The sequence below is a fragment of the Nyctereutes procyonoides genome, unplaced genomic scaffold, assembly GCF_905146905.1.
Source record: "Nyctereutes procyonoides isolate TBG_1078 unplaced genomic scaffold, NYPRO_anot_genome, whole genome shotgun sequence".
Lineage (NCBI taxonomy): Eukaryota > Metazoa > Chordata > Mammalia > Carnivora > Canidae > Nyctereutes > Nyctereutes procyonoides.
Genome location: NW_026575125.1, coordinates 74,718,028 through 74,790,116, shown reverse-complemented (window position 1 = coordinate 74,790,116; position 72,089 = coordinate 74,718,028). Strand labels below are relative to the sequence as shown.

The 72,089-nt window shown below is 38.5% G+C and overlaps 4 protein-coding genes and 1 pseudogene across 4 annotated transcripts; 1 reads left to right on the top strand and 4 right to left on the bottom strand.

The window, feature by feature from the left end:
* Window positions 1-7,794: 7,794 nt before the first annotated feature.
* LOC129518004 (DNA replication factor Cdt1-like) lies at window positions 7,795-8,435 on the bottom strand. The gene has a single exon (XM_055338073.1). The coding sequence runs from the start codon at window positions 8,433-8,435 to the stop codon at window positions 7,896-7,898; it is 540 nt and encodes a 179-aa protein (XP_055194048.1). The 3' UTR covers window positions 7,795-7,895.
* Window positions 8,436-11,903: 3,468 nt separating this feature from the next.
* Window positions 11,904-12,200, bottom strand: TCEAL9 (transcription elongation factor A like 9). The gene has a single exon (XM_055337438.1). The coding sequence runs from the start codon at window positions 12,198-12,200 to the stop codon at window positions 11,904-11,906; it is 297 nt and encodes a 98-aa protein (XP_055193413.1).
* A 31,750-nt stretch (window positions 12,201-43,950) lies between these two features.
* TCEAL7 (transcription elongation factor A like 7) lies at window positions 43,951-45,879 on the bottom strand. Its single transcript, XM_055338897.1, has 3 exons — window positions 45,811-45,879; window positions 45,134-45,201; window positions 43,951-44,767 (listed from the first exon to the last, which is right to left on the bottom strand). Exon 3 carries the CDS (start codon window positions 44,751-44,753, stop codon window positions 44,451-44,453), a length of 303 nt encoding a protein of 100 aa, XP_055194872.1. The 5' UTR covers window positions 44,754-44,767; window positions 45,134-45,201; window positions 45,811-45,879; the 3' UTR covers window positions 43,951-44,450.
* Window positions 45,880-51,925: 6,046 nt separating this feature from the next.
* LOC129518003 (protein SET-like) lies at window positions 51,926-52,679 on the bottom strand (annotated as a pseudogene).
* A 12,599-nt stretch (window positions 52,680-65,278) lies between these two features.
* Window positions 65,279-67,302, top strand: BEX4 (brain expressed X-linked 4). Its single transcript, XM_055338478.1, has 3 exons — window positions 65,279-65,420; window positions 65,815-65,898; window positions 66,278-67,302. Exon 3 carries the CDS (start codon window positions 66,283-66,285, stop codon window positions 66,637-66,639), a length of 357 nt encoding a protein of 118 aa, XP_055194453.1. The 5' UTR covers window positions 65,279-65,420; window positions 65,815-65,898; window positions 66,278-66,282; the 3' UTR covers window positions 66,640-67,302.
* Window positions 67,303-72,089: the final 4,787 nt, after the last annotated feature.

Below are 72,089 nucleotides of genomic sequence, written 5' to 3'. Positions count from 1 at the left end.
CTCCCAGTCCACACTGGCCTTCATGCTCCCGGGGGGCGGCGGCGCTGTTCTGCACAGCTTGGGGGCGCCCAGAGCCAGGAGAGTCCTCCCTGTCCTGTGCCCTCCATGCCTCCCACCTGTCCCGGGGGGAGCGTAGTATCCCCAGCTGTGTCCCCCGGGGTCCTGGGATCCGGGTCTTGTGCTGCTGGAATTGCACTCCCGGGGCCACGACTCTGGAAGGCAGCAAGGCGCAGCCCCCTCTGCCCGGGGCCACTACCTGAGGTTCTCCCATGCCCTGATGGGGACCGCACTCCAGCCCTTTACTGAGCTTGGCCCACAGTCTGTGGCGTACTCTCCCCCGGGGCTGCACTTCCTCTGTTAGTGACCCCAGGAGACTGGAGGCTCCACTGCCCCTCCTGTGGCTCTGCCCGGTTTCCCTGCTAAGTGCCTTTCCTTCTGGGAAGAATCTGGTGCGGATTTTTAAAGATCCCGCTTTCCCGGGACTGGGCTCTTCTGTCCTGGAGGCTTTTGTTGCCCGCCTCAGCCCGGCTCCTTGCGGGTGCCCCTCCTCCACTTGATTCTTCTTCTTCTCCCCCCCCCCCATCTACCTACCTTGTTAGAAGCGAAAACTCTTCTCTCTGTAACGTTCCAGCTGTTCTCTCTTTAAATTTCAGGTCGAATTCGTAGGTTTTCAGGGTGATTTGAAAGTTATCCAGGTAAGTTGGTGGGGACAGGTGGGTTGAGGACCCTACTCCTCCGCCATCTTGCGCTAGCTCCCCTAAATTCTTTTTGAGTCAATTTCTTTTTCTTTGCTACCGATGAAGGACAGTGGGATATATGGACCTGCCCCGATGGACCAAGGGGTGAGGAAGCGACATGATCTTGTATGTAGAACGTTTTATGGAATCCACTGATATACACTAATAGAATAAACAACTTCAGCATACTTACACGATTCAAGATCAATATACAAAACTCAATTGCATTTCTATACACTTATAATTAACAATATGAAAATGAAATTAAGAAAACTGTTATATTTAGAATAGCATCAAAAGAATAAAATATTAATAAATAAATTTAATAAGGGGAGTACAAAATTAATACTCTGAATACTGCAAAATATTACTGAAATAAATTAAATAAAATGGGGACCTGGCTGGCTCAGCAGGAAGAGCATGCAGCTCTTGATCTCGGAGTTGGAAGTTCAAGCCCCATGTTGGGTGTAGAGATTACTAAAAAAATAAAATAAAGTTTGTGATGCCTGGATGGCTCAGTCAGAGCATGCAACTCTTGATCCCAGGGTTGTGGGTTGAAGCCCCACATTGGTTGTAGAGCTTACTTTTAAAAAGAAAAAAAAAGCAATTATTTTTTAAGATTTTATTTATTTACTAGAGAGAGAGAGAGAGTGCATGTGCACAGTGGAAGAGGGAGAGGGTGAAGTAGACTCCCTGTTGAGCAGGGAGCCCAACACGGGGCTCAATCCCAGGACCCCAGGATCATGACCTGAGCTGAAGCCAAATTCTTAACCAACTGAGCCACTTGGGTGCCCCAAGAAGAGGCAACTAAATGGTAAAAAAGAATCCCATGTTCTTGAGCAGAAAAATTTAATATTGTTAAAATGGCAATACTCCCCAAATTTATATACAGATTCAATGCAGTCCTTTTCAGAATCCCATTTGATTTCTTTGTAGAAATTGATGGAATGTTTCTAAAATTTGTATAGCATTGCAAGGGCCTCTAAATAGCCAACGTAACCTGGAAAAGAATAAAGTACATCACTGCATATCTCCTGTTTTTGAGACTTAACTACAAAGCAATGATAATCAAGATAGTCTGATACTGGTACAAGATAGACATATAGGTCAGTGGGATTGAATCAAGAGTCCAGAAATAAAACCATGTGTCTGATGACTGTCAACAAAGGTACCAAGACCATTAAATGGAAAAAAAAATCCTTTCACGAATAATACTAGAATAACTAGATAGTGACTAGCAACCTAATGATATTAGATCTCTACCTCATGCTATATTCAAAAAAATTAACTAAAAATAAATCAGAGACCTAAATGTAAAAACTAAAATAATACAACTATTTGGGGGAAAAACATAGGGGCAAATTTTCATGACCTTTGATATGGCAAAGAGTTCTTAGATGTGATACCAAAACATGACCAAAAAAAGAAAAACTACATTGAACTTCATCAAAACTAAAATTTTTTAAGCATCAAAGTGCAAGGTCAGGAATGTGAAAAGACAACTCACGGAATGGGGGAAAATATGTAAAAGTCATATATCTGATAAGGAACTTGTATCCAGAATAAATAAAAACTTATAGCTCAATGATAAAAAGGCAGATATCTTAATTTAAAAATGGGCAAAGGATTTGAATAGACATTTCCCCAAGTAAGATACACAAATGGCCAATAAACACAGGAAGAGATGCTCAACATCAGTTAACAGGAAAATGCAAACCAAAACCACATTGAAATACCATTTCACCCCTGTTAAAACGGCGAGGATCAAAAAGTCAGATAATAAAAAGTAAGGATATGAGGAAACTGGAACCCTTACACACTGCTCAGAGAATGTCAAATGGTCAGCCAGTTTGGAAAACTAGTATGGCTGTTCCTGAAACAATTAAGTATAGAGTTACTGTATGACTCAGCAATTCAATTCCTAGATATCTACTCAAGAGAAATAATAATATGTGTCCTCACAAAGCCTGTTTATACTAGCACTATTCATAATAAGCAAAAGATGGAAACAGCTCAAATATCCATCAATGGATTAATGAGTAAATACATGTGGCATATCCATACAATAGAATATTGTTCAGCCATAAAAAGAAAGAAGACGGGATCCCTGGGTGGCGCAGCGGTTTGGCGCCTGCCTTTGGCCCAGGGCACGATCCTGGAGACCCAGGATCGAATCCCACGTCTGGCTCCCGGTGCATGGAGCCTGCTTCTCCCTCTGCCTGTGTCTCTGCTTCCCTCTCTGCATCTCTCATGAATAAATATATTAAAAAAAAAAGAAAGAAGACATACTTGCTACACAATTGATGAGCCTTGAAAACATATGCTAAGTGAATGAAGCCAATCACAAAAGACCACATTTTATATTAGCACAACTTTATGAAATATACAACATAGCAAAGTCTGTAGAGACAGAAAGATTAGTGTTTGCTTAGACCTGGAGGGATAGAGGCATGGAGGAGGGGTCATAGTTAAGGGTATGGTGTTTGTTTCTGACTTGAAAATGTTCTAAAATTGACAATGGTGATAGTTGCATATAACTGAACATAGTAAAAACCCCATTGAACTATACATTTTAAGTGGGTAAAAGTATATGGTATGCGAATTGTATCTCAATAAAGCTGTTTTTTATTAAAAAAAGAAGTAACATCTATTCTGAGATGGATGAGTAGGGGTTATCCATGCTAAGTGTTTGGAGAGTGATTCAAAGAATGTTTCAGTCAAGAAGAATTGCGGGAACCAAGATCAGGACTCAAAAGGACATGGAGCTTTGAAGAAATAATGGGAATTCTTTAAGCACGATGTTGTTGTTGTTATTATTTATTAAATACCAACTGTTGCAGAGTAGAGAATAGAAGCAAGGGCTTTGACCTTAGTCAGACATTTCATTTAATAGCTGCGGGACCTTGGCCAAGACACTTAATTTCTCTTAGCTTCACTTCTCTTTTTTTAAAAGATTTTATTTATTCATGAGAGACACAGAGAGGCAGAGACACAGGCAGAGGGAGAATCAGGCTCCCCACAATGAGCCCAATGTGGGACTCGATCCTGGACCCCAGGATCATGCCCTGAGCCAAAGGCAGATGACCAACTGCTGAGCCACCCACCTAGGCATCCCTTCACTTTCCTTTTTTATGAAGTATTAGGCTAATGACTGGTGCAGTCACTCTGGAAAACAGTGTTAAAGTTCCTCAAAAAGTTAGAAGTAGAACTACCCTATACTCAACTGATAAATCATTGCACACTACATCTAAAACTAAGTATGTACTTTATGTTGGCCAATTGAATTTAAATTAAAAAAAATAGAACTACCCTACAACCCAGTAATTGTACTACTAGGTATTTATCCAAAGGATACAAAAATACTAATTCAAAGGAGCCCAATGTTTATAGCAACACTATCAACGATAACCAAATTATGGAAAGAGCCCAAAAGTCCATCAACTTATGAATGAATAAAGAAGATGTGATATATGTATACAATGGAATATTACTCAGCCATCAAAGAGAATGAAATCTTGCCATTTGCAATGATGTGGATGAAACTAGAGTGTATTATGCTAAATGAAATAAGCCAGAGAAAGATAAGTACCATATAGTTTCATTCATACATGGAATTTAAGAAACAAAACAGATGAACATAGAGGAAGAGAAGGAAAAATAAAAAGATAAAAACAGAGGGGGAGGCAAACCATAAGAGACTCTTAGCTATAGAGAACAAACTGAGGGTTTCTGGAGGGGTGTGGGCAGGGGATGAGCTAAGCGGGTAATAGGCATTAAGGAGGGCCCTTGTGATGAGCACTAGGTAGTATATGTAAGTGATGAATCACTAAATTCTACTCCTGAAAACAATACTATACTCTATGTTAACTAACTTGAATTCAAATAAAATCTTAGAAGGAAGAAAACTAGACTAGTAGGCTAATGATAATGACATCTGGAAAAGGGTTCAGAGTTCATGGAAGAGAAAAAGGACTCTGTAAGTCCAGAAAATATTTTGGCAATTACAAAGCAAGTATTCTTTGGGGCACCTGGGTGGCTCAGTTGGTTAAGCCTCTGACTTCAGCTCAGGCCATGATCTCAGGGTCTTGGGATCAGGCCCTGCATTGGACTCCTCACTCAGTGGAATCTGCTTGTCCCTCTGCTCCTCCCCTGTTCATGTTCTCTTTCAAACAAACAAACAATTTGGGGAATATGAATAATAGTGAAAGGGAATATAAGGGAAGGGAGAAGAAATGTGTGGGAAATATCAGAAAGGGAGACAGAACATAAAGACTTCTAACTCTGGGAAATGAACTTGGGGTGGTGGAGGGGGAGGAGGGCGGGGGGTGGGAGTGAATGGGTGACGGGCACTGAGGGGGACACTTGATGGGATGAGCACTGGGTGTTATTCTGAATGTTGGTAAATCGAACACCAATAAAAATTAATTTATTAAAAAAAATCAAACAAATAAACAGACAAACAAAATAAATATTTAAAATAAAAACAAAGCAAGGATAATAGAATTACCCATTAGGAAAAATTTGTAAAAAATATTTATTTCTTAAATAACCAGAGAGCAGAAGGTATGGTGAGATATCAGAATACCACTTAAAAAGACATGATTGTTCCCTTTAGTGAGCTAAAGGGCTTCATCTTGATATTAATAGGTACGAGTATGTATGTGTGTGTGTGTGTATTTTTATACTATGTTTCCTGTCCTTCATTTTTCTCTTAATCATGGCATGGTGAATGTGTAGTACATATGGATCTACTTTATTCCTTTAAAGATTCTTTACCCATACTATACTGAAAATATTGTAAGGGGGTGCGGGCAACATATTTGAATAGACATTTCTCAAAGCAAAGTGTAAAAATGACCAATAAGTATGCAAAAAGACACTCCATGCCCAAATAAACCCAGTGGTTCAGCCGTTTTTGCTAAAGCTCTTGCAAAACCTTAGTGCCAGAGTATCAAATAACTGCATTTAGACACTCTTTTGAAAGGTCCCACCCTCCCTCAAACTTTACTCTACCTTGAACTTTCCTTGTGGAGGGAACAAATCGTCTCTTCTCTTGGCTTTTGCCTTTTCCTTTTACAGAGTCATGGTGATTATGTATGTATGGGATCCAAGGCTGGTTTTCAAAAACACATGCTCCTGTCAGTTTCTCAGTGAAAATTTTTGCGTAAGATTACTTCTCTCATTAGTATCCTGATACATCCATTGGTCTTGCTCCTCTCCTTTTATTTTGTGAATCATAGTAGCTATGTCTTATGTTAACCTTAAAGTTCTTCATGAAAAAAAAATAAAGTTCTTCATGGACTATTGACTTTTAGTTTCATAGTTGTTCTTTTCAGTTAATTAGAATTCATTCAAAATCCTATATATTAAACAAAGTTACAAATGCCCTGTTTACACTCTACAGTACAGTGCATTATCTGCTTTATTTAACATGGAATTATAAATCCAAATTTGCTCTATTGAGAAAGGCTTACCATTCACATTAAGATTTATTGCACAGAGAAAACTGTTATTGGGAGTCAATCCACCTTGGATCCTGATCATCCCTGCACATTTTTATTGGGTATACAAAGAATGTAAGACCCTGACCACTCTACCTTGTGGAGATTCAGTGTCCAGAACAAGTGGTTGGTGGCATCTATGGTGTCCTGAATAGGAAGCGAGGTCATGTCTTTGAGGAGTCCCAGGTGACCGGCACTCCCATGTTTGTTGTGAAGGCCTACCTGCCTGTGAATGAGTCCTTTGGCTTCACTGCTGACCTGAGGTCCAACACCGGTGGCCAGGCCTTCCCCCAGTGCATATTTGACCACTGGCAGATCCTGCCCGGGGATCCCTTCAACAACACCAGCCACCCCAGCCAGTGGTGGCTGAAACACGCAAGCGTAAAGGCTTGAAGGAAGGCATCCCTGCCCTGGACAACTTCCTGGACAAATTGTAGGCAGCCCTCCCCTGCAGCCCACCACCCCAGGTGGGACTCAGCACAGCCCCTGCACCCGGCTGACGATCGACCACAGCAACAAGCCCTCGCATTCTCCATGACACCTCGAGACTGTCCAGTGACGCTCCACCTGACAGGTTCTGGGGCCCACTTAGTGCCATCACTCAACGTGAACACTTGATGCCGTTTCTTTCAATATTTATTTCAAAATTTCAGAGGCAACAAACACCCTAGCAGCAGGGACTTATTTGGCCAGTGGGGGTGGGGGAGGCGGGATGGGACACTCAACATTTTTTTTTCCATTTCAGAAACTCAAATGTCAAAAAAAAAAAAAGCGCATTAAGAGGTTTATTTGGGTAAATGGCCCGTAGTGGATTTCCCCCCAGAAAGGGGGAAGGAACGAGCCGGTAGACCTTTCTTTTTGGACAGAAGCTAGAAGGCAGGAAACTTTGTGCGGTGTCACCGTGAGCACCTCCAGCTGTATTAGTGCCATTGGAATAATAAATTTGATATGGTGGTAAAAAAAAAAAGTCTTCAAGTCAGCAGTCATCATCTTCCTCCTCTTCCTCTTCCTTGTCGTCATGTTCTTCTTCATCAACCGTCGTATAAGAAATCTCTCAACAAACAACAGTAGTACCAGAGTCTGATCCAAACAGTCAGGTTGATTGGACTTATGACCCAAATGAACCACGATACTGCATTTGCAATCAGGTATCCTATGGCAAGATGGTGGGATGTGATAACCAAGATTGCCCAATAAAATGGTTCCATTATGGATGTGTTGGGTTGACAGAAGCACCAAAAGGAAAATGGTACTGTCCACAGTGCACTGCTGCAATGAAGAGAAGAGGCAGTCGGCACAAATAAAGGTGGCCGTCTCCTTTGAGGAAGAGAATCTTCAACTAAACATTTTATATAGGACTTTAAAAAAAAAAAGAAGAGAAGGAAAGAAGACACAATGCATTTCCAGGCAACCACTTCAAGGATTTACAAAAACAATCCTGTAAGATCTTGAACTTGAATTTTATGGGTTGTATTTTTTTTTTCCCCAACAGAAACCAGTTTAATGATGATACGCTGCTCTGGGGTAGGGCTACCATCCACACTGGCCAGAAAGCCTGGTGGGGAATGCAGAAGGGAGGAAAGTGCATCGTGTTCCTAATGGGAGTAAAATGGACACAGCGGTTGGGCCAGGAGCCTGAGGCCAGTGTCCGCAAGGCTCACAGTGCTGCCTCTGCAAGGGCAAGGCGGGCCAGCCTCATGATGACACCTGCCAGGTCAGCAGCCTTGTCCAGCTTGATGTAGGTGTCTGTGCGGATGTGGTCGAGGCTGAGCCAGTCGGGTAGCAGCTCAGAGAGGAGCCATATGTGCTTCTCCATCTCTCCGGGGTTCATGGCTGCAGGGTAGCTGCCCACCATCCTGCTGCAGGCCACCTCCATGGTGAGCGCAGGCTTACGCTCGGACACAAAGATGCTGCGCAGCACGCGGGCCAGCTCGGGCAGCTGCTGCAGCCGTTGCAGCCATTGCTCCTGCTCTGGGTGTCGGGTCATCTGTGCCAGCTGCTTCTGTACCTCCTTGCAGCGGATCCTCTCTAGCAGGTCCTGGGACACCCCCTTCAGGGTCGCAGGTGGGGTGGCCGGCAGGGCAGGGCTGGGGGCCCCAGGGCTGCTAGGCTTGGTTGTATGCAGAGCCAGGTCACTCAGGGCCTTTTCCATCCTGGGTGACATGAGGCTGCGGGCACGAGCCAACAGGTAGTCCATGTCTCAGAGTTGTGTTTGCAACAAGCAACTTTGAAGAATGAGGTAACATATTTCCCTGGATACAGAGTAGGCTTGCTTCTGTTTACCATGAAACCAATGAATTCTCCAAACACAGGGTTTTTTTCCTGTTACACAATGCACTGCATGTGCAGACATCCATAAAAGGGTCTGTGTCACCTCAGATGATTTGAGGATCACGGAGAACTAGTAAAAACCAGTATGAATCTTTAGCTATGGCTTTTGCCATGAGCAATAATATCTTTTGTTTTTGACCCAGGATTCTAGTGTCTTCTGCCAGTATGCATTAAAGAGTAGCAGGTTAACTCGTTAAATTGTATGTAGGGTATAATCTCAGATCACATAATTCTTTTTATTATTTTTTAAGATTTTATTATTCATTCGACAAAGAGAGCACAAGCAGGGAGAGCAGCAGGCAGAGGGAGAGGGAGAAGCAGGCTCCCTGCTGAGCAAGAAGCCCAATGTGAGGCTCAATCCCAAGACCCTGGGATCATGACCTGAGCTGAAGGAAGACACTTAACTGACTGAGCCACCCACGCACCCCATCAGATCGTATATTTCTTGACAGGTGTTTCCAGATACTATCCCTAAATCAGTTATACAAGCACAATATTTCCCACTAGGACGATTTTTGCAATGTCTGTGTACTGCCTGTGCTTCATGTCTGTCTCCAAACTGACTCACCTACTTAATTTGAGTACTTTTTTGAAAAGGAAGCTTTATAACACCACCTTAAATCTATACTATCATCTTTTGCCTGAAATAGAGTATTCATTAATATACATTTAAATAAACACATGGCGGAACGCCTGGGTGGCTCAGTGGTTGGGTGGCTGCCTTTGGCTCAGGTCGTGATCCCGAGATCTGGGATAGAGTCCCGAGTCGGGCTCCTGCGGGGAGCCTGCTTCTTCCTCTGCCTGTGTCTCTGCCTCTCTCTCTCTCTGTGTGTGTCTCTCATGAATAAATAAATGAATCTTTAAAAAATAAATAAATAAACACATGGCTATTACAATTTAATATATTTGTGTACTATCTAAAATCATCCCCACCCCCCCACCAGGCCCTCTACTTTAACCCCAAGCTGATTTCATCCACAGGAGTCATGCCTGTGACAGACTATCATAACTAATGCTTTTAGTCAATTTTGAGGTCTTATCTTCTTCCGTATAAAAAGTTCTCATCAAGCCCTCCTGTGAAGGAAAAAAGGAAGAAAGTGTCTAGTGCTCTGACCTGCTACAGAGACAGTCATTATCCTCCAGGTAAGTATATCCAGGACAGCCTGGCCATCAGTTGAGGAAAGTCTAGTGCCTACTTCAATATGAAGTAGAGAATCAAAGTCAGGAGAGGAGTGTGGCTTGAACGAGCCCTTCTATATCCTACCTGAGCAACACCCCATGGAGCACCAGGGGATTGAATTCATCCTGTCTTATAAAACTGGAAGTGAGTCCCTGGAAGCTTATGTTACTCCAGTCAGAATCCAGCTCAACCAGTATCCATCAGGCTGTTGCAACCTTGAAGAATAGTCTGGAGTCATGAATTACCCCAAAAGGAGTATTACAGAGGAAAAATAGAATAACACCCAACTGGAAAAACTATGAGCCATAGATACATATATAGATGTATAGATTGGGATGTAGATACACACACACAGTCTTACATAGGACTTCCACATTTCTGGGTAAGGATGGCAGTATCCCCAAATCTGACTTGAACCTCCCTTTAAAATTTACACAGGTCTAAAGGCATCTGTTGAACTGGTGAGGGGGGGCTGCTACCAGTCTTCTGGGAGAGATCACTCATCCTAAGAAAATATTCAGAAGATAAAACCATAATCTTTAGACCCAAAGAAAAGCAATTCTGACTAAAGCATAAGATCTGTTACACAGACTTGTCTTCTGGTCCAATCCTCAAATTGACCCATTGTGTCAGAGTCTTATGGGGGAAGTTCAGGCCTGTGGTTAAAAATCCCCAGACTATATCATGGCCCAAGTTGCCCTGCATAACTATCTAAACTGATGAGTCAGCCAACTGGGGTTTCTAAAGAAATATGTTGGACTTCACTATTGGAGGATTTCAGAACATCATCAGCAAATAGGTAGGGGCCTGGATGAAAGGGCAGAACTACCCAATATACATGATAATATTAAGGAGAGAATAAAGGGAGGTGGGGCAGGCACAGTAGGAAAGAAACAAAAAGACGGCACTCACCTAACAGTTGCCTGGCTTTATTCTTTAAAAAAAAAAAGAAGATTTTATTTATTTATTCATAAGAGACACAGAGAGAGGCAGAGACATAGGCAGAGGGAGAAGCAGGCCCCCAGCAGGGAGCCTGATGTGGGACTTGATCCTCAGACCTGGGACCCCAGGAGCATGACCTGAGCCAAAGGCAGACGCTCAACCACTAAGCCACCCAGGTGCCCCTCCTGGCTTTATTCTTAAGCACAGGTGAGAACTACTTTCTCCATCATCCCAAATAGCTGATACAGATCCCTTGGGAGTTGGGAATCCTACATGGACAGATAGGGAAAGAAACCTGTAGCACTCATAGTCATTACTTTATTTGGTCCTCACATAATCCCTTAGAGCTCATTATTATCTCCATTTTACAGATGAGAAAAGATATAAAATCTATTCTTTTAGCTAAGTGGTCTGGTGGTAATTTGGAGTTCATATTCACTTCTAAAATTCTATCAACAAATATTAAGTTGATAGAACTTTGGAAATAAATTGCCTTTAGAAATAAACTGATTAAATTTATGCTATAGATTACTTCTTTTTTGTTAAAAAACTTTTATTACTTTATTTTTTTTAATTTTTTTTTATTTATTTATGATAGTCACAGAGAGAGAGAGAGGCAGAGACATAGGCAGAGGGAGAAGCAGGCTCCATGCACCGGGAGCCCGACGTGGGATTCGATCCCGGGTCTCCAGGATCGCGCCCTGGGCCAAAGGCAGGCGCTAAACCGCTGCGCCACCCAGGGATCCCAAACTTTTATTACTTTAACAATAATGTGTGTACATTCTAGAAATAAGGAAAAATACAAAAAAGAATAAAAAAATTACTCATAATCCTACTTTTTGTCTTTCATCCTTCACATGTTTTTTTTCCTGTGGATATATGTAATATACAAATGTATTCTTCCTTTCAAAAATATGATATTCACATATTACTTAGTAACCCTTTTTAAATTTTATATCCTGTCAGGAATCTTTTTTTGTACAAATGAGTAAAGCTCTCCTATTAAAAGGCAGAGACTTGTATATTGGTTCAAAATATGATGAACAATGACATGCAGATTAACAAGAGATGCATCTAAAATCACTAATACCAACAAGTTAAACGTAGACAGATGGACAAAGGTATATCAGGAAAATGCAAATCAAAAGACAGTTATATTACAGTGTTAATATCAGGAAAAAATAAAATTAAGGCAAACTACATTAAATAGAGCTAAGGATGGTTTTGGTTAACCTTCCAATGCATGACTATAAGCTTGTTTCTTACTCTCCTTATCTCATCTATTTCATTCACTTCTCTAAGCATATCTTCCTTGCTGAAATGCCTGTTGTGTATATCTTCTTTAAATTCCAGGAGAGACTGAATCAGCTTTTCTATAAAAGTTCCTTCTGTTTTCTCCTCCTCCTCTGGCTCTTCCTCCTCTGGCATTTCCTCAGCCTTTGGTTCTTCCTCAAGCTTTGGTTCACTCTCATTTTCTGGTTTTCCTTCAATTTTTTGACAGGGTATCATCTTGTTAGTCTCCTTTTTCCTTCTCTTCCTTTCTTTTTTTCCTGCTTTATTCCTCTTTGAATAAAATTACTTCTAGGAAGCAAGGTGACCATAAGTCAAAAGAGTGGTAAATGGACAACTGCTCTGGACAGAGGTCTCAGCATTTGCTTTCTTTGATTCAGAGCTATCACCAAATATCTTCCACTTGGGAGACTCAATCAGCAATCAGGGGTTCCCTGAACCTGCAGCTCTTACCTCCACTTTCCACCTCCTTACCTCTCTTTTGTCCCTCCCTTCAGCCTTTTTCAAGGCCCTCCCCAACCATTTCTACACACAGGGCAAACCAGAAGTCCCTCCTGAAACAGAGTAGGTTGGGAGAACCGGCGGTGGGTAGGAACAGTGGGACCCACAACCTCTGTCCGGCCCTCACCCCATTCCACCCCAGGGGCTTTTAAAATATTCCCCTAACCTACCTGTACTGATTGATTAGTTTCTTCCTCCCCTTTTCTAGCTTTGTGCAGTGCTAGGAACGACAGACCTGCAGACCTTCAGACAAATGGGAAATGGCGAGAAAGAGGGAAGGTTGAAGAAGGGGGGAGGGTGGGGAAGGGGCAAGTGCTCGGTGAGCCGATGGCACCTTGTACCTTTTTCCTCAATAAGGTTTTTGGTGATGAAAATTTTCTCACCTTTTGTTTCTCCCACTTCTCCCCCCACCCCACAGTGCAAGTTAGCTTGAATTTCCTATCTGACAGGGAGTAGGAAAAGCAGATTACTTCCAAACTCTATTTAAGACACCAATGGGGGTTGAGGGGAGAGTAAGTGTTGGGAAAGCAGTCTGAAGTAGCAGAGGATGATTATTTTTAAACAACCACAGGTCTCCTTTTCCTTCTCCTGGGACCCCTAGTGCCTTTCCCAAGGGTCATCATTTCCTGCAGACTTGGAGGTGGGAAGTGGAGAGATGGTTTTGACCATGGCTCCCTCAAGTCTCTGCTCTAGGCCACTCCCACCGTAGAAATCCCCAAGCAGCACCCATTTTGACACCAACCTTCAAAATTCCGACAAATTGACTCCTCTTTTCCCTGGCGTCAGGCTCCACCGTCTGCAGGGCTAAAAGAAACCTGGTACCCAGAGGGGAACAAGGACCAGACTAGCAGGACTTCTGCACACCTCGACTCTTGTTCACGTGAGATCTAAGTCACCAGAAAGCTCGGGTCCCCAATTTCCATTCCTACCAAAAGCGCGGCAGAAGTGGGTCCGCCTATGCCCCCTTTCTCTTTATACATCTGGCTTGTCATTCTTAGTTATTGTCGCCTACCCCAGATGGCAAAATGTTACTCGCCTTTCTCTGATTACTAGGGAGGGGCTGCATCTTTTCTGGAGCTACTAAACTTTTAAGAATTGTTGCTTCGCGCCTTCAGCTCCCAGGATTAAGAGCTCCTACATCCATCGCCCCTCCCGTAGACTCCATTTCATCTGCAGTCCCGTCCCTGGCTGTTGTGGAACAGGGTTGGTTTGGTAGCAGGTTGTTAAAAAAAAAAAGGACTCTGGGACAAGAGTGATATGAATTTAGCTTTCACTTTATTCTTAATACTTTTATATTCTTTTTTTAAACAAAAGTAAACATGTTTTTCATAGGCAGAAATGACAAAGACAAAATTACTTTAGTTAAACGAATTAATACATGTAGAATCCTGAGAATAGTTCCTGGCCTATTGTTAAGTGCTCTAAAAGTGCAAGCTATTATTATAATTATATTAGGATTTCATTTGGGGAAAATGATACAAAACTTTAAAAAAAAGAGAGAAAGAAAGTAATGTTTGACTCCAGAGCCCTGATGGTGGTATTTGCCAGGAAGCTGTGCTGCCTGCAGAATCATCAATTGGCAGGTTCACATTATGATCCCAAGTTTCCTCATCCGAAAGGGAATACTAAGGTACATCTTCTAGAACTGAGTTTTGGAATTCTAAATGATACTTAGCTCAAGGAACTCGGCTCATATTATCTTCAACAGATATTGATCACCTTTCAGACCCACTTCAGTCTTCAGTATAAATTGCAAATTTGCAATAAAAATTACATAGTTCTCAGAGACAACATTTAAAAAAATAACAGGAAGAGACATATGTATATTTTTGTTTTGTGGGAGTTTTGGTGCCCCTTTGTGAGGCAGAATAAAGAGCTCAATAGATTATGTAGAAGAAAAATAACCTTTACCCCATGTTCTTTTATTTCACTTGCTCTCCTGTCACATTATTCTATCTTCTGGGAAGCATGTGCTATGAGTACCAGAAAACCCAAGATATAATGGTTTGGGTCTGCCAAACAGAACGCTGGTGTGACAGGATATGTTAGTCCCGGTGCCAGACCTAGACTGTGTACTAAGTTAGCCAAAATAGCCAGTTAGCTCAAAATAGAGAAAGCTTCAAGCAAGAAAAAAAAAAAAAACCTTGACCTGTGCCTCAAAGGGTACACAGGACCTAGATAAAGGGTGGGAAGAAAGAAGAGTAGTCTCACTGAACCTAGGCCCTGTGGCCTTATTATCACCCTGGCCTGTCTTATGCTGCCTTGTTGGGTAGAAGTTCACTTGCTCCTCCTTAGGAGAATTTAAGTCTGTTGATGATGGCTACTATCTGAAAGCAGGTTCAATGTAACAACTTCTTGACATGTTCTGCGCTCTCTCCCAAGGACTTTTTCTCTTATTTCCAGGTCATAGGGACCTGAATTGGCCAACCTTTCTGGATAGTACATACTGAAGCAATTGCTAAGTATTTAAAATATGCATTGCCTTGAGCGGGTAAATCCATTCTTAGGTACACATCCCAGAAAAATATTTAATGGTAGTCGCAATGATTTACCACATCAAAGTTCATAGACCTGACTTCCTAGCATCACTCCTTTGACTTGGACTTGAATATACAAAGAGAAGCCCCAAGCCAAAAGCAGCAACGAAGGAACAGAAAGAGAATTGTTCTAGTCAATAGCAGATATGCACCCAAGCATGTGCACATGCACATTCACACATGCGTGTGCATCTTCTCATCAAGAATTCTCCCAGGTAATTTTGATAGTAAAGAAAGCAACCTTCATGATTCTTTTAAAACAATTCAAATTAGGGCAGCCCCCGTGGCACAGCAGTTTAGCGCCGCCTGCAGCCTGGGGTGTGATCCCGGAGACCTGGGATCGAGTCCCACGTCAGGCTCCCTGCATGGAGCCTGCTTCTCCCTCTGCCTATGTCTCTGCCTCTCTCTCTCTCTTTCTCTCTCTCTCTCTCTCTCTCTGTGTGTCTCTATGAATAAATAAATAAAATCTTAAAAAAATAAAACAATTCAAATTACACCAATGGTGTGTACCATTTATAAATGGAAAGTAACCATTATTATATACGTATGTATATATAATAATTGATTATATATGTTATATATCTGTTATATATGTTATATATATGTTATATAATCAATTATTATCAGTATTATATAATTATGTATATATAATATTGAAAGTTAATATACACAGTACTACATTTCTGTCACAACATACAGATATTTATTTGGGGGCATTTAAAATATAAACATATAATTAAATTGTACCATAACATTTGTAAAGTCCATAAAATTTATTCCTATAAAATTTCAAGTTGTATTATTGAGAGATGAATGAATGACAGATGTGAGCCTGTCTGGTTTAGCTGGATGCACAACCCAAATCCATCAGGGACTCAGCTGAGTTCTGTGGCCATCTTGTAACAGTTGTTTACTCAGCACTGGTGCTTTTTAAAAAATATATTTTTATTTAAATATTTTATTTTTACTTATTTATCTGAGAGAGAGATAGCACATGAGAGAGAGAGTGTGAGAGAGATAGGATGAACAGGGAGAGGGCCAGAGGGAGAGGGAGAAGCAGACTCCTCACTGAGGAGGGAGCCCGATGCAGGGCCCGATCCCTGGACCCTGGGATCACAACCTGAGCTGAAGGCAGAAGCCCAATCCACTGAGCCACCCAGGTGCCCTAGCACTGGTGCTTAAATGTCATCCTTCCATTTCGACCTCTCCCCATACCCCATTGTCCACCATATTATATTCAAAGTCATGTTATTGTGGGGTCTTAATGTATTTCTATATCATAGTAGAACTGTGAATGAATATATACTGAGCTATTCCCATAGGGTGTATTTGAGAATGAGTATTTAGTATAAAGGCGCCTTTTTTAAAATATTTTATTCATTTATTCATGAAAGACACAGAGAGAAATGCAGAGACAGGCAGAGGGAGGAGCAAGCTCCTTGTGGGGGAGCCCGTTGCAGGACTCCATTCCAGGAGCCTGGGACCTGAGCCAAAGGCAGACACTCAACCACTGATCCACCCAGGTGCCTTGGCAACTTTTACTTTCTAAGTGTTGCATTTATATATTTAAATTTTATCTTTAATAGTCGTGTATTAATATTCAGAAAAATGAGACAAACCCTTGAAAACATGCAGAAGAAATAAAATATCTTACAAACATAAGTCAACCATATATTTATTGAAATGGAAGTATTTTAATAATAGATTGGTATGTGAAAAAGGCAGTTTTTTACAAAATGTAACTTGCAGAGCATCTAATTTTAAAAAGTAATATGTGCATAGATATTTATATGTATGTATTTATAGAAAATATTATGGAACAATATACACCAAAATATTAGGAGTGAGTATGGTTGGTGGGATTATGGGTGACTTAGACTTTTTTTTTTATGATAGTCACAGAGAGAGAGAGAGGCAGAGACACAGGCAGAGGGAGAAGCAGGCTCCATGCACCGGGAGCCCGATGTGGGATTCGATCCCGGGTCTCCAGGATCGCGCCCTGGGCCAAAGGCAGGCGCCAAACCGCTGCGCCACCCAGGGATCCCTAGACTTTTTTTTTATATACTTCTTTGTAGATTCTTTTACATTTTCTCAGGGTGTGTGTGTAACTTCTATAATAAAAAATAGTCTGCAAACAGTACAATATTATTTTGTAGCACATATTTCACATATGTATTTCTTCTGTAGGAGTAGGATCTGATTTAATAGCTCCACTACCTACTTAAGGTGTAGGGTCCTTACAATGGTTGAATGCCTCACATTTGGTTCCTTTGCCATGTTTGTGACTAGTATGCATTAAAATGAAGCTCTTCTTATTGCTCTATGTCTTCTCCAATCTAAGTTTGAGATAGTCAATCTGTAGTACTAGTCATACATAAGAAAGGAGGAACCTATTCCCTAAATTTTACCTGCCAAGAAACCTTTCTTTCTAGGATAATGTTTTACCAGGAAAAGTAATATGGTTAGCAATAATAAAATATTTTAAGCAGATTATAAAATAATTTTAGTTACTAATTCACCAATTCTTTTTTTAAAAGTAGGCTTCATGCCCAGTGTGGAGTCCAGCATGAGGCTTGAACTCACAACCCTGAGATCAGGACCTGGGCTGAGATCAAGAATCAAATGCTTAACTGACTGATCCACCCAGGCACCCCCTCCAATCAATTATTTTAAAAATACACATGAGGGCAGCCCGGGTGGCTCAGTGGTTTAGCGCTGCCTTCGGCTCAGGGCGTGTCCTGGAGACACGGGATCGAGTCCCACATCAGGTTTCCTGCAGGGAGCCTGCTTCTCTCTCTGCCTCTCTCTCTCCCTCTCTCTCTCTCTCTCTCTCTCTCTCTCTCATGAATAAATCTTTTTAAAAATAAAAAAATAAAAATACATATGAAATGAAAAAGAAAGGATTGTATTTCTAGCTCTGCTTGACAAACATTATCTATAGTTCCTTGACTGCTTTTTTCCAGTGAAAATGCTTTACTTTTGCAAATAAACACAATAAATATTATTATTTAAAAGCAGATTTTTCCCTGAATAGCCAGCGGAATTTTAAAAAGGAAAACCATAGCTGGGGGCATCACAATGCCAGATTTCAGGTTGTACTACAAAGCTGTGGTCATCAAGACAGTGTGGTACTGGCACAAAAACAGACACATAGATCAATGGAACAGAATAGAGAATCCAGAAGTGGACCCTCAACTTTATGGGCAACTAATATTCGATAAAGGAGGAAAGACTATCCACTGGAAGAAAGACAGTCTCTTCAATAAATGGTGCAGGGAAAATTGGACATCCACATGCAGAAGAATGAAACTAGACCACTCTCTTTCACCATACACAAAGATAAACTCAAAATGGATGAAAGATCTAAATGTGAGACAAGAGTCCATCAAAATCCTAGAGGAGAGCCCAGGCAACACCCTTTTTGAACTCGGCCACAGTAACTTCTTGCAAGATACATCCACGAAAGCAAAAGAAACAAAAGCAAAAATGAACTATTGGGACTTCATCAAGATAAGAAGCTTTTGCACAGCAAAGGATACAGTCCACAAAACTAAGAGACAGCCTACAGAATGGGAGAAGATATTTGCAAATGACATATCAGATAAAGGGCTAGTTTCCAAGATCTATAAAGAACTTATGAAACTCAACACCAAAGAAACAAACAATCCAATCATGAAATGGGCAAAAGACATGAAGAGAAATCTCACAGAGGAAGACATAGACATGGCCAACATGCACATGAGAAAATGCTCTGCATCCCTTGCCATCAGGGAAATACAAATCAAAACCACAATGAGATACCATCTCACACCAGTGAGAATGGGGAAAATTAACAAGGCAGGAAACCACAAATGTTGGAGAGGATGCGGAGAAAAGGGAACCCTCTTACACTGTTGGTGGGAATGTGAACTGGTGCATCCACTCTGGGAAACTGTGTGGAGGTTCCTCAAAGAGTTAAAAATAGTACTGTTCTACGACCCAGCAGTTGCACTACTGGGGATTTACCCCAAAGATACAGATGCAGTGAAACACCAGGACACCTGCACCCCGATGTTTATAGCAGCAATGTCCACAATAGCCACACTGTGGAAGGAGCCTCGGTGTCCATCGAAAGATGAATGGATAAAGAAGATGTGGTCAAAAAAAAAAGAAGAAGATGTGGTCTATGTATACAATGGAATATTACTCAGCCATTAGAAACGACAAACACCCACCATTTGCTTCAACATGGATGGAACTGGAGGGTATTATGCTGAGTGAAGCAAGTCAGTCGGAGAAGGACAAACATTATATGGTCTTATTCATTTGGGGAATATAAAAAATAGTGAAAGGGAATAAAGGGGAAAGGAGAGAAAATGAGTGGGAAATATCAGTGAGGGTGACAAAACATGAGAGACTCCTAACTCTGGGAAACGAACAAGGGGTTGTGGAAACGGAGGTGGGCAGGGGTTGGGGTGACTGGTGATGGGCACTGAGGGGGGCACTGAGGGGATGAGCACTGGGTGTTATGCTATATGTTGGCAAATCAAAGTCCAATAAAAAATACACAAAAACTGAAGAACAAAATAAAGTAAAATAAAAAGAAAAAAGATATAAAATAAATAAAAATTTGTTGAAAGAAAAAGAAAGTGCATTTCACGTTATTTAGCGTTCTCTCATATTTATTACCATGAATTTAAAGGGTCATCCTTGCCACCTGTGAAAAGGGAATACTCTTTGTCTCCCAGAGCTGCTGAGTAGATCAGATGAGGTATTGAATGTGTGAACTGTGTTGGCTTGGATCCTATCCGACTCCTCTACCTTTTCAGAACCCCTAACCACAGAGATACTCAGAGAGGGCCAAGAGATATCTAACTTGTGCCCAGGAACAAGTTCAGGCAGCTGAAAAGTGGGTGCCACCCTTCCCTGGAGTCTGCCAGGTCTTCTAAATACTACTGTCACTTCTTCATCTTTTTCTTTCTGCTGACAGTGGTTGATGTGTTGGAGTCTTCAAGGTGACAAAACCCCACTGATTTCTGTGAGATCACTGTCACACTTGTGAAGGTGGATGCCACACAAATGTGCCTCAGTAATTTAAGTATCTTAGCCAAGGTCTTAGTAAAAATAGACCTTTACAGTTTTACTTATTGGTCCTCTGCTCTATAGAGACTCAGACATTCCATTTGGATAGAGAGTGCTGGGTCAACACATGAATATGAGACTTCATTAATAAAGTAAATGATGAATAAAATAAAATGATAGCCTGAACAGTTGAAGCCAGTCCTTTGTGATCTTAATTATAATAAAGACTATGTTGGTTTTCTATATATTTTAGTAATGGAAATTTCAAGAATAATCTTCAGAGGGTGACAACATTGGCTTTTTATGTCTCCTATGTCTTGCCAAAAGTGACTTCTAGGCAGATCCACCTCCTAGAGCAACTGGCATACATGAAGTGTTAAATTACAGAGATTTTCACCTTCTTAGATTGAAACAGAGTAACACCCCTAAAACCTAATCTATGTGAAGGAGTTTTAAATATTTTGTAAGATTAAAAAATCCATAAAAATGTTATCAATTACTCCTCTGCAAAATTGTGTCATTCTTATAGCAAGTACATTTCTTTATCAACCTTATACTCTTGTGCCTATTGCGATGTTTGACACATTGTGAATGTTGAATAAATATTCACTATGCACATTATGACTCTGTGGGGAAACTTAAGTCCTTGATCCAGTTTTAACTCTTAACTAAAGAACAGCTAGTAAGTAATTTTATTTCTCTAGAGGCAGACTTGCATTTCCTAAGGAGCCTAGTAGGGTCCGGATGGCATGCCAAATTAAAACATGAATAAAACTTAAGTTTGATTTTTCACAGTGTGTTACATAGACTGCCTGCTTTAGGGTTTTCTATCTCTCTTGCTATCAATATAGATTTTGACACTCCTTCCTATATTCCATGAACTAAACACTCTTCTAACTGGCCCCAAAACACACATTATTATCTTGCTCCCCTGAGAGATTCTAATGTGGACTAACACTGGAGAACCACTGGTAGTACAGTAGAAATACAATTATATTGAGTATTGACTTAATGCATTTGGGCTGCAATAACAAAAATAAAATAGGTTGGGTGACTTAAATAACAGAAATTCATTTCTCATAGTACTGGACTCTGGGAAGTCCAAGATAAGGTCCTGGAAGATTTGGCATTTGGAGAGGGTCCACTTCATGTTTCAAGTCTTCTTGCTTTCCATATCGTGTAAAGAGCAAGGGAGCATTCTGGGGCCTCTATTATAGGGGCATCCAACCCATTCTCAAGGGCTCCACCCTCAGGATTTAATCACTTCCCAAAGCCCCAACCTCTAGTTACCATCAGGGTGGGGATTAACTTTCAACATATTAATTTTACAGGGGGTCACATTTAGTCTATAAGTACAAATGATATGCTTAGAGAAAGACTGCAAGGAAATATATCAAAATGTCAGAGATCCTAGCAATGACCTATCACATGACCTAAACTGTCTTATTCTATGTTAGTATCTATTTTTTTTAAATCATTCAACATTTCTCATATTGGAAGACATCATAAAAATACACATGTAGATTTTATGTGATTTTATTTTTTCTTAAAGGAGGTGTTTCTGAATCAATCAAGGTGTATGTTGCTGATGCTGCAATCTAATAGTCTAGAAAGTTAGGTGTATAAATATACATGGTAATGTGCATATACAAATACAAAGAGACAAAGAAATTCACCACTGGTAACATTTGAAATGGATGTGTAATTAAAGGCAAATTTTTTGTTGTTATGTATTTCGATGTCAGGTTTTTATATTTTATTTTATTGTACAGTTCCAATCTTATTGAGATTAAAGCAACTCTGAATGTATATCATCACATTAATTTGGAATATGCAGAAAATAATGGAAATAATAACAATATTCAAAATGAAGACAACGCATTTAACAAAGTACAACAACCATTCATGAAATAACCCTCAACAAAGTAGGTTTAAAGGGAACATACCTCAACATAATAAAGGCCATATATGAAAAACCCACAGCTAATATCATCTTCAATGGGCAAAAATGGAGATATTTTCCTCTACAGTCAGGAACAAGACAGGGATGTCCACTCTCATCACTGTTATTTTTAACATAGTACTGGAAGTCCTGGCCACAGTAATCAGACAACAACAAAAATAAATAAAAGGCATCCAAATTAGCATGGAAGAAGTAAAACTTCCACTATTTGAAGATAATATGATGCTCTATGTAGAAAACCCAAAAGACTCCACTAAAACACTGCTAGAACTGGTCAACAGATTCAGTAAAGTTGCAAAATATAAAATCAATGTAAAGAAATCTGTTGCATTTCTACGCTCTAATAATGAAGCAGCATAAAGAGAAATTAAGGGGACCAATCCCATTTACAATTGCACCAAAGCCAACAAGATACCTAGGAATAAACCTAACCAAGCGGTGAAAAACTGTACTCTGAAAACTATAAAACACTGATAAAAAGAAGTTGAAAATGACCCAAAGAAATGGAAAGACATTCCAAATTTGTGGATTGGAAGGACAAATATTGTTAAAAATATCTATACTGCCCAAAGCAATCTACATATTTATCACAATCTCTATCAAAATACAAATAGTATTTTTCACAGAGCTAGAACAAACATCCTAAAATTTGTATGGAACCAAAAAATAACCTGAATACTCTAAACAACTTTGAAAGAGAAAAGTGAAGCTGGAGGCATCACAATTCCAGACTTCAAGTTATATTACAAAGCTGTAGTGATCAAAACAGTATGGTACTGGCACAAAAATAGACATAAAGATCAATAGAACAGAACAAAAAATCCAGAAATGAACCCACAATTATATGATCAATTAATCTTTGACAAAGCAGGAAAGAATATACAACAGAAAACAAAAAAAAACATTTAGGAAAACTGGATGGCTATATGCAAAAGAATGAAACCGAACCATGATATTTGCACATGACATAACTGATAAAGGTTTAGTATTCAAAACATATAAAGAACTTCTACAACTCAATACCCCCAAAATGAATAATCAAATTTAAATACGGGCAGAAAACATTAATAGAAATTTCCCCAAAGAAGACATCCAGGTGGCCTACAGACACATGAAAAGATGATGAACATCATTTATCATCAGAGAAATGCAAATCAAAGCCACAATGAGATATTACCTCACACCTGTTAGAATGGCTAAAATCAACAACATAAGGAAGAACAGCTGTCGGCGGCAAGGATGTGAAGAAAGGAGAACCTTCTTGCATTGTTGGTGGGAATGCAAACTGGTGCAGCCACTCTGGAAAACAGTATAGAATTTCCTCAGAAAGTTAAAAATAGAACCACCCTATAAACCAGCAATTGCACTGCTAGGTATATACCCAAAGAATACAAAAATGCCAATTCAAAGGGATACATGCAGCCCAATGTTTTTAGCAGGATTATATACAATAGTTGAATTATGGAAACAGTCCAAGTGCCTATCAACTGATGAATGGATAAAGAAGATGTGGTATATGTATACAATGGAATATTACTCAGCAATAAAAATAATGATATCTTGCCATTTGCAAGGACATGGATGGACCTAGAGAGTAGAATGCTAAGCAAAATAAGTCAGAGAAAGATAAATACCATATGATTTCACTCATAGGTGGAATTTAAGAAAGAAAACAAATGAAGAAATAAAAAAGAGAAACAAATCAATCATATGATATTCGTCAAGAAAGAGACTCTTAGCTATAGAGAACAAACTGATAGTTACCAGAAAGTGGGCAGAAGGATGGGTGAAATAGGAGATGGGGATTAAAGAGTACACTTACCATGATGAGCAGTGAGTAATGTATAAAATTGTTGATTCACTATGTTGTACACCTTTAACTATATTGGAATTAAAACTTAATTTAAAAATGTGTATTATGCAAATTGTGCTTATTAAAGGAGCTGCTGTTGCTTTTTAAATACTAATCAAGGTAGAATTCAAGGCAACGGGGCATTTATAAAGAGGGATATTTAATAAAGAAAAAAGATCGATCCACCAGGATTGTATTGTAATACCTAATTTATATGCATCTAAAGACATAAAGCAAAAAATAAAAACCAGAATAAAAGGATGAGTATTAAAAAAAGGATGAGTATATCTATAATCCACAATCATGGTGAGAAAGAAAAACAGAAATTTCTTGGTAACTAATAGTACAATCAGAAAAATATCAGTAAGGATATCAAAAATTTACCCATGCCTCAGGTAAGAGTCCATGCATTAGAACCAAATCCACACTCTGCTCTTACTAGTCGTGTGACTCTCACTTTTTTATATCATAAACTCTCTTCCTAAACTAATGAGAGCTATAGACTCTCTCTTTATCACATACAGTCACCTTGAATAAATGGATTCAACCATCCCTACACATATATGTGCATTTAATTTTTAACATAAGTTTAAGGGGATCCACAAGTTTCCTTTATTAAGCCTTTGTTGTCTAATTTAATCAGTAGGAACCTAGAACAGGAGGGTCAGATAGAAAACAAATAGTAAGATGAGAGACATAAGCACAAAAAGATCAATAATTAGAGTGAATATAAATAGACTGAGCACTTCAAATCACGCTTGATAAAAGTAATAAATCATATGCTGCTTAAAGAGACAGAACATAAATTTAAGGACACAGAAAGATTGAGTCAAAATGTAGAAAAATATATACATGCATATTATAACCAAAGGAAAGCTGGTGTAGCTATGAAAATATCCAACAAAGTAAGCCATAAGCCAAGAAATATTATTAGAGATAGAGAGATATATTTTATGATGATAAAATTATCAATCTAATAGGAAGGTACTAAAATGGTAAATCAGTATGCTTCCAATAACATTGCTTCAAAATATATAATACAAAAAATATCAGACATAAAAGTAAAAATAGAGAAATCTAAAGTTATTGTGGGAAATGTAAATATACCTCCTTAAATAATTGATATCCTAACTCTGGTAAACACACAAATTGTAGTCGAAGGGAGGGGTGGTGGGTGGGAGGATGGGGTAACTGGGTGATAGGCACTGAGGAGGGCACTTGATGGGATGAGCACTGGGTGTTATACTATATGTTGGCAAATCGAACCTCAATTTTAAAAAAAAAAAAGTAGGTGTGGAAGTTAAAAAAATCAATTGATAGAATAATTAGAAAAAATCAGCAGAAGTAATAAAGATTTAAGTAACAAGACTAACAAATCTGACCTAATTTACATATATAGAGCAATATAAACTACAATTGCAGAATACGCATTTTTTTTCTAGTGCAAACAGGACATTTGCTTAAATTCACAAAGTAGCAACAAATTTTAAAATATTAAGATAATTCAGAATATGTTCTATGATGACAGATGAATAAAGATAATTAACAAATGAATAACAACAAAAACATTCAAAGTGCTTGGAAATTAAGCAATACATTTCTCAATAATTCATAAATAAAAGCAGAAATTACCATCAAATTTAGTATTATCTTTGAGTGATGATGAAAACACAACACATGCAAACCTGTGGGAGGCAGCTATCTATGCTTAATAAGAAATTCTATGCCTTTAAATGGATATATTAGAATATAAGAAAGACTGAAAAATATCAATAATCTTAAGTTTGCTTGTCATGTTTTTTGGGGGGAACAATAAAATCCACACAATTCTTAAAAAATAACTAAGAATAGAAATTAATTAAAGAGAAATGAAACATACAAAATAAAGAAATAGACAAATGTTAATTGCATATAAATACTAATAAAATCAAAACCCTCTAATGAAATTTTCAAGCAAAATAGAGAAGACACAATATAAATGCCAAGGATAAAAGAAAGAAGAACAATATATGTTCTACAGATTTTAAAAATGTAATAATAATATGAACAATTTCATTACAATAAATTTTAAAAATTTAGATTAAATCTATGAATTTATGTAAAAACATAGCTTACTAAAATGAAAAAAGAAGAAATAGAAAATCTGACCAATACTATATCTATTAAATGAATTGAATTGCAATTTAAAATTTGACATAATGGCCACTTTTGTGGTGACAACAGGAAGAGCTATGAAGACCCACTCAACAGTTAAACAAGCAGATCAGATGAAAACTATTTAAAAACCCAACTATTTAATAATGTCTTTAGGAATTGTCCTAGGGGAAAATAGCATATGAATAAACATTTATTCAAGAAAAATCTACCAAAACTTGATCAAAACAATAAGAGTTCCTGGCATTTGAACCAGGACCTGCTCCCTCCTTCTTCTTCATCCCCAGCTCATCTTAACAGAAACTCTACTCGGGAGGCACAGCCAAAATTACAGGGATTCTTTCCCCCTCAGTTCCCAATCAAAGTTTATATCTCACTGGAAGGCAGATCACCAGCACTTCTTATCCCCTCCAAATTACAGTTGAAGAAGTTAAATTCTTAGCGACTGTGACCAAGAAGTCATGGATTCCCTTCTAGTAATCACTCACTACAAAGGCTTTACCCAACAGAGTAGACCAAGAATAAATGGGTCTTGATTACCCTCATCATGGATTCCTCTTAGAGCAGAGGTTTCATACCAGGAGAAGCAATGAAAATAAATGAATAAATAAAGCCAGAGGCTACAGCCCTGCCCAGAGTAGCTCACAGTTTTTGCCCAGGTAGAGAAGTAGCCCATAAAAAAGAGAGCTTCTATGCTCTCTCCAAAAGAGAGGATTCATTCTGAAACAATCTGGGGAAGATCAAGCTTAAACTTACACTAGAAAACAGTAGCTTCCCTTAAATAAAAGCAACAAGTTAAACTTTAGGCCAGTTAGTACACCAGAGAAAATTAAGGGGAGAATGGGTAATTAAGAGTCTATTGGGGGATCAGAATAAACTTCAAAGACTGACCTCAAAAAATATACCTGACTTAATTTAATTGGATCAGACTTCTGATTTTATGCCCCAGGGCTTTGTTGAGAACAGAGCAGTCAGAGGGTGCAAAGGGCCACATGTACACACATCCTGAGGAATGATACCAAAATGTTCACACAGTGGGGAAAAGAGCTTCACTAACATAACCTCATCAAGTCACAAAGCAAAGCAAACAACAACCAAAATAAATAGTGCAGAAGATGGGAAGGCAAATTAGTATTCAAAGATGTTAAAATATACTACCTAAACTGTGCAGATTTCACCAAAGTAACAAAATATTCTGTCAAAGAAAAATTGCATTGTACAGAGTTGCATATGACAGGAAGATTTTTTTTTTATGAAATTGAGTTTAACCCCAACTACAACAGGGGCAGCAGAGGATTTTTATAATGAATAGACAGGGAGAAAAAGTCATTGGATTACAATTACTAACAGGAACTTGATTAGATATCAAGGGTGGATAAAGAGGAACTTAATTAAATTTAAAGGGTAGAAGAATTCTTGCTAAACTAGCTTAGCAGGATTCTTACTAAAACTGGAATGAACAGGATTCTTTGCTAAAACTAATATTGACAGTCCAAGGACAAGGCCTAATCAAGAAGAGGGCTTGCAGCACCTGGATGGCTCAGTTGGTTAAGCTTCTGACTCTTGATTTCGGCTCAGTTCATGATATCAGGGTTATGAGATTGAGCCCTACATAGGGCTCTGTGCACATCAGGGAGTCTGCTTGAGATTCTCTTTCTCCATCTCCCTCTGCTGGTCCCTCCTTATTTTTCTATAGAATAAATAAATAAATCTTGAAGAAGAAGAAGAAGAAGAAGAAGAAGAAGAAGAAGAAGAAGAAGAAGAAGAAGAAGAAGAAAGCTCAAAAAAGCCTGATTAAACTTTGGTCAAAAAAAAAATTCTTGTCAGGCGCCTGGGTGGCTCAGCTGGTTAAGCATCTGCCTTCAACTCAGTTTGAGATCTCAGGGTCCTGGGATTAAGCCCCAGGTCATGCTCCCTGCTCAGTGGGGAGCCTGCTTCTCTCTCTCCCTCTGCCCTTCTCCCCTCCTCCCTTGCTCATGCTCTCTCTCAAATAAATAAATAAAATCTTGAAAAAAAGAAAAAGTCTTTGTCAATGCGAAGAAAGAGGAATATGAGAGCCATACACAGGAAAGAGAAGGCAACATAAATAGCATGTTGTGAGAATGATCAGATATCAGATTGAATATAAAAAGATTTCAAAGTGGCCATTTTAAAAAATATATTTTATTTATTTATTCATAAGAGACACACAGAGAGAGGCAGAGACATAGGCAGATGTCTCTCTCCCTGCGGGGAGCCTGATGCAGGACTCAATCCCAGGACCCTGGGATCATAACCTGAGCCAAAGGCAGATGCTCAACCACTAAGCCACCCAGACATCCCCCCTTTTTAAAAAAAGGTTTTAATCCTTTATTTGAGAGAGTGAGAGAGAACATGAAAAGAGAAAGGATCAAAGGTGAAGCAGACTCCTAGCTGAGCGAGGAGCTTGGCACTGGGCTCAATGCCAGGATTCCAGATCATGATCAGAGGTGAATGCAGACACCTAACTGACTGAGCCATCCAGGAACCCCCCCACCCCAGCTTCATTTTTCAACAGCATTTCTTCACTTTGTGTCACATCTTGGTATATTTTTGTAATATTTCAAGCTTTTTCATTATTATTATTATATTTGTTACAGTGATCCATGATTAGTAATCTTTGCTGTTATTATTATAATTGTTTTGGGTTGCCACAAACTGTACCCATATAAGACCACAAATTTAATTCATAAATGTGTTTTGACTACTCCAACAACCAGCTGTTCCCCATCTCTCTCGCTCACCTCAGGACTTTCTATTCCCTGAAACATAACAATATTGAAATTAAGCCAGTTAATAACCCTACAATGGCCTCTACATGTTCAGGTGAAAGGAAGAGTTGTTCGTCTCTATTTTAAATCAAGAGCAAATTATTATTAAGCTTAATAAGGAAGGCATGCCAAAAGTCAAGATAGCCTGAAAGTTAGGCCTCTTGCACCAAACAATTAGCCAAGTTGTAAATGCAAAGGAAAAGCTTTTGGAGGAAATTAACGATGCTATTCCAGTGAACATGTGAGTGATAAGAAAGCAAAACAGCCTATTGTTAATATGAATAAAGTTTTAGAGGGTCTGGATAGAATATCAAATCAGAACAATATTCCCTAAAGACAAAGTCTAATCCAGAGCAAAGCTCTAAGTCTTTTCAATTCTATGAAGTCTGGGAGAGGTAAGTAAGCTGCAGAAGAAAAATTTGAAGCTTAGCAGAGGTTGGTTTATGAGGTTTAAGGAAAGAAGTTGTTTCCATAACATGAAAGTACAAGATAAAGGAGCAAGTACTGTTATAGAAGCTGCAGCAAGTTATCCAGAATATCTAGATAATATAACTAATGAATATGGCTACACTAAATAATAGATTTTCAATGTAGACAAAATAGCCTTCTATTGGAAGAAGGTGCCATCTAAGATTTTCATAGCTAGAGAGGAGAAGTCAATGCCTGGTTTCAAAGCTTCAAAAGACATGCTGGCTCTCTTGGTAGGGGCTAATGTAGCTGGTAACTAAGCTGAAGCCAAAACTCATGTACAATTCTGAAAATATTAAGGCACTTAAGAATCATGCTAAATCTACTCTGCCTGTGCTCTATCAATGGAACAACAAAGCCTGAATAACACCACATCTATTTACAATATGGTTTACTAAATATTTGAAGCTCACAATTGAGACCTACTCCTAAGAAAAAAGATTCCTTTCAAAATATTACTGCCCATTGACAATGAACATGGTCACCCAAAAGCTGATAGAGATGTAAAATAGGATTCATGTTTTCATGCTTGCTAATGCAACATCCATTTTGCAGTCCGTGGATCAAGGGGTAATTTCCACCTACAAGCCTTATGATTTAAGAAATACACTTTATGAGGCTGTAGCTGCCAGAGTGATTCTTCTGATGGATCTGGACAAAGTTGAATCCTGGCAAGGATTTATCATTCTATTTTTTTTAATTTTTTTTAATTTTTATTTATTTATGATAGTCACAGAGAGAGAAAGAGAGGCAGAGACATAGGCAGAGGGAGAAGCAGGCTCCATGCACCAGGAGCCCGACGTGGGATTCAATCCCGGGTCTCCAGGATCGCGCCCTGGGCCAAAGGCAGGCGCCAAACCGCTGCGCCACCCAGGGATCCCAGGATTTATCATTCTAGATGCCATGAAGAACATTAGTGATTCATAGGAAGAGGTCAAAATATCAACAATAACAGGAGTTTGGAAGTTAATTCCAAACCTCATGGATGACTTTGAAGGGTTCAAGATTTCAGTGGAGGAAGTAATTGCAGATGTGGTAGAAATAGTAAGAGAACTAGAATTAGAAGTGGAGCCTGAATGGGACTGAATTGCTGCAATCTTATGATAAAACTTTAATGAATGAAGAGTTGCTTCTTCTAGATGAGCAAAGAAAGTGGTTTCTTGAGATGGAATCTACTCCTGGTGAAGATGCTGTGAAGATTGTTGAAATGAAAACAAAAGATTTAGAATATTACATAATTTTACTTGATAAAGCAGCAGCAGAGTTTGAGAGGATGAACTCCAATTTTGAAAGAAGTTCTACTGTGGGCAAAATGCTATTACATGTGACAGATAAATTGTTCATAAAAGAAAAAGTCAATGTGGCAAACTTCTCATTGCTGTCTACTTTAAGAAATTACCACAGCCACTCCAAATTTCAGCAACCATCACTCTGAGCAGTCAACAGCCAACACTGAAGCAAGATCCTTCACTAGCAATTAAATTATGAATCACTGAAAGCAAAGATGATGATTAGCACCTTTTGGTAAGGAAGTATTTTTAATTAGGTATGTACATACTTCTGGACATAATGCTATTGCACATTTGATGGACTACAGTAGAACATAAACATAAACTTTTATCTTTACTGGGAAAACAAAAAAAAATCATTTGACTTGCTTTATTCAGTATTTGCTTTATTGCAGTGGTCTGGAACCAAACCTGCAATATCTCCAAGGTGTGGTTATATACGAAATATGGACAGGTTACAGGTAAGACATATACTTACTTATTCCTAGTACATTGTTTTGCCCCATTCGTGTAAGTTCCCTGCCTAGTGAGCTGGACTAGACCTCTGAAAAAAACCACTCTGTAGTATGGCATATACTGTTTCAAATACTGACAAAACAATTTTTGTTGGCTAGACAATCAATAACAGCTTTCTGCATGTGCTAGCATGCTCAATAAATGTCGATTGCTCACATCATTTTTAAAAAGCATGAAAGTTTTCATATATATATGAAATATATATATCATATATATATATATATATATATATAGAGAGAGAGAGTAGGTTTAGTGGGAACATATCTCAATAAATGTCATATATGAAAAACCCACAGTGAATATCATACTCAATGGAGAAAAACTGTGAGCTTTTCCTCTATGGTCAGGAACAAGACAAGGATGTTCATTCTCACTACTTTTATTTTTTGGAAGATTTTATTTATTTATCTATTTGATAGAGAGAGCACGAGCAATGGAGAGGAGAACAGGTAGAGGGAGAGGCAGACTCCCCACTGAGCAGCGAGCCCCTACAGGATGCAGGGCTCAATCCCAGGACCCCAGGATCGTGACCTGAGCTGAAGGCAGACACTCAACTACTGAGCAACCCGGGTGCCCCTTCACCACTTTCATTCAACAAAATACTGTAAGTTCTAGCCATGGCAATCAGACAAGGAAAAGAAAAAAAATAAAAGGCATCTAAATTGGTAAGGAAAAAGTAAAACTTTCACTATTTGCAGATGACATAAAACTATATATAGAAAACCCTAAAGACTCCACCAAAAAACTACTAGAACTGACAAACGACCTCAGTAATGCTGCAGGATACAAAATCAATGTATACAAATCCATTTCGTTTCTATACACTAATAATGAAGCAGCAGAAAGAGAAATTAAGAAAGAAATCCCATTTACAATTGCACCAAAAATAAGAAAATACCTAGGAATATAAAATTAACCAAGGAGGTGAAAGACCTGCACTCTGAAAACTATAAAATACTAATGAAAGAAATGAAAGATGGCATAAACAAATGGGAAGATACTCTATGCTCACGAAATGGAAGAAGAAATATTGTAAAAATGTCGAAAACAGTCTATGGATTTAATGCAATTCTTATCAAAATCTCAACAGCATTTTTCACAGAACTAGAACAAATAATCCTAAAATTTGTATGGAACTACAGAAGACCTCAAATAGCTACGGCAATCTTAAAAAACAAGAACAAAACTAGAGGCATCACAATCCCAGATTTCAAGTTTTACTACAAAGCTGAAGTAATCAGAACAGTATGGTATTGGAACAAAAATAGACACATAGATCAGTGGAACAGGATAGAGAGGCCATAAACCCATAAACCCACGATTTTGTGGTCAATTAATCTTCAACAAAGGCAGAAAGAATATGCAATGGGGAAAATATAGTACTCTCTTTAACAAATGGTGCTGGGAAAACTGAACAGCTATGTTCAAAAAACTAAAACTAGACCACTGTCTTACACCATACACAAAAATAAAATGGATTAAAGACCTAAGTGTGAGACTCAAAATCATAGAAATCCTAGAAAAGAGCACAGGCACTAATTTCTCTGACATTGGCCATGGCAACATTTTTCTAGATATGTCTCCTGAGGCAAGATAAAAAAAAAAAAGCAAAAGTGAACTATTGGGACTACGTCAAAATGAAAGTTTCTGCACAGCAAAGGAAACAAAACAAAAAGACAATCTACTGAATGGCAGAAGATATTTGCAAATGAGATATCTGATAAAGACTTAGTATCCAAAATACATAAAAAATTGATACAACTCAACACCACAAAAACAAATAATACAATTTAAAAATGGGCAGGGGCACCTGGATGGCTCAGTGGTTTAGCGTCTGCCTTCAGCTCAGGGCGTGCTCCTGGGCCCTGGGATTGAGTCCCACATCTCACTCTGCCTGTGTTTCTGCCTCTTTCTCTGTGTCTCTCAGGAATAAAAATCTTTTAAAAAAAATGGGCAGAAGGGATGCTGGGTGGCTCAGCAGTTGAGCGTCTGCCTTTAGCTCAAGGCGTGATATAATCCCCACATTGGGCTCCATGCAGGGGGCCTGCTTCTCCCTCTGCTTGTGTCTCTGTCTCTCTGTGTGTGTCTCTCATGAATGAATAGATAAAATCTTTTAAAAATTGATGGTTACCAAAGGAGAGGTGTGTGGGAGGATGGGTGACATAGGTGAAGGGGATTAAAAGTACACTCATCATGATGAGCACTAAGTAATGTATAAAATTGCTGAATCAAGGGATCCCTGGGTGGCTCAGCGGTTTGGCGCCTGCCTTTGGCCCAGGGCGCGATCCTGGAATCCCGGGATCCAATCCCACGTCAGGCTCCCGGTGCATGGAGCCTGCTTCTCCCTCTGCCTGTGTCTCAGCCTCTCTCTCTCTCTCTGTATGACTATCGTAAATAAATAAAAAAAAATTTAAAAAAATTGCTGAATCAAAAAATAAAATAAAACTGCTGAATCACTGTATTGTAAACCTGAACTAATCAAACACTGTATAACGTTGATAAGCACAAGGTGATGTATGGAACTGTTAAATTACTATACTGCATACCTAAAACTAATGTAACACTGTATGTTAACTGACTGGAATTAAAATAAAAATTTTAAGTAGAAAAATTAAAAAATAATATGGCACTGCATGTTAACTATACAAGAATTAAATTTTTTTAAAAAGGAAACATTTTTAAATTAAAAATGCAAAAAATAAATAAATGAAACTAATTTTCCTCTCCAACTCTTCTAACACTACACACTTAAGCCACTACCATATTTTCTGTCTAAATGAATAATGCCAACATACTTTTAAATGCCAAAGTCAGAAACCTGGATATTATCCTTCACTTTTGTTCTTTCACTTCCCTCAATCTCGATAACCAGTTCCTGAGAACCCAATCTTTTAATAATCTTCCACCTCTGTCTACTTTTCCCCCTAATCCCACTGTCTGTTATTGCCCTGGTTCAGGTTCAAGACATTCCCCCTCCCTCCCATGTCCCAATAACCTCTTCCTTGGAATACTGTGAAAAGTTACCTGCTGTCCTTACTATAAATCATGTGTTGTTCCTACCTAAAGGATTATTTTTTTCAAAATACGAAATCTTATAAAATCACTGCTAACTCAGTATTTTATTTCTTTCTCCCATAGTCCTGTGAGATAGGTACTGTTGGAAATTTTTTTTTAAGGGAATGATATAGTGGGTAAGAAACCATTACCTTCTCCAGGATAAAAAAAGGAACTTTGAGTTATTTACATATGAGCTTTTAGCAGCTTGCGGTCTTGTTACCGTGGAATGCTGAGAGAACAAACAAAAAGCACATCTTTAGGTTATTTAGAAAATGGGAGTCTTTTCCACAGTCATTATAACTGTAAAATATGTCAATTATGCATAAATTCATCTCAATTTTAATTTTAATCACAAAGAATGTATTTTGGAACTTAAAAATATTGTTCAAAATTCCTCTGAATTGCATATACTCATAAGGGGCCAAGAAATTGATGAAAATAAATAATAAAGGCAAACTTGTACTGCCAAATAAATTAATACATTTTAAAAAGTGACTTCCCGAGAATAGAGAAAAAAACTAAAGAATAGCATTTGAAGGCTGACACAGATGTAGGAACAACTTGGTTTTTAGAATATGATAAAGATAGCCTTTCAAATTCAGCAAAGATAAATAATTTTTTAAATGCATTTTGCTCTATGCCATGCTGACTTGGACACCAGCCAATCACATAGTTCCTGGATGCAGACCTCAATTTGAGGGACAAGAGTTCATTGCCATCCTCATCCTCATCAGGGAGTGCCATTAAGTAAACCGTATACGCACAACATAGAATGACCAACAAAATGTGATTGTATAGATACTGATATGTAGGTCTTATCAATTCCTAGGGAGGACACATGGAAAAATAGATAAATTGGAGCTAGAAACTCAGGCTTGACACATTCCAGAGTTAAAAGGTGTGGCATAAAATTTTTGAACCTCAGTTTTTCATCTGAAAATTTAGAATAATATATACAACAGGGTTATATGTCCATGGTTCTAAATGTAAAAAACACAAATAGAAAGCACTCACTATATTTCTAGCACTGAGGTAGGTTTAAGAGGACACAACTGACTGTTGGAAATTATGTTTTGGCATAGTAGGTAAAACCCATTGACATGAACATGTTTAGACGATGATTAGGAACTGCAAGGTAAAGGACAAGAAATGGTTTAGAGAAAGTAGCAGTCTTTATGAGCTGGGTTATTCTGGAAAGACGTAAGATCAAAAAGGTATTTAACATAGTCCTGGCAATGGTGAGGGGGAATAGATACTCTCACACATTGTCAATGCAACTGTTAATTGGTACAACCTCTTAGGAGCAAAGTTTTGAAATATTTCTAATAATTAAAATGTGTTTAATTTTTGCATTGATGTGAAATTCACATAAAATAAAATTAACTGTTTTAAGTGTATAATTTTCAGTGACATTTAGAATATTCACATTGTTGCATAATGTTCATTTCTGTCTGGTTCCAAAATATTTTTATTATACCAACAAACGATGTCTTTTACCAATTTATCCATTCTGTCTTGTCTCCAGCCCTGGCAACCACTAATTTGTTTTTTGTGTTATGGATTTACATATTCTTGACATTTGATATAAATAGAATCATCCAATATGTGACCGTTCATGTTTGGTTTCTTTCACTTAGCATAATTTTTTTCAAGATTCATCTATGTTGTAGCATGTTATCAGTACTTCGTTCCTTTTTAGGGCTGAATAATATTTCACTGTATGAATATACTACCGTTTGTTTATCAACTCAACATTTGGGTTGTTTCCATCCTTAAACTATTGTTAATAGTGCTGCTATAAACATTTGTGTATAATTATTGTTTGAATACCTATTTTAAGTACTTTGGGGCTCATTCCTAGGAATGGAATTATTTGATCATATAGTAATCCTATGTTTAACTTTTTGAGGAACTGCCAAACTGTTTTTTTTTCTTTTCTTTTTTTAAATTTATTCATTCATAGAGTCACACAGAGAGAGAGAGAGAGAGAGAGAGAGAGAGAGAGAGGCAGAGACACAGGCAGAGGGAGAAGCAGGCTCCATGCAGGGAGCCTGATGTGGGACTTGATCCCGGGTCTCCAGGATCATGCCCTGGACTGAAGGCAGCACTAAACCACTGAGCCACCCGGGCTGTCCGCCAAACTATTTTCTATAGATGTTGTGCCATTTTACATTACCACTAGCAATTTATAAGGGTTAAAATTTCTCTGTGTCCTCAACACGTTATTTTTAGTCTTATGGATTAGAGCCATTCTAGTGGGTTTAAAGTGGAATCTCCCTATGGTTTTGAGTTGCATTTCCCTAATGACTAATAATTTTGAAGACATTTCTGTGTTTCTTTGAGCCAACTGTATTTTTTTTTTTTTGGAGACATGTCTATAAAAGTCCTTTGATGATTCTTTAATTGGGTTGTTTGTCTTTTTGTTGTTGAGTTGTAGTAGTTCTTTATATATTCTGGATACTAGACCGTATCAGATATATGATTTACAAATATTTCTCCTCTTTTTGTAGATTGTCTTTTCATTTTATTGATAATGTCTTTTGTTGCATAAAGTTTTTAATTTTGATGAAATCCAATTTATTTGTTGTTTCATTTTGCCTTTTTTTTGGATGATGCTTTTGTTGTCATTTTTAAGAATCCATTGCCAAATATAAGGTCATGAAGATTTATTTCCAGTTTTCTCTCCAAAATTTTGTGGTTTTGGCTCTTATATTTATGTCTTTAACCCATTTTTGGTTTACTTTTGGAATAACATGAAGTAGGGGTCTAATTTATTTCTTGTGCATGTGGATATCCAGTTGTCTCATCACCATTTGTTTGAAGAGCTTATTCTTTCTCCCATTTCTCCTGGACTTGTCACTCTTGTCCAAAATTAATTGACAATAGATGTATGGGTTTATTTCTGACTCTCAGTCCTATTTCATTGATCTACAGGTTTATTCTTATGCTAGTAGTACACTGTTTTGATTACTATAAATTGGTAAGATTTTAAAATTTTAAAATGTGAGTTTTCCTAATTTTTTTCAATATGTTTTGTCTATTTGGGATTTCTTGCAATTCCATATGAATTTTACTCTCACGTTTTCCTTTTCTGGAAAATAGATTTCTCTTTTTTTAAGATTATATTTATGTATTTATTTGAGACAGAGAGAGCACAAACGGGGAGGAGGGTCAGAGAGAGAGGGAGAATCAGGCTCCCTGCTCAGGAAGCCAACATGGGACTCCATCCCAAGACCCAGAAATCATGACCTGAGCCCAAGGGAGACACTTAACTGACTGAGCCACTCAGGCACCCCAGATTTTTCCTATTTTGATAGGAATTGCATTCAATCCTTTGTTTGCTTTGGGAATTATTGTCATCTTAACAAATATTGAGTCTTCCAATCTATGAACATAGGACATCTCTCCATTTATTTAGATCTTATTTAATTACTTTCAACAATTTTATAATTTTCAGTGTACAAATCTTGAGATACCTTGGTTAAATTTATTTTTAAGTATTGTTTTCTATTTTGTGCTTTTGTACAGAGAACTGCTGCTCATTCCTAGTGTATAGAAATACAACCAATTTGGGATAGCTGATCTTGTATCCTCCAATTTGCCAAGTTTATTTATTAGTCCTAGTTAACTTCTTGCATATTCTTTATTTTTGTATATAAGATTGTGTCATTGGCAAATAAAGATAATTTTGCTTCTTTCTTTCTAATTTAGATTCAGTTATTTTTTTCTTGCCTAATTTCTCTGGCTAGAACTTCCAGTACAAAACTGATAAAAGTAAACATCGTTGTCTCATTTGTGATCTCATATGGAAAGCTTTCAATCTTTCAGTATAGAATATAATCTACCATTGAGTTTTTCATAAATGCCCTTTATTATGTTGAGACAAACTTCTTATATTCCTAGTTTGTTGAGTGCTTTTATTATGAAAGGGTATTGGAGTTTGTCAACTGCTTTTTTTCTGTAACAATTGAGTTGATAATGTGGTTTTTTTTCTTTTCTTAAATTAATGCAATATAAGATTTTGACATCGTTTTTTTAAATTTATTTGTTCATGAGAGACACAGAGAGAGAGGCAGAGACATAGGCAGAGGGAGAAGCAGGGTCCCCATGGGGACCCCAATGCGGGACTGGATCTCAGGGTCCTGGGATCACGACTTGAACCAAAGGCAGATGCTCAACCACTGAGTCACCCAGGTGCCCCTGACATTGATATTCATATATTGAATCACCCTTGAATTTTGTGAGTAAACCTCAATCCATCACAATGTAAAATCCTTTTAACATTCTGCTGGCTTAGTTTGCTAGTATTTTGTTGAGGATTTTTCCATCAATATTTATCAGGACTTTGGAGGTGATGAATATATTTGTGGTATGCATTGTGATAAATAAACAAACCAATAAAATATGTGCATATCATATCACTATTTCTTATTACATGGAGATATAGGCACACAGGTACACAGGAAAGCATAGATAAATGTTTCTATGGCATTGCTTAAAAGAACCAAAATGTTGGAAATAGTTTAAGTCATCAAAAGGAAAAAGTCAAATAAGAAAACTACACAATAATTAAAAGGAATGAGATTGTTACACTGATGCATCTCCAGGAATATTGTTAAGTAAAAACAATAGGGCAACAGATGTAATATTATAATATTTAAAATACAAAACAGAAATATATATATTTCTAGGCGAATATCCATCAAACTGATAAATGTTTAATTGTGGGGAGGGGATTGAAATTGGAGGTGTGGGTAAAGCAGTATATTAAGATGAACTAGCCTATCTCAGTAGATTTAAGGCAGGTTATTACTCATTCATGTCATAGTTTAATGAGAGTTATTGGTTCTCCTGCATGGCTCTGCTCCATTGATTATTTAGGTATCTAGGAACACAATCATGTGTTCCAGATGGCACACGTGGTTTCCAAGGTTACTGAAAGAAGATGGAAAGGTCACCCAGAATTGTAAAAGCCTTAGAAGTGTCTTTTATTAGAGGCAGCCCGGGTGGCTCAGTGGTTTATCACTGCCTTTGGCCCAGGGCCTGATCCTGGAGACCCGGGATCAAGTCCCATGTCAGGCTCCCTGCATGGAGTCTGCTTCTCCCTCTGCCTGTGTCTCTGCCTCTCTCTGTGTCTTTCAGGAATAAATAAATAAGATCTTTTTAAAAAAAGAAGTGTCTTATATTACATTTGGTGGTCCCAACTATATGGGCAAGGGAGATTGGGAAATGTAAAAGATATTTTTGATCAGGCAATTGTACTTTTCAGAGTCTATTCTATAGAAATATAGTAATTTGAATACATGTGTAAACATTTTCATTGCAGACAGCATTGTTTTTAGTGGGAAAACACAGAAATAACATAAATGTTGAGTAACAGGGGAATGATTTTAATAACATAAGGTACATTCATACTATAGAAAATAGACTCATTTGTATTTGTATTTATGGAAGTTTGGAAAGTCCCATAAAACTTCTATGCTGAGAAAAAGAGACACAACTAACTTAAAGTCATGTGAAGAAATAAACAGCATTTCGATCACTCCAGAAATTTTATGGAAATGTTCTATATTGTACTGAAGTGGTGGCTACTTTTTGTGCATACATTTGCCAAAACTCAACAAAGTATTCACTTAAAATGGAGGAACAGTATTGTATGTCAATTATTATAGAAGAAATTTGATTTAAAATAATAACAATCATAAAATAACCAGAAACATACACACAAAAATAAAAACTAACTAACTAAATAACAAATGTAAAGGTAGCTACAGAGGTAAATATAAAAGCAAGTAGTAAAAAAAAATAAAAAAATAAAAAAAATAAAAGCAAGTAGTTTGGGGCAGCCCTGGTGGCTCAGCGGTTTAGCGCCGCCTTCAGCCCAGGGCCTGATCCTGGAGACCTGGGATCGAGTCCCACATCGGGCTCCCGCGTGGAGCCTGCTTCTCCCTCTGCCTGTGTCTCTGCCTCTCTCTCTCTCTTTCTCTGTGTCCCTCATGAATAAATAAATAAAATATTTTTTAAAAAAAGCAAGTAGTTTTTCATATTTGGTTTACAATTCCTTTTTTTCCCTATATGTCTTAAAGGACAAATGCATATAACAATAATTATAAAGCTACATTAAAATGCACACTTACCATACATTCTGTTTCAGTTGAGTTGTACAGGAGTCTCCTTATAATGGTTTATGATTCCTAATTAAGGGCTCCTGAAAGTCACAATGTAATATTAGGGTATTCAGTTAAAATGAAAAACAGAAATACATCAATTTTTGAGTTATCCATCAAACTGATAAGTGTTTAATTGTAGGGAGCAGATTGAAATTGGAAGTATGGTTAAAGCAGTACGTTAAAATGAATAATAAAATAATGTAATCCATTATTTATGACAATAATATTTGTGACAATAGCAAAGTAAAAATACATATTGGTTTTTTTAAAGATTTTATTTATTTATTTGAGAGAAAGAGCATGAGCAGTGGGGAGGAGGGGCAAAGGGAGAAGCAGACTCTCTGCTGAGCATGGTGTACAACCAGGGGCTGAGATCATGGAACTTAACCTAAGGTCATGACCTGAGCCAAAGGCAGATGCTTAAATTGAACACCAATAAAAAATAAATTTATAAAAATAAAAAAAGGCAGATGCTTAACTGACTGAGCCACTCAGGCACCCTAAGATATATATTGTCTTTACCTAATAATATTCCTGAAGATGCTTCAGTATAAGAATCTCATGCTTTTGAACTATTGTGTAGTTTTCTTGGCATAGATGGGACACTCTTTATTTGAAATCTCCCTTTTGATGACCTTGGCTATTTCTAATACATTGGCACTTACAAACAATAACACAATAAACATCCATCTATGCTTTCCTGTGCGTGTGTGTACATATATCTCTATGGTAACACAAAGCAGTGCAAGTGCTGGGTCGTGTGATATGTACATATTTTTACTGGTTTGTTTGTTTTTTTTCTTTTCCATCTGTAAAAGCTATTGAGGTTATATATTTTCCCATTATCTGTCATGGTATTGAAAATATTTCCTCACAGGATATTTCCTATCTTTGGGCCTTTTATATTTTTTTCCTTTATAACTTCTGGACTTTTTTCATGCTTAAGAAGATTGCATCAGGGGATCCCTGGGTGGCCCAGCAGTTTTGCACCTGCTTTTGGCCCAGGGCCCGATCCTGGAGTCCTGGGATCGAGTCCCGCGTCGGGCTCCCGGCATGGAGCCTGCTTCTCCCTCTGCCTGTGTCTCTGCCTCTCTCTCTCTCTCTATGTCTATCATAAATACAAATAAATCTTTTAAAAAAAAAGAAGATTGCATCACAAGCATCACAAGATTGTACATGTTAGTTAATTTTCATTGTAATATTTTATTCTTGTTCTTCACATTTACTTTCTTTCTCTCTTTTTTTTAAAGATTTTATTTATAAGTAATCACTACACCCAAAGTGGAGCTTGAACTCACAACCCTGAATTCAGAGTCATATGTTCCACCACCTGAGCCAGCCAGGTACTCCATGTTTTCACATTTTCATCTTCAATCCACCTGGGATGTATTATTGTGTATGTGGTGAATAGGAATCTATATTCATTTCCTTCTGATTGGATAGTACGTGTACTTGATTCTTAGGTTTTAAAAAATTCTTGCAAATATGTGAAACCCTTAAATAAAATATTTATAGCTAAACATTTGCTCACCAATATGATTATTTTCTTAGGAGAAATTTTATTTTATTTTTTTTATATTTTAAATAGTAGAATTGTTGAGCCGTGGTATATGTAGTATATACAGTTTTTGTTACTTATTGTGAATAGAAGCAAAAAAATGGATGTAGCAATTTACTCTCTCATTGAGTATGAGAATGCCTATATCCTCAATAAAATTGAGTATTGTAAGCAAACATTTGCCTATTTGATAGGCAAATTTGTTTTTTTATTTTAGTTTTCATTTGGTTCTTCACCTCCTACCATGGCCAAATAATGTTTATTATTCACATAGATTTACTTGTTAGAATTTTCAGGCTAGAACCACGATTTTGACTTTCAGGAGCCCTTAGTTATGAATTGTAAACCATTTGGCTCTTTGATTATAAGGAGACTTCTGCACTGCTCAGCTGAAACAGGGACTATGGTGAGAGTATATGAAGCAATAATGGAGACCATGACTTCATGGGAAACCCCAATGGAGGGCCAGAGCCAAATGCAGAGATTCTGATTCAGAGTGTTTCTAAGAGTATCAGTGTGTATGGGGACATATGTGTCCAAATATTGCAAATTTAATAAGCACTCCAGATGATTATAAGGAGCTGTTTGAGACATCAGTTATACAATTTTACAATAACTTTATAGACTGAATATAGGAAATAATCCCTTTCCTGTTGGGTCCCATTTAAAAATTCAAGTTATAGTTTGTAGTGAAGTAGATTATTGCCAATTTTATGCAATCAAAGGTAAAAGTGGGCCAGGAACACTAGATTCTAATTAAGTAAACATTTATCAAATACCTACTATATGTAAGTCACTAATCAAAAAGAAATATAATGAAATATATGATATGGTGCTTACTTTGAGATGCAAAATAAAAGAAATCCAATTAGGAAATAATGCTTAAGTGTGTATATATACACAGATATATGTATGTATGTAATATACATATATATGCATGTATGTAATATAAATACACATATGTAAGTATATATGTGTGTATATACATGTCTTTTGTAAGACTAAAAATATATATACACATACATATGAATGAAATATATATACAATACATATTGTACAATAAAAAATATATATATTTCTATATATATTTATATATTATATATATTATAGTCTTACAAAGAATTTGTTTCAGGAAGGAAAGTGATAGAAATATGGGGATTGTTTTTCTAGAACTATTTTCTACATGTTTTGTGCAATTTATATGTCCCCTGATTTTCTTCTGAACCAGCAGGTCAGGCCTCCCAGGTGCCTTCAAGGGAGAGATCATCTCACAAGAGAAGGAGGACAAAATCTTAGTCCTTAGACCCAAGGCAACTCTGATTACAGCATTGTTTAAATTCAAACTTGTACCTTGGTCCAACTCCCAAAATGGCCTCATCGTGCCTGACTCCGATTTAGAGGAGGGGTCCTAGGATTGAAAACAGAAGGGGCTGTTTGCTAAGAACCCTGCAAGGCACTGTGGCCCAAGCAATCCTAGAGCAGTCTCACCTGTTTAAGAGTCACTATAAAGCAGAGGCTTTGGAAGACAGAGTGGGGGTTCAACCCACTGGGGACTCCAGGAGTGAGTGGGTTTTGACATCCAAGGACTCCAGTGTTCCAGGAGCAGTGAGGGCCAGTAGACAGCAAAGGACCCAGCAGAAGAGGCAGCAGTGCCCAGCAGGCATGGCAAAACCCAGGGGAGGAGGGTGGGGCTCAACAGCAGAGGACTGCCATGGAAGTCCCCACTGCCCTGCATACTAATGGACTTGCCCTTGAGCACAGGTAAGTGTCAGGGCCCTCCCTCAGATAACTGATGTTCTGTAGTGGGTTGGGGTTCTGTATGCACAGGCGGGAACAAGAGTCCACCAAGCCACAGCTCAGTCACCTCATTTCTTCCTCACAGCAGCCCTGTGAGGCAAATGATTTCCCCTCAAAAAGGATTGAGTCTTAAAGCAAGTATATCTGTGATAACCGCCAGTTTTATTCCTCTGGCTAAGAGATCCAGAGGTAATTTGAAGTTTACATTTCATTTTTATAGTTCTATTGTCAAGAGTTTATTAAGTGTTTTACTGCCCTTCAACGGTGATTGACAAGTTTTTTGTGTCTGTTTATTTTAGTTTTTTTGTGACACAATACACACACATACACACACATATAGATTCATTTTTTGGAAAATGAGAAGATGCAGATAGGCAAAAAAATTAAATACAGATCACACAGAGTTCACTGTTAACGTTTTGGTGTATAATAATTCAGACTTTTATGCATTATGTCATATATAAATGTACATATAAAGTGCATATATATATATACACACACAGTTTTGCAATGTATTATTTTTACTTTACAATATACAATGAGCATCTTCCCATGCAAATGAATGAGACATCCTTATTAAATGAATGAGATTGGGTCAAAAGATGAGATGTTGGTAACCGGAGTCATATGCAAATCAAAGGAACATTGAAGGATAGGCGTAAAATGGTGCAATATTTAGCAAGAAAATGCAAACAAAAGGAAGTCGATGGTGGTAATATTAATAACAGAAAATAGTTGAATTCAGGAGAGAAATGCATTAAAAGGGGTAAGGACGGTCCCGAGAATGACTATGGTTAGAATGCAGAGCCCTAAATTTCTTTCTCAGACCCCTTATCTCTTCCAAACACCTTTCCATCTCATCTCCCTCCCTTGTCATTTCTTCATCCTTAAAGTGCCTATAGTCTATGTCCTCTTTAAATTCCTCGAGAGACTGAAGCAGCCTTTGCCTAAAATTCCCTTCTGTTTGCTGACGTTCAAATTCTCCATAGGGGCGTTCTTCCTCTCTCTTTGGCACGCTGCACTTGGGCTTTCCTTCATTTTCTTTGCAGGGTTTTTGCATGATGTTGCTTCCAGCTTAAGTCCGGGGAGAAAATGTAGAGCAAATAGCTTGTTTCTTTTGATTCAGGTTTGTCCGTTTCTGACAAGTAAGTATCTTTAGCAAGATAACCTGCCTAATCTCCCAACCCTGTCACATAGGTCCAGCCCTCTGAAGTTAGAGATGCCTCCCCTACCTCCCACATCCCCACCACTCCGCCTCCTTTCCCCTCCTTCTGCAACCCACCATTTCCCCAGCAGACAAGGCTAATGGCCTCTCTGACTGACGCGGGAGAAAGGGAGCAGAACGGTAGTTGAGCTGTGAGGCCGTAAATTTTACCCAGCTCTTGCCCTTCCCAAACCCCACCCTCAGAGACCCGGGCTAAGTGCCTCTCTCACACTCACCTGTGATGATTCGGGAGAGTTTCCTCTTTTTCTTGCCTCGAGGTGTCTGTGAACACAGACCCTTGGACCTGCAGACAGAAAGGAAGGCGGCGAGGAGGAGGGAGCTCTCGGGGGATCCACCAGCCCCAGAGACAAGACACTGTTATCTTGAGTCCGGGATCCTCACGACCGTCGTCGCCCCAAATTTCCTACGTCCTGGTTCCCCTCGGGTCCCTATCCCTTCCTCCTGAATCCCTGTCCCCACCCCACCCCCACCCCTCACTCTCTGGCCTAGTCATTGCGAGGGCTGCTGTCCCCTTGCCCCCTCCCACCGCCCCCCCCCGCACGACCCACAGGCAGGCATTGAATGAGGAAATATTTTGAAATTTTGTCTAAATTTCTGCCTCCACCTCAGGATTCTAGCCGTTCTCCACACAACAGCCCACACCTCATTTCCTCAACGGAATTGGAGAAAGAGGATAACGGAAAGCTTGCCAGTCTGAGAGAAGCTATTTATTTCTAAACTATCACTAAATCTCAGGAGACTTCCACCTACTCCCAAACCACCGTCCTTTCCAAAAATACAATCATCTCCCAATGAGTTTGCAGGGGTTTGGGGAAAGTGAGCCTAGACCTATTCCAGTCACTAGATTCAGCCACTACCACCCCAGGGGTCCCAGCGGTTTCCTGAAACCAACCTTCTGAGATTTAAGGAATTTAAGTCCTCCTTCTCTTGGCCACAACACAAACGGCTACAGGACAGTAAGGAGCTGGTACCCAGAGGAGAAAGAAGCCGGGGAATATAAGGACTTTGTGGCAGCTCCTGGTCACGTGAGGATTATGTCATCCTCCAACTCTGGTCCCCACTTTCCCCTCCCATCAGCTGTGCTGCAGAAGTAGAACAACTTACCAACCTCTCACCTCCCCACACCAGGCTCTGCCACTTATTTTTCTCACTGCTGATTACAGAGGTCAAGAGTGGCCCCTTCTCCTTGTGGTTGGAATTTGCCTTTTTCTGATTACCAGAGAGGGGCTGCATTTTCCTACGGTCATATTAACCATTGTGACTTTTTAGTAGTTGTATTAAGAGGATTACTCATCCTCTTCTAAGCTACAAAACAGAAAGGTACCAGTTTCCTGTGCACCCACCCATCCCTCCCCTGTCATCAATAGCCACCATTTATTTGCCTTTCTGTTCAATTCTAAAATCAAATTAGAGGGGGTAGGATAAATTAGAAAAGGAAGTAATGATTGAGATTGTGTTATTTTTACTTTTGTTCTGATAATTTCCTACTCTTCCATTTTTTCCATCAACTTATTATATTCTTTTATTAATCAGAAATACAATAACAATAAATACATTTGGAAAAAGACTCAAGATGGGAGGGAAAAAAGACCTAGGCACCTGTTTCTGCTGCCGAGTCATAAGATAAATATAGACCCTCCAGGCAGACACATTTTTGGAAGTTTAAAATATACAGGGCAGCTGGAAGCTACTAACCTTCTGGGGAGCCCTGGGTGTGTAAGGCCCTTTCATTAGGAGAACTACTGAGGTCATAAACCAACAGCACTTCACCCTTAGATTTTCAGACTTCAAAAATCCGTCATAAAACTTTACTAGTTTGATCTCAGTATCATGTCTTCTCTCTCAGTTTGCACTATACAGTTTTATTTCTTTATTTTCTGTATCCAAAAGGCCCCATCTTTTGGAATATTGAGGCTTCAATATTCTTATTGAGAATCAAATAGTTTTTCATTTCTCCCAGACACCATCATCCTATTTATGTTTTCTTATACGTCATTCAGCCACACTGAGGAATTAGGACCAACAGTAACTGGACACATTTAGTCATGAATCACAGTAAATTTTTTGTTGCTAAGGATTTTGGTAGTAATCTAAGTGGATTAGTTGTTGTCGATATGTTAGTTTGAAATATAGACAACAGAAAGAGGGATGTGTTCTTTTTTCCTTTGATTTTTTTCAAAGATTTTATTTATTCATGAGAGAGAGAGAGAGAAAGAGAGAGAGGCAGAGACACAGGCAGAGGGAGAAGCAGGCTCCATGAAAGGGAGCCCGATGTGGGACTCAATCCCAGGACTCCAGGATCATGCCCTGGGCCGAAGGCAGGCGCTAAACCACTGAGCCACCCAGGGATCCCCCTCCTTTGATTTCTTTTTAAAAAAATTATTTGAATTCAATTAACATATACTGCATTGTTAGTTTCAGAGGCAAAATTCAGTGATTTATCAGTTGCATACAACACCCAGGCTCATTCATTTCTTCCAATGCCCTCCTTAATGCCCATCACACAGTTACCCCATTCCTCCACCCACCTTCCTTCCAGCATCCCTCAGTTTGTTTCCTATAGTTAAGTGTCTACTATCATTTGCCTCCTTCTATTTTATTTTTCCTTCCCTTCCTCTATGTTCATCTGTTTTGCTTCTTAAATTCCATATATGAATGAAATCGTATGATATTTATCTTTTTCTCACTGACTTACTCGCTTAGCATACCCTCTAGTTCCATCCATGTCACTACAAATGGCAAGATTTCATTCTTTTTAATGACTAATATTCCATTATATATACCACATCTTCTTTATCTATTCATCTATCAATGGACATCTGGGCTCTTTCCATATTTTGGCTATTATGGACATTGCTGCTATAAATATTAGGGTGCATGTACCCTTTTGAATCACTATGCCTGTATCCTTTGGGTAAATAACTAGTAGTGTAATACATTGCTGGTTCTTAGGGTAACTCTATTTTTAACTGTTTGAGGAACCTCCATACTGTTTTCCAGAGTGGCTGCACCAGTTTGCAGTCCCACCAACAGTGTAAGATGGTTCCACTTTCTCTGCATCCTCGCCAACATCTGTTGTCTCCTAAGTTCTTAATTGTAGCCATTCTGACTGGTATGAGGTGGTATCTCATTGTAGTTTTGATTTGTATTTCCCTGATGCTGAGTAATGTGGAACATTTTTTCATGTATCTGCTGACCATTTGTATGTCTTCTTTGAAGAAATATCTGTTCATATCTTCTGCCCATTTCTTGACTGGATTTTCTGGGGTTTTTTTGGGTGCTGAGCTGGATAAGTTCTTTATAGATTTTGGTTACTAGCTCTTTATCTGATAAGACATTTGCAAATATCTTCTCCCATTCTGTAGGTTGTCTTTTAGTTTTGTTGACTGTTTCCTTTGAAAGAAGGATGTGCTCTTAAAACTTGTTTTTTAGGAAGACAATAGCTCAATATGAATGCAAAGTTGCCACTAATCAGTTTGAGGCAAATGGCTCCAGAAAATACTTAGAAGAAAGAGAAGAGGTATTAAGAAGAATGCAGCATTGTTGTCACAGTTATTAAGAAATGCTAAGTTGTGATAGAGGCATAAGATTTATTGATAGGATGGGGAATTCCTGAATCCTCTGAAAGCAGCTTTTCATGCAGAATCATGGTTTTCAAATAGCTGGAAGAACCCAGGTGCTGAAGATTTTAGCATTGTGGTAAGAAGCTTAGCTTTGAATAGATCTGAATTTGAATTAATTGCATTTACTTGCCTATTGTATAACCTGGGCTCTAAAACTTGGATATTAAAACTTCCCTGTGTCTCATTTATAAAATTAGGCTAATGCTTCATAGAGTTATCAGAGTTAAATGATATAATTTATATAAAACCTTTAGTACATGACTAAATAATACCAAATGCCCAAATAAATGACAGGTCTCAATGATTACCTAGTAAGGTTCTCAGGAACCCTTTCAGTTCCCACTGTGGCTCTACTACCACTCCTCTAATGCAAACAGCCATAAACTCATGGACAACCACAATATTTACTGGTCTCTTTGCCTTACATCTTTCCACTCTTCAATAGAATGATGATTCCAATCAACAGATATGATCATATTATTGCCCTGAATTATTTTATTTCATCCTCCAACAATCTTACTAGGTAGGAACATCTTTAGTTGATCTTCTGAACATTTCATGGAATACATCTCCATTTTCTTCTTAAAGATTTATTTGTTTATTATTTTAGAGCGGGGGGGAGAGGAGGGAGAAAGGGAGAGGGAGAGAATCTCAAGCAGACTTCCTGCTGAAAGTGGAACCATGGGGCTCCATCTTATAACCTTAAGATCATGACCTGAGCCTACCTGAGCTGAAACCAAGAGTCAGGTGCTTAACCAATTAAGCAACTCATGCATCCCTACATCTCCATTTCTAAGTAAAAGCTAGTATGAAAATACATGCAAATGCAGGCAAAGTAAGATATTGAATTAGATTTGACTTGTTTGCCTAGGATTGACTGATGTGACTCATAGATGAGGACAAAGAGGCATTATGTATCATAAAAAGAAACTCCAACAATTGGGACCAGATACCTTCACAAAAGTTTGACAAAAGGCATCTAAGCCACCTCTACCGCCTGCAACAATCACCCTAGTCTTCCCTCCCCCAAGTCAGGGTAAGGAGACAGGTAAGCATAAGAAGTAAAGAAATGTGGGAGCCATTGACCTTGTGGGGAGGTCAGTATTGTTCATTGTAACAACACCAGTGATACTTACAACTTATATAATACTTCTTAGTTATTGCCTAATTCTTCTAAGTACTTTACATATACTAACTGAATTAATACTTATAATGCTATTATTAGGAAACTAAGGAGTACAGAGGTTAAGTAGCTTGCCAAAAGTCACACAGGAAATAGTGGATATAGAATTTTGAATAAGGTACTATGACTCCAGAGTTGGCACACAGTGAAAGTCAATTCTATCACTTTTTCATGGATAAGAGCAAGACTGTAGATTCCTCCCTCTTTTAAACCAAGTGGATCTTTAAAAATAATAAATAAAATAAAATAAAATAAAATAAAATAAAATAAAATAAAATAAAATAAAATAAATATAATAAAAAGCCAAGTGGAAGTGGAAGCTCTAAGAGAATCATATACAGAGAGAGGTCTGTAAGAAGCGGATACTGGTGTACAATCTCCAGTTAGATCACTGCTTATCTTGTTGATCCAAAAATATAAAACATATATAAAACAATGTGGTAGATGTGAATACAATTCTACCAATAATAACATTAAATGTAAGTAGATTAAACAATCCAATCTAGGAAAGAGATTGTAAAATTGGATATAAAAACAAAATACTTTATCAAAATACTATCTACAGACGAAAAACTTTATACTCAAAGGTACATATAAATTAAAAGTAAAAGGATGAGAAAAAGTAAATTATGCAAATAGATAGATCCCCAAACCTGAGAATGACATCACAAGAAAACTACAGATCAGGGCAGCCCCGGTGGCGCAGCGGTTTAGCGCCGCCTGCAGCCCGAGGTGTGATCCTGGAGACGCGGGGTCCCGCGTCGGGCTCCCTGCGTGGAGCCTGCTTCTTTCTTTTATGATATAGATGCAGATACCCTCAATAAAATACTAGCAAGCTGAATTTAAAAACATTTAAGAATTATATACCATGACCAAGCAGAGTTAATCTCAAGAAAGTCAATATATGTATACATCATATTAATAGAATAAAAAACCCCACCACATTACCATTTCATTTCATCATTTTATTTTAGTGAACAGCACAAGGATTTTTTTTTAAAAAAATACAACAGCTCTTCATAATAATAAAGAAAACTCTCAAAAAAGTAGAAATAGAGGAAATATCCTCAACCTGATGAAGGACATATAAGAAAAATCCACAGCTAACATTATGGTTGCTGGCAAAAGAATGAATGCTTTCCTCCTATGAGGAGGAACAAGACAAAGATGCCTGCTTTCACCACTTCTAGTCAACATTGTATTGGCGGTTCCGGACAGGACAATTAGGCAAAAAAAAAAAAAAATGAAATCAAAAGTATCCATATTGGAAAGGGGGAAATGAATCCATCTCTATTTGCAGGCAACAGGATCTTACACATAGGAAATCATTAAAAAATTCACAAGAAAGGTACCAGAAGTAATAAATGAATTCAAAGCTGCAGGGTATAAGATCAACACACAAAACCAGTAGTGTTTATATATACTGATGACAAACAATCTGAAAAGGAAATTAAGGAAAAATTCTATTTACAGTATCATCAAAAAAATACTTAGGAAGACATTTAACAAAAAAATGTAAATCTTATACTCTGAAATTACAGAGAATTATTGAAATACAGTAAATACCTAAACAAATAGAAAGACATTCCATATTCATAAATTGGAGGATTAAATTGTTAAAACGGCAATATTTCTCAAAGAGATCTACAGATTCAATGCAATCTCTACCAAAACCTTAATTACCTTTTATGAATAAATGAAAAAGTAGACGTTCAAATACATAATAGCATTACAAGGAACCTAGAATAACGAAAATAATCTTGTCAAAGAAGAACAAAGATGGAGGAATTACACTTCTTGATTTCAAATCTTGGTACAAGTCTATAATAATCAAAACAGGATGGTACTGGCAAAGGATATACACACAAGTCAATGGAATAGAATTGAAACTCCAGAAATAAGCCCATATATTATGGTCATTTGATTTTTAGAATGGCACCAAGATAATTTGATGGGGGAAAAAATCAAATTTTCAACAAATTGTACTGGGAAAACAGGATACCACTTCCAAGAGAATAAAGCTGAACTCTCACCATATACAAAAATTAACTCAAAATGAATCACAGACCTAAGTGTAAGAAACAAAACTATAAAACCCTTAGAAGAGAACATAAGCATAAATCTTTGTGACCTTAACTTAGGCAATGGTTTCTTAGATATGACATCAACAGCACAAAAAACATAATTAAAAAATAAATAAATCAAGTATCTTCATCATCCATATCGGGAACCAAGTAGTACTGTAATGGATTTAGCCAAATATCATCTTTGATGACCTCTCGTAAGTCATCTGCACCTGCATCAGAATGGTCAGTAAACCAAGTGAAGAAGTTCTCTGGTTCCTCCTGCTGCCTCTTCCTGCTGGCTTTATTCTGTGTTTGACTTGAACATTTCGTCAAATCCTTTCCAGATTTCCATTTGATTTCAGTGGACTTTGAAGATGGATCACCACTCTCATTCAGATGCAATTCTTTAGAGAGAACTTTATTTTCGAAGTAAGGATTTTCATCAAAATAAAAACCTGATTTAATATCTTCAAATTCCGTCACTTTAACTCTTGTCAAATAATGCATCGCCTCTTCATCCTCCTCCCCCAGCCAGTGCAGACACTTGTGGATGGTTGACAAATGTTGTCACCCAAAAATTGGGGATTTGGGCCATCAATTCTGACCTCTTCTGAAAAAATGGTTGGCGGAGTTTGTTATATTTCTGTTCTAATTTCAAAATCTCCTCCCTGGTTTGTTCATTAAGTCTGTCTATTTCATTTTGTACTTCATCAGTATGTTCAATTGCTTCTTGCTGTTCTTTTTCTGAGGTCTCCATAGTCCCGTGGTGGTTGGAGTGGAGCTCCTTTTTACTGACTTTGGCCGCCAAAGTCAAAGTGGCTCTGCTCCGCGGTTGGGGGGTGGGGAGGGAGCGGAGAGATGGAGAAGGGAAGGCGTAGAGTGAGGGCATAGGCTTCCCCTCACGCCACTTGTGCGCGGGCGCGCTCGCGGGGGCCAGCTTCCTCCACTAGGCGCTCGCCGGTTCGCTCGCTCTCGCTCCCCCAGGTAGGCGCGCGCTGTCTTCGCTGCCTGACGACGAGGGTGGTGTTGGGGCGGCTAGTCTGCAGGGCTCCTGCTAATGGAGGGGAAGCGGCGGCGGCCGGTGGGCAGGCTGCTCGCCTGCCTCACTCACGCTTGGGTCAATTGGTTTTCAACAAAGGTGCCAAGATATCCCCTCACAGGGTATCTGTGATCTTCACCTCATGCACAAAAAAAATAATTTGAAATTGATCATATACGTGAATATAAAACCTAAAACTACGGGGGCACCTGGGTGGCTCAGTGGTTGAGCATGTACCTTCAGCTCAGGGCGTGATCCCCGGGTCCTGGGACCAAGTCCCACATCGGGCTCCCCATGGGGAGCCTGTTTCTCCCTCTGCCTACGTCTCTGCCTCTCTCTGTGTGTCTCTCATGAATAAATAAATAAAACCTTAAAAAAAAACCCTAAAACTATGAAACTTTTTAATTATGAGGTGAGTAGGAAACTCTAGGATCTCACCATTACTCCTCTTGGTGTCTACCACGTGAGTTTTGAAATGGTGTCTTAGATCATACTTCTGTAGACGAAAAGGAATCTTATGAGTTTTAAAGTATTTTATTACAAAATATAACCCATAAACATTAAAAATGTAGACATTAGTGAAATAGTATAAGGTGAGCACTCTTAATAACCATAACTCAGATCAATAAATAAAACTTCCAGCCACCCCAGAAGCTCCTCTATATGCTCCATCCCTTTAAAAAAAAAGATTTTATTTATTTATTCATGAGGGACACAGAGAGGCAGAGACACAGGCAGAGAGAGAAGCAGGCTCCCTGCGGGGAGTACAATGTGAGACTGGATCCCAGATCCCAGAACCCTGGGATCACCACCTGAGACAAAGGCAGCTGCTCAACGACTGAGCCACCCAGGTGCCCCTATTTGCCCCATCCTAATTGAAGCTTCCCTTTTTTACCCTGAAAGTAACCACTATCCTGACTTTTGCAGTAATCACATTCTTTGGTTTCTTTGTCTTTATCTTCCAAGTATGCATACCTAGACATTATAGTTTAGTCTTGCTCTTTAAAAATGTTTATATTTATTTAAGGTCTCTACTAATGTACAGATTTTTGCTCCATTTCTTTCTTTTTCTTGAAAATTATCTATGGAAGAACTTGAGCTGTTTGACTTGTAGACTTTCCCAGAGTCTAGATTTTCTGTCTACTTACAGTTCCACCTGATCTTCTTTGTTAATTCCTGTAAGTTGGCAATGATATCCAAGAGAATAAAATATTGATTCTAACATTTTGCCCTTATCCAGATACCATTTGGTGACTAGGACCAACTTGACTTTCAAGTCTTCTGTTGATATTTTATGTTATCTTTGAGATCCCGTACTCTTAATATTAATTAATGCAACCATCCATGCTAATTTGTCTAGTGGCTCTTTCTTGAAATGTCAGTCTTGTCTGATTCTCACCCCTTCCTTAGCCAGTAAGACTCTGTCTTTCTTCACTGTGACAGCTGAATTCATCATTATCCTGTTTCAGGTCCTCATGACCTTTTATCTGAACTATTAGGGCAGACAATTCTCTGATGTTCCTCCCTCTATCCTCTCCTCCTCCCCTTTTGAGAGACTTAAGTAAAGTGTTCAAGGTTACATAGCTGGTTAGTGTTCAATCAGGGAATGGACACAAGTTTTAGAATGAGGACTGTCTTGGGACGCCTGGGTGGCTCAATGGTTGAGTGTCCGCCTTCAGCTCAGGGCGTGATCCTGGAGTTCTGGGATGGGGCTCCCTGCGGGAAACCAGACTGCTTCTCCCTCTGCCTATGTCTCTGCCTTTCTGTGTGTGTCTCTCATGAATAAATTTTTAAAAATCTTTAGAATGAGGACTGTCTGAAAATGTCCCTATGTTTTCTCCCACCTTTGTTCACTTAAAAGTTATTTTGGGGAGCACTTCACATGCCCAGCACTGCCTTGTATGCTCTGAATGATAATGGCTAGGTCTCAGAGAAATGCACAACATTGGTGAAACATATACTGTCTCTGGGTAGGCCAAATACCCTTTCACATGGGGCCATTTGGAGACAACTGAACAAAAGGGTGAACTGTCTGATCAATAGAAACTAGAAGAAGTGGCTAGGATGGCCTGAAATAGAGAAAATCTCAAGGAGGAAAAAGACCTTGACTGGGCCTCAGAAAGTAGGAAGGACCTAGTAGTAAGGTAGCAAAGAGAGAAAAGAACTATCTGACTGAACCCAAGCCCAGCCCTGTCTTTACCATTAATCACTCTATCCTGTCTCATGCTGCTTTGTGGGTACAAGTTCACTTGCTCCTCCTTAGAGGTGCTTAAGTCTGTTAACAGTCTATGATTGCAAAGCAGGTTCAGTGCAAGCTCTTTATGATACGAAGTCAGGAAATATGTGCTCTGTACTTCCTCAAGGGCTTTCTCACTTATTTTCAGATAATAGAATCCAAATATATTAATATTTCTTTATGGAACTGTGGCATGTGATTTAAAATATAGGTTCCCCATTGAGTCTACAGATCCATTCCTAAGCATCCATACTAAGGAAATAATCAGTGATGCTCATAAATATACTGTAACTATAACAAAGTTATTACAAATATGAATGATCAAGTTATCTTTATACTATAATGATATTCACCCAGTTGATTGTTCTTAGATATGAATAAAAAAAAACCTTATGCTTTGCACTGAACTGTGTGTGGATGTATTTCAGATAAATAAATGAACAACTTTGCCAAAGTTTAACTTATAAGTGCCACCTTATTGCAATTACTCCTTTTAGCCAGATGGTTTATTTTCCCCAATAACAATTTTCCCCATTTTCTTCTTTTTTAAAAAAAGATTTTATTTATTTATTCATGAGAGACACACAGAGAGAGGCAGAGACACAGGCAGAGGGAGGAGAAGCAGGCTCCATGCAAGAAGCCCGGTGCTGGACTCCATCCGATGTGGGACTCCATCCAGGGAATCCAGGATCACGCCCTGAGCCAAAGGCTGAGCCACCCAGGCATCCCAGCCCATTTTCTTCTAAGTAATAAGATTCTTTTCCCCAAAGTTTTCAAAGAACTCTTGATCACTGAACTAGAAACTAACATTCCCCAGCCTCCCTTGCAGCCAAGGCTGTCTTTGTGCCCAAATTTTTGCAATGAAATATGAGATGTGGGATTTTTTCTTTCTTTTTCTTTAATCAAGTTATATATTTATGTACTTACTTATTTTTAATTAAGCTTATTTTAATTCCAGTATAGTTAACATAATGTTATACTAGTTTCAAATGTACAATATAATGATTCAACACTTTCTTTTTTTTTAAAGATTTTATTTATTTATTCATGAGAGACACACACACACACACACACACACACACAGAGAGAGAGAGGCAGAGACACAGGGAGAGGGAGAAGCAGGCTCCATGCAGGGAGCCCGATGTGGGACTTGATCCCAGGTCTCCAGGATCAGGCCCTGGGTTGAAGGCAGCGCCAAACCACTGAGACACCCAGGCTGCCCGATTCAACACTTTCATACATCACCTGGTGTTCATCACAACACGTGCACTCCTTAATCCCCATCACCTATTCACTCATCCCTCCACCTACCTCCCCCCTGGTAACTATATGTTTGTTCTCTAAATTAAGAGTCTGTTTCTTGGTTTCTCTTTCTCTCCCTTTCTCTCTTTTTCCCTTTGCTCATTTGTTTTGTTTCTTAAATTCCACATGAGTGAAATCATATAGTATTTATCTTTCTCTGAAGGACTTATTTCACTTAGCATTGTTTCTCTAGCTTCATGTTGTTGTAAATGGCAAGATTTCATTCCTTTTTGTGTATAAATAATATTCCATTGTGTATACAGGATATTTTTCTTGTTTTACAGAACTCACTTATACTAATAGTCAATGATCTGTTTAAGGCAACTAATCTGTATTTTTCATTTTTTGCTTATATTTTTGCTCATGTTTTTCAATTACTTTACTTATATTTGTTTTACTACAATTAATATCCTTATGTGTAAATCTCCAAACACATGTATGATTTTTTCAGTATGTTGGAATGTAAACAATTAAATTATTACATCAAATAGTATGAGCATTTCTAAGACTTTCTTTTTTCTTTTTTTAATTTAAATTCCATTTGCCTACATATAGTACATCATTAGTTTCAGATGTAGTTTTCAATAATTCATCGGTTGTATATAACATCCAATGTTCATCACATCACATGCCCTTTTTAATGCCCATCACCCAGTTACCCCATCCCCCCACACACCTCCTCTCATTTCTAAGACTTTTAATAATTACAGTCAAATAGCTCTCCAGAAAGATTATACCAAATTACATCCCCACCAATAGTGTGAGAATTTTTTTGTAAGTTTAACAATTCACCATAATAAAGATGATGTTAGTTTGTTTTGCCTTAAGGGAACTTTTAGTTTTTTATATATTTTTTTGTATATTTTTTATTGGAGTTCGATTTGCCAACATTTAGTATAACACCCAATGTTCATCCCCTCAAGTGCCGCCTTCAGTGCCAGACACCCAGTCACCCCATCTGCCCACCCACCTCCCTTTCCACTACCCCTTGTTCATTTCCCAGAGTTAGGAGTCTCTCATGTTCTGTCACCCTCTCTGATTTTTCCACTCATTTTCTCTCCTTTCCCGTATAATCCCATTCACTATTTTTTATATTCCCCGTAGGGCAAGTCCCCATATGTTTGTCCTTCTCTGATTGACTTACTTCACTCAGCATAATATCCTCCAGTTCTATCTACGTTGAAGCAAATTGTGGGTATTCGTCGTTTCTAATGGCTGAGGAATATTCCATTGTATATATAGACCACATCTTTTTTTTAATAAATTTATTTTTTATTGGTGTTCAATTTGCCAACATATAGAATAACACCCAGGGCTCATCCTGTCAAGTGCCCACCTCAGTGTCCATCACCCAGTCACCCCCACCCCCCGCCCACCTCCCCTTCCACCACCCCTAGTTCGTTTCCCAGAGTTAGGAGTCTTTCATGTTCTGTCTCCCTTTCTGATATTTCCCACTCATTTTTTCTCCTTTCCCCTTTATTCCCTTTCACTATGTTTTATATTCCCCAGATGAATGAGACCATATCATTTTTGTCCTTCTCCGATTGACTTATTTCACTCAGCATAATACCCTCCAGTTCCATCCACGTTGAAGCAAATGGTGGGTATTTGTCGTTTCTAATGGCTGAGGAATATTCCATTGTATACATAAACCACATCTTCTTTATCCATTCATCTTTCGATGGACACCGAGGCTCCTTCCACAGTTTGGCTATTGTGGACATTGCTGCTAGAAACATTGGGGTGCTTGTGGCTTGGCTTTTCACTGCATCTGTATCTTTGGGGTAAATCCCCAGCAGTGCAATCGCTGGGTCGAAGAGTAGCTCTATTTTTAACTCTTTGAGGAACCTCCACACAGTTTTCCAGAGTGGCTGTACCAGTTCACATTCCCACCAACAGTGCAAGAGGGTTCCCCTTTTTCCGCATCCTCTCCAACATTTGTTGTTTCCTGTCTTGTTCATTTTCACCATTCTCACTGGTGTGAGGCGGTATCTCATTGTGGTTTTGATTTGTATTTCCCTGATGGCAAGTGATGCAGAGCATTTTCTCATGTGCTCATTGGCCATATGTATGTCTTCTTTGGTGAAATTTCTGTTCATGTCTTTTGCCCATTTCATGATTGGATTGTTTGTTTCTTTGCTGTTGAGTTTAATAAGTTCTTTATAGATCTTGGATACTAGCTTAAGGGAACTTTTAAATAAAGTATAAAATACGTATGTAGGGATGCCTGGGTGGCTCAGAGATTGAGCATCTGCTTTCAGCTCAGGGCAGTTTCCTAGAGTCCCAGGATCGAGTCCCACATTGGGCTCCCTGCATGGAGCTTGCTTCTCCTCCCTCTGCCTATGTCTCTGCCTCTCTCTCTGTGTGTGTGTCTCTTGTGAATAAATAAATAAAATATTTTAAAAAGAAAATAATAAAAAAATAAAATACATATGTAAAAGTGACCAAATCATGAGTACCTAGCTCAGTGACATTTTACAAACTAAAACCGTTTAAGCAGTACTTCAAAGAAAAATGTAAGAAAAACCCCCAGACCATAACCAACACTGTAGAAACTCTGTTCCACTACCTTGAATTCTAACATCATAGTTTTGCCTTTGTTTAAACTCATAAAACTCATATACATTACTCTTTTTCACTTTGGCTTATTTATCTCAACATTATCTTTACGGTATTCATCCATATTGCATGTAGTTGTAATTTGTACATTTTTATTACTGAGTACTTCCAACTGTGTAAATATGCGATTTATTTATATATTTTCCTGATGAAGAACATGTGGGTATGTGCTAAATTCTGGCAACATAAAAAGTATTATAAATATATGAGTGAATGTTTGGTAAACACATTTTTATTATGGGTATAACTAGAGTGAGATTGCTTGGTTGTAAAGTATGCATATGTTTACCTTTGTATATTGTACCAAAGAGTTTTCCTAAGTGGTAGGGCAAGTTCCTGTTGTACCACATCCTCATAAAACACTTGACACTTTCTGTCTTTATTGTTTTAGACATTTTGTTTGGGGAGGGGGGTTAGTAGTATGACATGCTGGTTTTAACTTGTATTTCTCTGTAAACTAATGAAGTTGAACATATTCTATGAATTTATTAGCCATTAGGATATCCTGTTTTTTGAAGTGCTGTTTTAAGGTGTTTGCCCATTTTTTAATTGGATTGTCTCTTTTTAAAACTTATTTGTAAGAATTCTTTATACATTATATATATGAGCCATTTGTCAGATATATGTGTTCCTTATATCTTTTCCTAGTTTGTGGCTTGCTTCCTTATTCTTTTAACGGTGTTTTTTGATGAACAGAAATTTCTGGTATTAATAAAGTGCAATTTACAATCATTTTTATCCTTCATAAATAGTGCTTTTTGCGTCCTCTTTAAGATTACTGCCTATTCAAGGGAAACAAAAGCAAAAATGAACTCTTTGGACTTGATGAATATAAACACATTCTGCACAACGAAGGAAACAATCAACAAAACTAAAAGGCAGCCTAAAGAATGGAAAAAGATACTTGCAAATGACATAACAGATAAAGGGTTAGTATCGAACATCTATAAAGAACTTACCAAACTCAACATCCAAAAAACAAATAATCCAGTTAAGAAATGGACAGAGGATATGAATAGACACTTTTCCAGAGAAGACATCCAGGTGGCTAACAAACACATGAAAAGATGCTCAACATCACTTACCATCAGAGAAATACAAATCAAAACCACGATGAGATACCACTTGACACCTGTCAGAATGTCTAAAATTAACAACACAGGAAACAACAGATGTTGGTGAAGATGTGGAGAAAATGGAACTCTCTTGCAGTACTGGTGGGAATGTAAACTGGTGCAGCCACCCTGGAAAACTGTATGGATCTTCCTCAAAAAGTTGAAAATAAAACTACCCTATGATCCAGCAATTGCACTATTAGATATTTACCCAAAGGATACAAAAAAAAAAAAACAAGATTCCAAGGAATACATGCACCCAATATTCAAAGCAGTATTATCAACAATTGTCAAACTAAAGAAAGAACCCAAATGTCCACCAACGATGAATGGATAAAGAAGATGTGGTGTATATACACAATGGAATATTACTCAGCCATCAAAAAGAATGATATCTTGCCATTGCGAGTAGGGGATGGAGCTGGAATGTATTATGCTAGGCAAAAATAAGTCAGAGAAAGACATATGATTTTATTTATATGTAGAATTTAAGAAACAAAAGAGATGAACATATGGGGGGGGGGAGAGAGAGAGAAACAAACCATAAGAGATTCTTAAAGACAGAGAACAAACGGAGGGGTGATGGAGAGACATGGGTGGGGAATGGGATAGATGGGTCTTTGGTATTAAGGAGGGGACTTCAGGGATGCCTGGGTCGCCCAGTCAATTAAGTGTCTGGCTTTGGCTCAGGCCATGATCTCAGGGTTCTGAGATCAAGCCCCATATTGAGCTCCTGCTCAGCAGGGAGTCTGCTACTCTCCCTCTCCCTCTGCCCCCATCCCGGCTCTTGTGTACTCTCTTTCTCAAATAAATAAGTAAAATCTTTTTTTAAAAGACTTTATTTATTTATTCACGAGAGACACAAAGACAGAGAGGTGGAGACATGGGCAGAGAGAGAAGCAGGCTCCACGCAGGGAGCCTGATGTGGGACTCGATGCCGGGAATCCGGGATCACACCCTGGGCAGAAGGCAGGCACTCAACCGCTGAGCCACCCAGGTGTCCCTAAATAAGTGAAATCTTAAAAAAAAAAAAAGAAAAGAAAAGAAGAAAGAAAAGAAAAGAGAAAAGAAAAGAAAGAAAAAAGAAAAGAAAAGAAAGAAAAGAAAAAAGAAAAAAAGAAAAGAAAAGAAAGAAAAGAAAAGAGGGCATTTGATATGATGAGCGCTGGGTGTTATATGTAACTAATGAATCACTGAATTCTACTCCTGAAACCAACACTGCACTGTATGTTAACTAACTAGAATTTAAAATTTTATTTATTTATTAATGAGAAACACACACACAGAGAGAGAGAGAGACAGAGACAGAGACAGAGACAGAGAGAGGCAAAGCCATAGGCAGAGGCAGAAGCAGGCTCCATGCAGGAAGCCCGATGTGGGACTCGATCCCAGGACTCCGGGACCACGCCCTGAGCCAAAGGCTGGCACTCAACCGCTGTGCCACCCAGGCGTCTCAACTAACTAGAATTTAAATAAAAAATTGAAAAAAGGGCAGCCCCGGTGGCTCAGCGGTTTGGCGCTGCCTTTAGCCTGAGGTGTGATCCTGGAGACCCGGGATCGAGTCCCGCGTTGGGCTCCCTGCATGGAGCCTGCTTCTCCCTCTGCCTCTCTCTCTTTCTCTCTCTCTCTGTCATGAATAAATAAATAAAATTTAAAAAAACGTTTTAAAAAAAATTGAAAAAAAGAAAGGGCAGCCTGGGTGGCTCAGCGGTTTAGCGCCGCCTTCAGCCCAGGGCCTGATCCTGGAGACCTGGGATCAAGTCCCACATCAGGCTCCCTGCATGGAGCCTGCTTCTCCCTCTGCCTGTGTCTCTGCCTCTCTCTCTGTGTGTCTCTCGTGAGTAAATAAATAAAATCTTTTAAAAATTTTTTAAAAATTAAAAAAAATAAAAATAAAAAAATTTAAAAAATTTTAAATTAAAAAAGAGAAGAATATTGCCTATTCCAAAGTTAAGAAGATGATTTCCTCTGTGTTCTTGTCATTCCTGTAGAATGATATTTTCAACTTTCCCATTTAGATCTGCAATTCATTGGGAGTTTATTTTGTGTGTTATTTAGGGTAGAGTTGACATACATTTTTTCACATATGGATACCCAACTGATCTGCTACCACCACTTTTTAGGAAAAAAAATCCTTTCCCCACTTGACTATAGTGTCACCTTTGCCATAAATCAAGCGACAGTATGTGTAGGTATGTTTCACAGGTCTGTACATGCATGCGTATGTAAATTCATCTTTGAGACAATATCATATTATTTATTCATAATTTACTCACTGTAGCATTGTATTAAATTTGGTATCTACTGGTGAAAGTTTTGGTGCTCCCTTCTTCAGGGTTCTTTTGGCTACATTTTCTTTTTTTTTTTTTTTTTTTTGTATTTTCACATATATAGTTGGAATCTGCCTGTCAACAAAAAATAACTGACTGGGATCTTTATATGGATTGCATTGAGTTCATAGATCAATTTGGGAATAATTGACAACCTTAAAATATTGAGTCTTTCAATACATGAACCCAGTATATATCTATCCTTATTTAGGTCTTCTTTAATGTTTCTCAAAATTATTTTATAATTCTTAGTGTAATGCTCTTGCCAGTATTTAATTAGTTTTATTTTGATTATTAATCAACTTTATTGGATATAACTTACATGCAATAAGATGCATACATTTTAACTATATAGTTCAATGTTTTCAACAAATGTATTCACCAATGGAGTCACTACCCCATCAAGACACAGAGCATTTCCCTCACCTGAGAAAGTTCTGTTACTCCTCCTTTAAACTCAGAAAAATTCCAACCTTCAAGCCAGGCAAACACTGATTTCATCCAATTTATATCAATATAACACTGAGTTCATCCAATTTATATCAATATAAACTAGTTTTGCCTCTTCCAAAACTTCATATAAATGGAATCAAACAGAATGCAGTCTTTTGTGTCTGATATCTTTCCCTGAGTATAATATGTTTTTTGGGATTTATCTATGTTATTGCTTCTACCAGTAGTTTGTTCCTTTTTGTTGCTCCGTAGTACCCTAACACATGAATACATCACAATGTTTATACATTTACTTGTTGATGGACATTTGGATTGTATCCACTTCGTGGCTATCTAGATGAAATTGCCATGAACATTCCTACACGAATCTTTTTGAGGAAATATGGTTTGAATTCTGTTTGGGAAGATTCCTGAGAGTGGAATTTCTTGGACATATGGTAAGTATAAATTTAACTTTTTAAGCAACTATCAAAAAGTCTTTAAAAGTGGTTGAACTTCTCATCAGCAACAAATGAGGAATGAGATTTCCAGTTGTTCCATATCTTCAAAACATCTTTTAGATATCTGTGCATATCTGACAATCTAGGATTATCAGACTTTTTAATTTTATCAATTCTGATGGTCATGTTGTGGTAATTCATTGTTTATATTTGTTTGCTTGTTTTATATTTTCCTGGTGATTAATGACATCAAGCAGCTTTCCATGAGCTCTTTGGTGATTTGTACATGTACTTTAGTGAAATGCTTATTGAAATCTTTTGATCATTTTTCATTGCATTGTTTGCCTTATTTTGAATTTTAGAAGGTCTTTATATATCTTCTGGATACAAGCTCTTTTTTGGTTACACATATTGATGAGCTTCCCACGTCATTTTCTTTTTTTTAAGTTTTTTTTTAAAGGATTTTTAAATTTATTTGAGAAAGAGAGTGGGAGAGAGCACAAATAGGGGAAGTGGTAGAGGGAGAGGGAGAAGCAGGCTCCCCACTGAGCAGGGAACCTAATGGGGGGCTCCATCCCAGGAAAGAGATCAGGACCTGAGCCTAAGGCAGATGCTTAATGAACTGAGCTATTCAGGAGCCCCTCGTTTTCTTAACCATATCTTTCACAGAGCAGAGGCTTTTAATTTTAAATTCAGTGTCTATGTATACTCCATTACTACACTACCTTTATTACTACAACCTCAGTCTGGAAATCAGATAATATAATTTTCCACATCTGTGCTGTTTTTTCAAAATCATTGTCTATACTAGGTCCTTTTCATTTCCATATAAATTTGGGGTAATTTTGTCAAGTTATACAAAGAAGCCTGCTAAAATTTTTATTTTTACTACACTAAATTTATAGATTAATTTGGAGAGAATTGATAGTTTAACAGTACTAAGTTTCCTAATCCTGGACCTTCCTCTATTTTACATTAATCTTTATATTGTATCTTTACATCTGTATCTATCCAAAACACACACAATTTCAATTTCCAATTGTTCATCACTAGCATACAGGAATACAATGGAGTTTTTTTATATCCATCTATAGCCGCAACTCCGCTGAATTAAAGTACTAGTTCTATAGTACGTTTATTGTAGATACCTTAGGATTCTCTAAATCATGTGATTTGCAAATAAAGAACTACATATTACCTTTTAAGCCTGAAATTTGTTAAGGAATTTTCATTGCTGGTGTTGTTTTAATTCTGAAAATTCATTAAGACTCTGGGGCACTACTGACTCGTTAGCTCACCCTATGGAAGGGCCTCATGTGTCTGGGAGCCCCTAACAAGAGGAGCCATCAGCTGCCGTATTTTCTTCCAAGTTCTAAAAAAAGACGCTGCCTGTAGAGTCTATATTTATATAGTGACTTACTTAGCAGAAGAAACAGGTGGTTGGGTTTTTGTCCTCAAGTTTAATTTTAAAATTAAAATATATTTTCCTTAAAAAAAAGTATATTGATTCGGGGGGGGCTTAATATAAAAAGAACAAAACAGATACTAAGAATTCTTAAAAATCCACTCTCCTGACTCTTTTGCCTGACACATCTCTTCTATGCATCTTAGTGGAGGGAAGATGGAGAGCACTGGTAGCAGACAGCACAGCAAGTGGAAGAAAGCATATTCTTGGAGCAGAGGATAGGAAGAGGCAAGTCCCCAGAGAAAAACTGGGAATGGCCAACAGGCCCCTGAGAAGATATTGCCCTTCCCCAGCAGGCAGAGAAAAGCCCAGGAATACACAAAGGGAGAGTCACAGAGCCCAGGCTGGTGCTGCTTAAGAAGGACGCAGCAGCAGAGGCGAGCTGTGCTAGCGGACCCGCCGAACGCCACCTCGCGGGCAGCAGCCCACACGGCATGGGGGCGGTGCCCCGAGCAGTGACGAAGGCCTCACGTGACCCGCCAACGCTGACTCGCGCGCCTCGCTGTAGCGTCAGACCCGGGCTTCGCTCGCTCGCTCGCTCGCTCGCCCGCTCGTCGGTACCTGCTCCCGGTGGCCCTGAAGGCGGCGGACCAGGGGCGGCCCCAAAGAGTAGGAGGCGGAGGGGGAGCAGGTAAGGGACCCGGCGGACGGGGAGCGATCCCGGGGCTTGGTGTGGGAGAGCCCACACGGGCCGCGGAGCCCACCGGGGTGCCGCAGCCCCGGGGCGAAGCGGCGGAGGGACCGCAGCCTCCCGCCCCACCACAGCCCGCGTTTGGCTGCAGAAAATGGTAGGCGGAGCGCCGGGCTGTGGTGAGGCGCTGACCCTTCGGCATCACCTGCCTCTCGCCCTGCCCCGCACCGCGCCCGTCCTTCTTGGTGTAGAAAATGGTGGTCAGCGCGGGGGATAGGGCGGCTGGGGGGCGGGGCACGGCCGTGGGGGGCCCGTGAGGGGCTGGGTAGCGTCGGGTCCGCGCGAAGCCGTACGGCCGCCGCAGCCCCCCTGCTGCCACCCCCGCCCTCTGCAGGTGTGCTGGTCCAAGTGTTGCGGCGCCGGCGCACTCGCGGCGAGAATCCGGAGGAGGAGGAGGAGACTGCAAGGATAGGCCCAGGTCGGTGTGGGGGACAGTAGAGGGGGCGTGCGGGGAACGTGTGGTGTGGAAAGCCCTGAGGCCCCAAATTCCCTACCCCTACCCCTCCCCCCGCCCCAGCGCGTCCTCCATCTTGGTGCCTGCAGAGGCCTGGGAAGGGATCGGCAGGGAAAATGGTGGGCTTTGGGTGGGGGGGGGGCGGGGAGGGGAGCGACGGGGGCGGGAGGGGGGCTCGGACCGGGTGCCCCCTGGAGGGTGTAGGGAGCCTCTCAGGTGGGAAAATGAAATTTTAAAAAACTGAAGAGATCCAGGGCTTTGAATCTTGGAATGTGCATAGTAGGGCCTCTGTCCTCGGTGCTGATCAGTCCACTAAGAAAATCATTGCTCTTTTGTCTTTTAGGAGCAATGGCGTCCAAAGAGAAACAAGTGGTGAAAAGTGTCAACGTGGAAAGTGCCCAGCAGGAAAACGAAGAACAGAGCTCTGTGGAGAATGAAGAGGAATCATGCAATTCGAAAGGGAGTGAAGGCAAGAAGAATGGAAGAAATGTTAAGCTGGGGCGAATGAGACGACTTGTCCCTAATTTTCGATGGGCCATACCTAACAAGAATATTGATCACAATGAAATGGGAGATGATGTGGAAAAGTTCGTAGGGCAAATGATGGAGATCAGGAGAAAGACTAAAGAGCAGCAAATGAAGCATCATAAGCGCTTCCAAACTCCTGAACCTGATAATCATTATGACTTTTGCCTTATACCGTGAATCTTAAGGTTTTCCCTGAGGTTAATAATGTGGCCTCTGCTCCACAAGCTTGTAGTTTTGTGATTTACTTTTTCTGTAAACATTTGGTGTTTCCAGTTACCAGTTTGTAATTAAATATTGTTTTGTCTCTGTAAAACTTTCTGTCCAGCAGGGCAATTTCACCCAGTTTTAGAAAAAACTATTCTTTTCATAATTGAAATTAATAAAGCAGTTGAAACAGTAATCTTCTGCTTTCACCCTAGTCTTTATTTTATAATACTACTTTTTCTCTCCTAGCTACCTAAATGCAAAATCTCTAGTCTTTGACTGTTTTTGTTGTTGTTTCCATCCAATGAACAAAGGAAGGATCATACTCCTAACTCAATATCTGATGTCATTTTAACAATGTATGTGCTCTACTGTTTTTCAAGGAGTATGAGTCTTCCACCTGCATAAAAACACCTTGGGAAAGGGAGATTTGAGAATATAGAATATCTGGCTTCTGTCCTCCAGATACACAGATGGGCACTCCAGAATCTCCGTTTTTTAGCAAGCTTTCCAGGTAAATCTAGTGTACACCTCTAATTTGAGGACACTGTGGTATGTATGTATGTATGCATCTATCTATGTACATAGGTGTATGTTGTCATGTTAAGTGTGAGCAATAAAGTAAAATTAAGAATGTTTACCTGAATTCAATGGACAAAAACATTAAAAAAGAAAAGTACAAGACCTTAAAATAGACATTATAAGAGGGGTGAAGGTAGTGGTAGATTAGGGTACTGAAGTTAAGAGATGCTAAGTACCAAGCTACCCCCTACTATATATCTGGCCTGGGCCATTTTCTAGAAGACCTTGTCATCTGGGGATAAGAGCATATTTGACTTACAAGTGATAAGCTGAGGAAGGTCTAAGAGACTCAGTAACATTGAGGCTGTTTTTAAAATTTTTTAGTATATTTCCAATACAGAAACTCGTTTTTAGGAAATCGGAGAGAAAGCTTAAAAACTTGGCAATCCAAAAAAAAAAGCCTTGGCAATCCAGTATTTTTCAAAGTGACAATTGCCACCCATTATGGCTCCTTTTTTATCATTATGGCTCTCAAAATTAGTTTTGTGGGTCACAACAAGCAATCTTCAACACCAACAAAAAAACCAGTCCATTGCCCATGAGTAGTAGTAAGGATTATTTTGAGGGGTGCCTGAGTGAATTAGTAGGTTGATCATCTGACTTGGTTTTGGCTCAGGTCATGATCTCATGGGTTCTGAAATCAGGCTCCATGCTCAGTGGGGAGTCTGAGATTCTCTCCTACCCCTCTAAACTAAATCTCTTTTAAAAAATATTTATTTATTTGAGAGAGATAGGGAGAAGCAGACTCCACTGAGCAGGAAGCCAGATGTGGGACTGCATCCCAGAATTCTAGGATCATGACCTGAGATACTTAACCAACTGAGCCACCCAGGTACCTGTAAATTCATCTTTTAAAAAAGTTATTTTAAGAAACTTTTTTTACATGTAGGAAATATTATAGCCTTATAAAATGTATTTCTAAATGTAGGTTGCAAGGTAAAAGAAACTGGTACAGCTGCTCTGGAAAACAATATGAAAGTTCCTCAGAAAGTTAAAAACAAAGCTATCCTACAACCCAGCAATTGCACTACTAGGTATTTATTGAAAGATACAGTGATTCAAAGGGGCACATGCACCCCAATGTTTATAGCAGCAATGTCCACAATTGACCAAAATATGGAAGGAGCCTAGATATCCATTGACAGATGAGTGGATAAAGATGTAGATACCATATCTTTGTATGTGTATATATATATTAACTTTATATATATTATAATATACATAAACTCCAGCACCTTTCTCTGCCACTAAACACACACACGCTGGAATATTACTCAGCCATCAGAATGAATGAAATCTTGCTATTTGCAATGATGTGGATAGAACCAAAGGGTACTATGCTAAGTGAAATAAGTCCTTCAGAGAAAGATAAATACCATATGATTTCATTTGTGGAATTTAAGAAACAAAACATGAACAAAAGGGAAGGGAAGGAAAAATAAAATAAGACAAAAACAGGGAGGCAAACCATAAGACTTCACTCTAGGGAATAGACTGAGGGTTTATTGGGGGAAGGGGAGGTGGGGGGATAACTGGCAGATGCGCATTTAGAAGGGCAATTGAACCACTGGGTGTTCTATGCAGGTGATGAATCACTGAATTCTCCCTCAAACTAATAATACAGTATATGTTAATTAAATTGAAATTAAAATTTTTGTCTTAAATCACTAATTCAAACTTCATTTCACAGTGAAGAAACTAGGTAGGGAAACGGTTTTCCCAAGTTCACACAACCAGTTAGTGGTAGAGCTGAGACCACAGTCCCCAGTTCAGGATGCTTATATCCTTCCCACAGTACCTCCACGAGGCATGATTTGGAAATATATGTGTGCTGATTGCCAGTGTGTGCATTAACAAACGTACAACTTAAACAAAATCACTGTTTATTTGTTCACACTTAAGTCATCAGATTCCCTGCATGTTTAATTGGCAAACACTTAATGAGAGCTCTGCGCCCCTTACAACCTTTTGGAGCTGGAATGATCTTTCAGCTTCTGTCTAGAAGAAGGGGATGATGGAGATTCTGATCTGGAAATGCAAGGTGGTGAACTTAGGCAATTCATAAAGGCTAGCTGATTGATGTTCATGAGTGGCCTTTTGGTCCTTCTGAAAATCAATACTATACCTTTCCATACACCAGTCCCAGATTTCCCAAGCTAGCCTCAATTTTAAAAAATCTGTGGGTGGAAAGTGAGATTAGAACTTAATGGGTGGAAGGATAACTGAAGGAAGCCTCCCACCAGGGTTCTTTGGGGGTGGTGGGAGATGAGGACAGACTTTCCAAAAGAAGTAAAGGTCAATGTTGGGGTTCAGAATGAGATTTTTTGAAAAAACTGAAATAAAGCCCCCTTCTTTGGTGTTTCTGAGGGAGATGAAGTCAGAACTTTCTAGAAGTGGTAAAGGTCAGGGAACAAGGTAACAATATGATTGGTTGAAGGAGAACCAAATTAAGACACCTCTCCTGGAAGTTTCTCTGATGGTCAGGTATAAGTACAGAACTTTCTAGAAACGTAAAATTCAGGGACCATGATCAGAACATGACTGAAGACAAACAAGCACCCTTTTCTGAGTGTTTCAGCAAAGGTGGAGGAACGAGAACAGAATTTTGGAAAAAGTAATAGCCAGGGAATAAAGTAAAAGTCACCAAGTCAGAAGGTGATTGAAGGAGAACTGAGTTACTTTAGTGAATCCACACATCCCATGGGAGGGTCAATCTTGGTGGGTAATATATTCTGACTCTTTAAGGTGACAATAGAGATAGATGTATTATATGGAAGTGTCCCTAAAGAGGCTGGCAAGAAAATAAATATGAAAACAAAACCAAAAAATGAAATCAGCCAGGAACAACAAACTAATGCATTCATCCCTATCACTCATTTATGTGTTCATGTTTGTAACTATTTAGTTTCTCGAATATGTGTATGATTTTATAGATTTTGAGGCAAGGCTTTGGATAGAAGCCCAGTAATTAAAAACACAAAGAGATCTCTGAGAAGAGTCTTCCAAAAGCATATGTTGTCATCTTCAATTAACAGAAAATGGAGATTTCATTGAGGGATACTTTAAAGAGGCCACCAAGGAAAAATTGAACTTATAATGAAAAAAGTAAAAATAAACGAAGTATCAGGAGAAGAAAACACCAATACAAGTTATCACTTCCAGTCCTTTCAGTCTGTGTCTACGTGTGAGTAATTATTTAGCTTTATAAAGGTATAAAGTTTAAAAAGACCTAAACTATGCAATTTGATCTGTGTTATGTATATTGAAGCCTATGAAATCATGACCACAATGAAAATAGCAAACATTTCCATTATTTCTGTAAGTCTCTTTCTTCCCATTTGTAATCTATCCCTCCTTCCACCCGCATCCTCAAGCAACCTCTGGTCTGCTTTCTGTCCCTATATTTTGTTTTTTGCAATACTTTTTATATCACAGAGCATATACTCTTATTTTTATCTGGCTTCATTCATTCAACATAATGATTTTGCATGTAATAATAGCATATTCCTTTCTACTGCTAAGTGGTATTCCATGATATGGTGAATGTTTATCCATTCATCTCTTGATGGATACTTAGGTACTTTCCAATTTTGGGCTATTACAAATAAATAAATTTATTTACAAGTAAATAAATTGTGCTTCATAATATTTGTGCATTGACAAGTATTCATCAGTCAATGCACACTTGGGCTCTTTCCATAGTTTGCCTGTTGTAAATAATGCTGCTATAAACATTGGGATGAATATATTCCCTTGAATAATGTTTTTGTATTCTTTGGATAAATACCTCTTGGTGCAATTGCTGGATCATAGGGTAGTTCTACTGTTAACTTTCTGAGGAAACTCCATACTGTTTTCCACAGTGGCTGCACCAGTTTGCATTCCCACCAAAAAGTTAGAGTATTCCCTTTCTCTGCATCCTCACCAACACCTGTTTTTTTTCTGTGTTGTTGATTTTAGCCATTCTGACAGGTGTGAGAGGCTATTTCATTGTAGTTTTGATTTGTATTTCCCTGATGATGAATGATGTTGAGCATCTTTTCATGTGTCTGTTAGAAATCTAAACCACTCTAAAAAGGTGTGTGTTACATTGTAGCTTTAATTTTTATTTCTCTAGTGACTAATCATGTTCAGTATCTTTTCACGTACTTATTATTCATATATCTTCTTTTGCGAAATAATTTGTTCAAATATTTTGCTAATATTTTTTAAGATTTTTATTTATTTGAGAGAGAGAGAGAGAGAGAGAGCATGAGCATTAGTAGTGGAGGGGCAGAGGGAGATGGAGAAGCAGGCTTTCTGCTGGGCAGGGAGCCCAAATATGGGCTCAATCCCAGGACCCTGAGATTACAACCTGAGCTGAAGGCAGACCCTTAACCAACTGAGCCACCCAGGTGACCCAATATTTTGCTAATTTTAAAAAATTTGGTTGTTTGTCCTCTTACTACTGAGTTGCAAGATTTATTTATAAATTCTATATTCAATTTCTTTGATATATATGTTATACACTTTTCTGTCTTGGTTTGCCTTTTCATTTACTTAATGATTTCTTTCAAGACCAAAAGTTGTAAATTTGCATGAAGTACATTTAATCCACTTTTCCTTTTTATAATTGTGTCCTATTTAAATAATGTGTTGCCTAATCCAAGGTTATGAAGACTTTATCCCATATTTTACTCTAATAGTTTTATAGTTTTAGGCTTTTCATTTTATTTTATGAACCATCTCATGTTAATTTTTGTTTAAGGTATGAAGTAAACTCTCATGTTCATTTTATTCCATATTGATATTGGACTAATACAGCACCATTTGTTGAGGAGACTTTCCTTTCTCCATCCTAT

Bases quoted from the DNA above. Each gene is read 5' to 3' on its own strand.
- LOC129518004 (XM_055338073.1), bottom strand. From the start codon at position 8,435: ATGGACTACCTGTTGGCTCGTGCCCGCAGCCTCATGTCACCCAGGATG.
- TCEAL9 (XM_055337438.1), bottom strand. From the start codon at position 12,200: ATGATACCCTGTCAAAAAATTGAAGGAAAACCAGAAAATGAGAGTGAA.
- TCEAL7 (XM_055338897.1), bottom strand. From the start codon at position 44,753: ATGCAAAAACCCTGCAAAGAAAATGAAGGAAAGCCCAAGTGCAGCGTG.
- BEX4 (XM_055338478.1), top strand. From the start codon at position 66,283: ATGGCGTCCAAAGAGAAACAAGTGGTGAAAAGTGTCAACGTGGAAAGT.